The 72089-nt window shown below is 37.0% G+C and overlaps 3 protein-coding genes across 4 annotated transcripts in view; all 3 read right to left on the bottom strand.

Moving 5' to 3' along the window:
- The window catches only part of shoc2 (SHOC2 leucine rich repeat scaffold protein), a 16474-nt gene extending 1325 nt beyond the window's left edge, over nt 1–15149 (bottom strand). Inside the window, exons 1-9 of one of the 2 annotated variants that reach the window (XM_030138733.1) lie at nt 15076–15149; nt 9750–10809; nt 9008–9145; nt 8180–8310; nt 7465–7653; nt 6575–6697; nt 4585–4722; nt 4359–4476; nt 1–2618 (exon numbers count right to left, since the gene is read on the bottom strand). The exon at nt 1–2618 is cut by the window's left edge and continues 1325 nt beyond it. In XM_030138733.1, coding sequence (XP_029994593.1) covers nt 2410–2618; nt 4359–4476; nt 4585–4722; nt 6575–6697; nt 7465–7653; nt 8180–8310; nt 9008–9145; nt 9750–10452 — 1749 coding nt within the window. In that variant the 5' untranslated portion in view covers nt 10453–10809; nt 15076–15149 and the 3' untranslated portion in view covers nt 1–2409. Of the gene's footprint in view, nt 2619–4358; nt 4477–4584; nt 4723–6574; nt 6698–7464; nt 7654–8179; nt 8311–9007; nt 9146–9749; nt 10810–14595; nt 14989–15075 lie in introns of those variants that run through there. The other variant, XM_030138742.1, reaches the window with a different exon arrangement.
- Nucleotides 15150–19722: 4573 nt separating this feature from the next.
- Nucleotides 19723–31273, bottom strand: pdcd4b (programmed cell death 4b). The gene is made up of 12 exons (XM_030135835.1): nt 31193–31273; nt 30623–30730; nt 29321–29632; nt 26538–26632; nt 24902–25015; nt 24594–24815; nt 22004–22101; nt 21536–21650; nt 21059–21166; nt 20823–20933; nt 20573–20712; nt 19723–20473 (listed from the first exon to the last, which is right to left on the bottom strand). Exons 2-12 carry the CDS (start codon nt 30663–30665, stop codon nt 20413–20415), a joined length of 1419 nt encoding a protein of 472 aa, XP_029991695.1. The 5' UTR covers nt 30666–30730; nt 31193–31273; the 3' UTR covers nt 19723–20412.
- Nucleotides 31274–31976: 703 nt separating this feature from the next.
- rbm20 (RNA binding motif protein 20) lies at nt 31977–57555 on the bottom strand. Its single transcript, XM_030131742.1, has 14 exons — nt 57497–57555; nt 56183–57188; nt 55081–55145; nt 54594–54703; nt 50837–50937; nt 42044–42190; nt 41148–41279; nt 40984–41063; nt 40074–40764; nt 39743–39829; nt 38125–38704; nt 36995–37060; nt 34987–35108; nt 31977–33035 (listed from the first exon to the last, which is right to left on the bottom strand). Exons 1-14 carry the CDS (start codon nt 57553–57555, stop codon nt 32967–32969), a joined length of 3315 nt encoding a protein of 1104 aa, XP_029987602.1. The 3' UTR covers nt 31977–32966.
- Between the last annotated feature and the right edge of the window lie 14534 nt (nt 57556–72089).

Genomic DNA, 72089 nt, shown 5'->3' with positions numbered 1-72089 from the left:
TTGTGGGAGTGGATTTTGCCCTGCCTCCTGCCCTCACCAGCCCCCACCCACCCACACCCACCCCTCATCTGTCTTGTACATCATAATGTTTCAGTCCACGAAAAAAGCAGCAACAGGTTCTGCTGGTAAATTAGAAGCAGCGGTACATTGTTCCACCGACCCGGTCCCACCCCGAGGTGAGCTGTGGCGTTGTTACCAGACCACAGCCCACAGAAACACACCAGGCTGCTGCAAAAAAAGTAGACCCACACATTCCAATACAAAACAGAATAGTGATAGAGTATAGAACTGGGATGCACATTTTCAAAAAGGAAAAAAAAGTTTGGTTGGATTACCTTTCTTGGGATTTTTAATGTACAGTCACTTGAAATAATACTAAGTGAAGACATCTTTAAGAAAGAAAGAAAATAAAACACTCAACTTCAAATGATTTCAAATAAACAATGCTGATCTGAACTGCATTAAGCCATTTTGCTTGCAACAGAGAAGCAGGATATGCAAATCTTAGAACATGTCATAGCCACAAAGATCCTTTTACAGTTCAAGAGAGCAAGTTCCGTTTAAGACTGACAGGATACAACTTCCCAAAAGAAAGTTACTAGTATATTCTGAGCCTGTAAAACTCAACATTTATATTTAATTGATACAAATTTACATGATAAAAGGTCAGTTTAGCAGAGAAAATACTCATTCATTTATGAAAAAAATGCCCCCATTCAAAATAACTGATGAGAGGCTACTGTGTTTTTCTTTTTCCATAATATAGAGGATGCCAATGTTTTTAAAAAAGTGCATAAGAGCAGCAGCATCGCTGGGACAGTGTGGGACAAGAGAAGATATTTAAAGAAAATTAAATTACAAATCAAAAATTGAGGAAACATTTTCCATCATGTACGTAAGATTTTTATGAGACCCTGTTGAAAAACTAAAGAAAAATAAAGATATTAATAAAAGAACTGTTGAGAAGGAGTTACCCGCCAATGTTTTTATTATTAAACCTTTTTTTTTTCTCTTTTTTTAAAAAACAAAGCTCTGATACACTCGCCACTCGAAAACCAAGATGTCTTTTTAAAAATGCATGATATGTTGGTCAGTGATCAACTGGATGACAGCTGTGCAGCCCAACACTGAAGATATTATCAAACAAGTAAACATAACTAAAATTGCACTCAAGGCAACAACCAGGATTGGTATACATATATAAAAAACATCTCATTTATCCCATCACCTGTGTACGTTTGACTTTTTTCAATACCTTTTTGTCACATAAAAGCAATATCGACATGGGGGTCAGGGCACCACCCATTTTGGAGCAAAGTCCAACTTGCTTTTTTTTTGTTTTTTGTTTTTTGAAGCATGTACGATTGGCATTTCTCATATGTATACATTACTAGCTTAATGTTTAACAACTACTGCTGCTATTTGTCGAAAGACCTCCAATCACCCTATTTTACAACTGATATCGCTAAATGGATCAATGCAACAGCAAAAGGAACACTAAAGAAAAAAAGGAAAAATAAAAGTAAAAACAGCAGGATTTAAAAAAAAAAAAAAAAAAAAAAAAGAATTATTGAAATAATTTATATCTTTGTATTCGTATGGACAATGGTGTTTAGAAATGAACCACTGGATCACTCTAAACATAGGCACATTTTTTAAAAACACAGGAAATGTAAAAACAAAAAAGAAAAAAATACAAAACCAAAAAAGGAACTTATAAACACATCATCATTAGACCTTTGTTCTCTGCGGTCAAGATGTAGAAATACCTAAGATAATATATAACATCTTGAATGAAGTTGATGTAAAAAAAAAAAAAAAAAAAAAAAAAAAAAAAAGGGAATATCAAAAGAAAATATAACAAGATGAGTTACAATTACGGCAGCAGCAGTAAATCTGAAGTTCCAAAAACTTTTTTTGTTTGTTTTTGCATACAATTGTATCCTTGCTCACATAATAGATGCTTGTAATTACTGTAAATACATTGGCAATGAGAGCACGGTGTATATGGTTAAAAGACTTTTGCCACTTAGCTCACAGTAACTCAATATATATAACTTTATATATCTTCAGTTTTGGCAAAGATGGAAATATTTTCCTCTTGTACGATTCGGAATGCAAGATGAGCGAGGGGAGAGGGGGGTGGCTGGGGACCTAAAATAATCTCGATAAACTCTGGAGTAACAAAGAAGCCAAGTCTCCAAAGGTTTGCCTTGTATCTGCCCAAGGGTGGTGAAAGAAACGCTTTCCTCGTCTTCATCCTCCTCCTTTTGTTTGCCCCAAACACTGATTGTGGCGAGTCTTTTCTTTACAGTGTATGATACACGTTGTGGGGGCGGGCAGGTGAGAGGGTGTACAGGAAGTGAAGGGTTTGGAGTTAAGTGGGAGAGGGTTTGAGCTGCTTTCGGCTCAGACCATGGCACGGTACGGTCCCTGCATCTTGAGGAACTGGATGATGAAGGAGGGGCCTCCTGCAACGATCTGAGGCGGTAGGTGGCTGAGAGGACAGTTCTCTATGCTCATGATGGTCAGCTTGCTGCAGAGAGCCAGCTCGAAGGGGAGGCTGTGCAGGTTGGGGTTGTCGTTGAGGTACAGTTCCTCCAAGTTCTCCAGTGTACCTGAGGATGCACGTCACTTTGTGTTAGTTCAGGTACATATACAGTACATTATTCAATCCATGGAACTGGATCTGAAATAACTAACCATCATTTGTCTAATTCTTCCCTAATTTGAGTTTTCATGACAGAGTTCTAGTTTAATTTAGAGCTGTAAAGATTATTCAGTTAATCCATTAGTTGGTAAGTATTACTCAAGTATTTTTTTAAAAGAAAAAAAGTAAAGTTTTAATATTTCCAGATTCTGTTACTTGTCTATGACAGTATACCAAATATCTTGCGGACCAAACAACATTGGTAATCTCGGGCTTTGAGAAACAATTATTGACATTTTTTACCATTTCATAGACATAACAAGTAGCCACTTAATTGTGAATATAATGTAAAAATTAACTATTAATGAAAACACATGTTGGTTGTGGTGCTAGTTTCTCATTAAGTTTTTGTTAATGTATTCATTTTATTGTTCTCTGAACCTCTTATGAATTAGGCCCCATTGAATCTGGATTTGGAATGATAATGAATGAAATAAATGATGCATTTACATGAACTTCGGTTTCTCAGATACGATTGTGGTTGGTTTTTCACAAATTTTAGTGTTTCTTCATGTAAAACTTATTTCAGAGCTGGAATGCTCCGAAATAAACCAGAAAACTGTTGTGCATTTACATTTAAATATAGTTGTATACGATGGCAGCAACAAAAACATATCACTTCTTGAAGTATAACTAAACTAAATATCACTTTCATTAATGACCGAATTCAGTTTAGTGGGGGGGGACGCACTAAAATGTCAACCTATTCAATTCTGTGGTTAATGAAGACCTTTTTCCCCACCATGTATAGTGGAGAAAACATAGTACCATCACTAAATGGTCAAAGATCCCCCGCCCCCCCCCCCCCCCCCAAAAAAAATAAAATAAAATAAACAAAAAAATAATACAGACGAGTGGCTTCAACAGTCCCACTGAAATCAACTTAAAATTAGGTGAACAATTAGAGCAATGTCAAAAACTGACAACACACTGACACACAGCGAGAAGTAATCAATAACCAGTGTTGATTGATCATTTATCCTGTGTTGAATGTTAAGGCCATATCCCAGACATCATGAAACCCAGGATGTGTCTCATAAATGAGAAACTAGTGATTATGTAAATACAAGTCATGTCACACTCTATCCAAACACAATTTACTGAATAACTAATAAATCTGTTATTTGCTGAAGATAACCAGTTTATTATTAACTTTAAAATCTGTGCTACATGGTTTTATATGCAGATATAATGAAACCACTGAAGAGTAATTTGACCATTTTCTTTGACTTAAGAAAATGTTGACAATTGTCGTACTTGAGTTTTTGTGAATTTCTTCCTTAGGGCAGATGTAATAGCTGCTTATGTCAACCTAAATACCTCAAAGCTACAAGTATAATTCAGCTCTGGACCCAGTCTGAGTCCTCTAAAAATACACCACCTTTAGCTCCTTCCTGCATCCACTTTAATCTCTGGCTTAACTCTTAGCCTTAGCAGTAACCAGCGCATTCAGTTGGACCAATCACTTGGAGGTTGGCGGAGAGGTGGGACATATTCTGTTAAGCTCTTAAATCCTAATGGTTAAGTTTAGCTTTCATCAGGAAACACTGTTACAGCCTCAAAGAAGAACGTCCCAGCATTCACAAACTTCTGCCCAAAGCACTAATAAAAACAAACAAAAAATGTGAAGTAAGACAGAAGTACTTACCAATCTCCTCAGGAAGATGTTGCAGCAGGTTCTCTCCCAAACCCAAATGAGTCAGGTTAGTGAGGTGGCCGATACCCCGCGGTAACGTGGTCAGCTGATTATTCGTCAACACCAATTTCTAAACAAATGGGTGAAAACAGAGTAGACAATCAAAAACCGTCAGATGCCGTAATGGCTGAAAGAAAGTCACACATTAATATATAAACAGATCATCTGGAAAACTTACATGTAAATCTTTAAGGTAAGCAATTTCATTAGGCAGAGATTCCAACTTGTTTTCCTCCAAATCGAGCTCCCGCAACTTCCTCAAATTTCCAATACCATGTGGTAGCTTCTTGAGAAGATTATTGGACAATATTAACACCTGTGAAGGTAACAAAAGTGTTTTTATTGAAAGGACATTTGACTGGGCCTTAGCAGTTGTAAAATAACTGGATGATCAGCACTTATTTACAAAATACTCAACATAATTCACTGATTTCTACTAGATGATAACGGTATGAATGAAAAATCTGATTTCAATGATGTAAAATTAACAACTGGCTCCATTACTTCACTGGTTATTAACAACAGATTTACACATAAAAGTGTTCATAATAAGTCTTCATTATGTCTGCAACAGTTTCTCTCTTAATTCTTGCATACGTGTATAGCTGTATGTATATGTATGAGGGCTGCGTGATTAACGGGTTTTAAATCAAAATCGAATTTTTTAAATTAGGATTATTTTTAAAAAAAGGTAATCGTCAAATCGATTTCATCTGTCTTGTGTCTCCGGGCTGTGCGCCTCTGGGCTACCGTAGGCTCCTCCTCTTATTTGTGAGAGCGATCTTTCACAGAATTCCGTGTAATGACCATGGACCTTAAATTTGTGATGGCATCATGGAATCACTACAAATTCCATGATGGGCCCACAGAGGTGATACCAGTGTAAGCCGTGGTCCACACACAGATCCAATCCAAATCTAACTGCATGGGGATCACTCATCTTACATGGTCCATGCACACATGCACAACTGATGCCTGTCACTGACTTACATTGGTATCACTTCTGTGGGCCCATCACAGAATTTTTGGCAATTCCTTGATACTATCACAGATTTGAGGTAGGGAGTAGTGCATTGTATTGCAGGCTGCACAAGAAAATGACATGCTGACATCTGTTGTCTTTTGTAGTTTTACCCAAAAGTTGGAATTGTAAATCAAGTTTTTAGAGGAAAAACATGTGGATTTTATTTTAGGCCAAAATCGTGCAGCTCTAGTGTGTCTATTTAGTAGTATTTGTAATGCTTAGGGGCAGTGTGTCAGTTACAGTAATTGTACAGCGTGTTTATGTCTAAAGCCCTTTTCAGACCTGGCATTGAGTTTAGTGGAGCTGTTAGTGGTGGGTTTCTGTCAGTCACATACAGGCCACTTTCATGTCAATGTTCCTCTTAAACTGGATTTGACAGCGTGTTAAAATACTTCAAATCCAGCACTTCTGTCATCATGCCAGTATCAATAAAAGTTCTTATCATAAACATACACACATAACTTCACACAAGTAACTCACAAAAGCTGACAGTTTTACTTACATCACTTTAAGATTTGTACTTGCATGATGACAAGTAACATTAAGCATTAGCGTCAGCTTAATATAGAGGTTGTGAAATCATCAATAGGTGATCAAATGAAACATACTGTTGCAGTGAATATGGATTTCTTAGCGTGTTTGGAAACCTTTGCTATGAAGTCAACAGAAAACAGAACATGGGGCTACTCACTTTTAGATTTTGATTTCTATTTGCTGACTTACTCAGTGTAAACCTTTTTTTCCACTTGCGTAAGATGGTGTGAATAAAAATGTAAAGAGCAGGTCACTTTACTGCAGAGGAAAATTATTTTATCAATTGATCTGATAGAGGAAGCTATTAGCGTCTGTGTTTGTTGATTCTAATGATTAAATGTGTTTTACAAAGCTCAGAGCAAAACATGACATACATATCAGCATATTTTATGCTGCAGTTGGATCTTTTCCATTTATCTGACCGACTACATATAGACATATATATCCTTATACTGTGTCAACAGTAATGCAGACATTTTAGTAGACCCCATTTAATAAGACTGCCATTACAACTTTCACAAAGAAGTGACCGGGGTGCTTCAGACAGGCAGACGACATGATTCAGTTTGATAAAAGGAAAAGACAGTGTCTGAAAAGGCTCAAGACTTACCTCGAGAGAAACTAGTCCACAGACGTCTTCTGGGATCTTAGTCAGCTGATTGGTGGCCAGGTTGAGCTCAACCATGCTAGTCCATGTGCCAAAGTCCAATGGCAGAGATGTTAACTGGTTGTCCTGAGGCACACAATACCAGCCGTTCATTAGCAAACTAACTGACAATTAAGGAGGACAATGCAATGAGAGTTTTTAAATACCTCCCAGTATATGTATAACCCATAGAAAACCAACAGCAACAATTCTGTTCAGTCTTGCACAGCTGGAACAAATATAAGCTTTGGAAAAAACATCTCAAGTGTGTTTCTATAGCATATATGATTATCACATCTTTTACAGCTTCAAGTTAGTCAAGTCCAAACCCACAATCTCAACTGTATTTATAAAGCACTTTAAAAATAACCACTGCTGAAACAAAGTTATGTACATCAATCGTTAAAACACAACTACAAAACAAACAATATAAAACAGTAAAAAAACCCAAAAAACAATACAACAATAAAAGCTCTAAAATAAGAGCCGAGTCTCATGCTGGGTCAAAAACCAAGGAATTATAAGTTTTCAAGACGGGTTTTAGAAACAGAAAGTGACAATGCTGTAAATGACATAATTTGTACAATATAACAGCTTAATGAATCAGAGCACTACTACCATTATGTTGGTGGATACAGCTTGGCGTTTTCTACTTTGGTCCTTTTCACAGCAGCAGAGTCCAAGGACTTTAGATAACCATTAACCATCCAAAGAGTATAGTTTGTATAAATGCTTGTTTTTTGTGGCTTATACACACACACGCGCGTTATTAGAGAAACATACATACAGACATATCTTCCTTTATTAGATTTATTCTTAATGCTGTGAATGGACACAACAGTACATAAACATACCTTCATGTTAAGCTTGCTCAATACTTTGGCCCTGGAGAAGATACCAAACGGAATCTTGTTGATACGGTTGTGCTCCATGTTGAGGGAGTAGATGGTGGAGAACTGGGATGGCCCACCCACAGGGTACGACTGGAAGCAATTTCTTGCCAGTGTCAGACTGGTTAGGTTCACCAAACTTGACAGGAGGCCCTAACCAAGCACAAAAGCAGACATGACAGAAACAACATAATCAGTACTTCATCATTATAGACTTCTGTTGACTGCACTAGTAGACCAAGGACACAAATAAATATTCAAATGAAGCCTGCGGAGGTTAACACACAGCACCAAATGCATAAACAGCTCAAGGAATGTGATGAAGGTAAGGAGGATTGTTGAGAGCAGAGATTCTTCACCTCCATAGTCATCAGGCTGTATGATAGCTTACTCAATGGAAGAACATTTCAGTCTGTAAATCATTCAAGTCAAGTCATTTTATGATTTTTTTTTTTTACTGCATTAGTACTACTACAACTTTATTGTTATTTACTATGAAAACTATTTCCTGTATACAATAAACTATTTTAAAGAAAAAGACACAATCTTAAAAACACATATTGCATACATATTAGAGTGTGGGTAGAGAAATTCCAGGATGACTTCAGCACTTTGTTCCACCATATTTAACAGGCAACATTCATATTTGAGATTAAATGCTACCTTAATCAGTACTTACCTCTGGCAACACTGAAATGTTGTTGTTTTCAAGGTTTAGCTCTTCCAGTTCTCGACATTTGGCTAATGATCTGGGGATGGCCGACAATCTATTGTATCTCAGACCTAAACGATTTAGGCTTGCAAGATTGCCTGCAACAGCAAATAAAAACCATTCATACATTTTGTTTGGGATTTGAACCAGATAAAACCATTATAATATATATTAATCATTACAATCACATTCAGGGTTCCCACTCTTTCCCTGAAATCATTTTCCAGGACATTTTCAGCTGCTACAGAGACAAGTTATCACATCATACACTGAAACATTCTCCGTCATTCTTTGGAAGTGTTCTTTTCTACAGTTGTAACTTGCATTTACCCAGATTGTTTCTATGATTATTACTCAGAAATTTGATGTGCAGTCATGAAAAATAATTATGACAAATGTATCATAGAATAATGCAAACACACCCACAGATTACAGTGTAGCACTTCATTAGCATGACAAACTGGAGTTACAATGTTCAATTGGGCAATTCCCAACTCAACTTTCTTTTCTGTCTTACTTTCTCTCCTGCACTTCCTCTAAAAATATTTGGATATTTTCAATAAATCCCTAAAAAACCATTTCCTTTGTTTCATCTCAGTTTAGGCACAGGAGGTCACAAGGCAGGGGGAGGATAAATAATTTTCCAGGATAACTTAACCATTTCCAGGACATCTGACCTCATTTTCCATATGTTTTCCATGACTGGAAAATTGATCAATCATTTTCCAGGATGCGTGGGAACCCTGACATTGTTTGTTGGTCTTTATGCTATGACAAGAAGAATACTGAAATTACCTATAGTCTCTGGGAGATCCAAGAGCTCATTGTGCTGCAAGTCGAGGTTGGTGATTTGTGTGCAATTCCCAATCTCCTTCGGTAGGTGCTCCAGCTGATTATGGGCAACATCCAGAGTAATGAGGCTGCATAACTCCCCTGCACAAACATACATGAACAAATTCTGATTTTATTGCAATCTAGGTAAAAGCATTTTTACTAACCAACCCTATTCCCAACTGAAGTCATCATCATATTTCTCTCAAAAGTTTTTAAGAGACAGAACATTGATATGCAAGTAAAAATTGCAGGTTTTTTTGAGGAGTTGGATAAGCGCGAGACAACTTAACACATTTACTAGCCAGAACTCTAAAACACAGTGCAAACAGACATTACAAAGAATGCTATGAGCAGCCGGGCATCTCACAACATTCATTCACACACACACACACACACACACACACACACACACACACACACACTGACACTCTGAAAACCAGGATATACAGTACTGCCAGAGCTGAAGTACAGAGTGTACACAATGACCACTAGTGTTATGGTGAAAATACACGAAAGAGATTGAAGTTTGTAAAAAAATAAATAAATAAATAAAATTACAATGAGCACCTGCAAAAATACTTACTCTCCTTAACACATTGGAAGCTAACTATATCCATCATTTCTTATCTCTCCTTCACTTAATGCTTTTTCTTGCTCTGCCTAAATTGGGAGAATTGTTCTGCTTTTGTGTTATTTTACTCACCTATCTCTGCAGGTAGCTGTTTAATCTTGTTCTCACGGATGCTGAGCATAGTGAGTTTGGATAGATTTCGAATGTCCTTTTCTACCGTCGTGATGCGGTTAAAGCGCAAGTACAGTGTAGTCAGAGACGTCAGCCGGTAGACGACAGCCGGTATCTCCCTCAGCTTGTTGTGCCGAAGGTCGAGCATTCGAAGCTTCTTAAGGGAGTCCAGAGAGTCAGGCAAGCTGGTCAGAGAGTTCTCACTCAGGGCCAAAGTAACCAGGCCTGATAGACAACCCACCTCAGCTGGCAGGCTCTGCAGCTTGTTGCTGTATAAGTAGAGTTCAGCCAGCTGCGTCAACTCTTTAATAGAGGTGGGCAGCATATGAATGGACCGTTTTGATAGGTCCAGTCTCATTGAGTTCTCCTCCCGGCATTTGTTAAGCTCTTTGATCACCTCAGCATTGCTGGACTTCTTGCGCGTCCCTGGTGCCGGGTTTGGCCGCTTAATCGTATTGTCAACAGAGAAGGCAACACCCGGTGGTGCGCTGCTGGTGTCCTTCTTTCCTTCTTTGGCATCTTTCCCTTTGGTCTTCGTTTCTTTGCCACCATCCTTGGCTAAGCTGGCCAGAGCTTTAGCTTCCTTTTCCCTTTCTTTCCCTGCTGGACCACCTTTTGGGTCCTTTTCTTTTGATTCTTTTTCTTTGCCTAAAGTACTACTCATGTCGACGTTATCGGGCCTCCTGCAGAGTTGCTCATGGGAGTTTCTCTTGTCAGGTTACTTATATGGAAAAAAAGGAACACAAACAGTCAAGTAAGCTTTTAAAGAAAACATCCCTGTAAAGGCCCACACATTTGCGATTATCCTTAAAGTAAAGGCTTTTTGATCCAAAGGTTTTTTGGATACTTCTGATACTTTGTTAAAATGCCATGGAAGAAAAAATCCTTTGAAGTAGCTGGATTGTGGCATCCATGGGCCACATGCTTAAGCGTTCGAACAGCACACAATTAAGGATCTTCGAGTAGAAATTCTTTCAGGCTGCAAAGGTCATCAAGTTGTTGTTAATCCTGTGTCGATTTGCTGTTGGAGAAAAAAAAAAGAGAATTAGTTTAAATGTATAATCTGATGAATACACTTATTATTTTAAAACACTGCGGATGAATGGATATTCCTAGCAGTCTTCCTATCCTTTAGCCAAGACAAATTTTACATCCAGCATAATTTTAGCTTAAACTGCTAATACAGTATTTACTACAACTGTCAATCAAATGGATAATTATTGCTTAAAGATTGCTCAAAATGCATGTATATTAGACTAACATCATGCCTGTTTTTTTTTTTTTTTTTAATTTTGGTGAAAATACAGAAATTAAGTGCAGATAAACTTGAAATCAAAACAGGCATGTCATTCATGGTTGCCTCTCAACTTGGGGCCACACCATTGTGTCATTTTAAACTTGCACTTGTGATCAAATAAAACATAAATAAGTGGGAAAAAATAAAATAAGGACTAATTTATGTGAACTGTATCCATTGAACTGATGACCCACCACTGTCATCAGCGGGGAGGCCACAAGTTGGTCAAAATGTAACTCAATCAAACCAGTTTTGATCCTTAGTTTGTTCACTCAGCATAGGCAGAACTTCCCCACTGTGCTCTGTTAAAACGCTGGTACTACTCAATACTGACTGAAGACAATCAAACAGAAAGCATTTACAAATTAATACACTGACAGTATATGGGGCTGCAACATGGCCAGTTTCTTTGTTTTCTCACATATTTCAGCAAACACCTCTAAAGAGCCACTGTTAACGCCACGTGTGGAGGTGTGGTCCAACTTTCCTGACACAACACAGCAACATTGACACTCTCTTCACAGATATTATATATCAATTTATATCTACTTTAAAAAAATAAACATAAAACATGAACCAGACACAAGAAAACAGCAGATTAGGCTGTATTTGATGATTCAAAACTCATTTCAAGGTGGACTGATGTGCGATCTAACACATATTAACCCTCACAATATTCTTCCTCAAATACTGAAATGGAAAATAAACACACAAGATGACAACTGCAGGTTTGGAGGGTTGAATGTGTGATGAGATAGTCTACATTGTACTGGGTGTGTGCAACATCAGGCCAAGAGACAAGCAGATCTGTTGAATGTACTAAGCATAACCTCACAGACTTACTTGTGCTAAACAAACATGGTTCAGCAAGTGTTGACATTACTGTAAGTCGACAGCCCCACCTTAACATTCATTTGACTATTTAGCTGTCCCCTTGAAAGACCTACCTATGGCAAAAAAAGAGAGGCAGCTTTGGCTCAGGATCAGAGCTAAGTGAAAAGGTTAGGACTGCTGAGAATAATCTTTAGAAGTGGCCTTCAAAGCATGAAGTTCCCATAACAACAGGTCATATGACCTTTCAGGTAAAAGACATGTTGGGTCAATAGCAGCACCTCTTACATGTTAGAAAGCTTGACAGAGTATTTAGTAAATAAAAAAAGCTACAAAAGGATTCCTGTTTCTGCTCATTGCAAATAGAAAGATGAAGCCGTAAATGCTTGCTTTAATAGGTACAAGTGTGCACACAATATTTATTAACATAAAATGAGAATAACCAGGCGAGCCCAAGTGCAGGAGCCACCTAAACCAAACTGTGAAAGCTGCTTCCTTTTACGGTTGCACTCTGTGTCCCTGCCCTGGTACATCATTCTGTTTATAGCAAACTTCACATGAAATGTTACCTGTATAGATTTTTGTTAGTATCTAAGGCTAAAGGTCTTTTGACATATCTTAAACTTAATAAACACAAAAAGAGATTGCACGAAAAAATGACTACCAAAATCAAATGAAGAATATAAAAAATGTCTACTTCTTATTGCCATATGGATGCTGACAATAATAGGAATCTTAGAAACTCCTACAAGAAGTCTTGCATGCTTAGAGGAAATGAAAATAAAAGATTAATCAAACTAAAATAGATGTAACCTTAATTGCATCTCAAATATAGATACAAAAGTTTCTAAAAACAACACAAACTTTAACATTCAGATGACCAAAAATCTTTGACATGAGGAGGACAAGAAGGAGAACAAGAAAGATTAACAGCTGTGTTTGGAAACCACAGAAACCACATGTCTGTAATGTTTCTTTTCATATCATTAGCAGAGTTAAGATCTACTTACAATACACTCAAGATGGTACCCAAACCATATGTTGCAGTGCAATGCTGTTCTGTATTCTAGCTTGAGTATTGAGCTTCAGACAAGATCATCCATGTAAAACAATAAATTCTCAATATGTCTAAATTTGGAGAATCCTGACACTTACTGCACATACATGAAATGCATTAATTCCAAAGTTCACCTGTATTGTACCTGCTATACAGGTTCAGCAGAATTACATAATGTGGATGAGAGTAAGGACTCTGTAACCTCATGATCTAAACAAAATCAAGGGATTAACACAAATATAAACAAAGCTCTGCCTGTAAACAAAATTGTGCCATGACTCTATGGCAAAATTATGATGTGTATTAATCAATGCTCTATGGCTGTGGGTACATAGTGTCTATTAGATGTTTTCACACCAGCTCTTTAAATGTCTACAGTAGAGGGATTGTGTGACATATCAGCAAGCAAAGGATCCAACTGTGAAAAACCTTGTGAGTGTTTGTGGATCCCAATATGAGAGGAAATGTGACTTTCAACTTGTATAGAGCTTGAAGGAAACAACACAAACAAAGCAACACCATGGAGTGCTTCTGCACACTTAAATTTCATACCACTTACAACCCACATGGAGTCTAATGAAGTTTCCATTAAGATTATCTCGGGTTCATCTGATAATGTTAGTGCATTTAGACCTAAGCTGGACTGTTTGGCGTTTTCCTGCTTTTGTTTGTGAGTTACAATGCCTTTCAGATAAAATGAGAAATGCATTAGTGTTAGCTAATCAGAGAATACAATAAAAAGTGTGTGGGGAGAAAATATGACAGGGTGAAGAGGTGATATGGCCAAATGTACTACATACTTAAATCCAGGAAAAAAAAAAAAAAAAAGAAGTGTTGTTTTGTCGCATTATAGGTCACTAAGATCAAGACACAAAAAACACCATTCAGGGCAGGAACTGACATGATCATTTAAACAGTTTTCTGTTTAGTAATTGAGACAAAGCGCAAAACAGAGATGAGGTGGCACCTATCTACTACTGCTACAACTCAACAGGACGCAGCTAGCTTGGTGGCTACGTGTGCCAATGACAAATCCTTGGAAACAGATTACTGACGAAACGGTACCAGGTCAAGAAAGTCCATGCTCCTTCAAAGATTACTTTGCGTTACATAACATGACCACCTAACCAACAGCCTGACAAAAGTATAGGAAACCAGAGGAAAAACTAACACCTTAATGTGGAGAGTATAAAGCTAGCATTACACGTAACGTTGTGACTGCTAACCTATCATCCACTAGCAAACTCACATAGAATACAGACGTTTAATTGCAACTAAACCAGCCTTGAGTCAGTCACAAAAACACATGTATTTCAACAAGCAGTGTCCAGTTTTCAGAATGAGAAAAGCACTCTGACCAAGTCTGCTCTCACGACTGACAACAAGGCAGGAAATACTGGCTAAGGCTAGACGTCAACAGCAAAGCAAACGTCAGTTATACCACACTGCTAAGTTGCTAACGTCAGCTAGCGAGCAAATAGCTCAGCAGCTAGCTAACAGTATGTCAGCAAACGATCCTCCGAGTCAAACTTGAGGCACCACGGTCAAGGAGAAAAATAAAACAAATCCTCTTATGCCTGTTTACTGAGAAAAGACTCACGGCGTTTTCCCTGACATATTACCTCACACCCAGGCGCTAGCTCCATCTAAACCAGGGCTAACTGTGCATGTAGGCCCGAGCGGCGGAGCGGCTGTCGGAGGCGGACTTCCAACCGAACCGTCCTCCGTGAGTTCGACCGACAGAGGAAATCTGTGTTGCAGCCAGCTGAGCGCAAACAGGCGGCAGACACCTACGGAGAACAGCCGGAGACACTTGATCCCCGAGCCGGGGGATCACTGAATGGACACAAGATGTAACGGGGTACCTAAGCGCTGCTCCCGTATTGAATATTAGTCGAGGAAAAAAAGAAAACACTCTGAAAAACAGCGGCCATTCCGAAGCTGAACAAAAGAGTGCGTTCGTACTCGCCACCGCAACATGACACTTTGGGGTTGAACGTATCGTAACGAGAGGCTGACGGCCGCTTTATATCTGGGGTGATGTGGAATCGTGCCGCGGTGGTAAAACACCCACTGTTATTGTGATAATATAACTGTTTTACCTTCAGAGGTGTGACTCCGCCATCCTTGCTGCTTCCTCCTCTTTTCCTACACTGCTGTTTCTGCTCCCCCTCCCTCCCCGACTCCAAACTGCGTCATCCGCACGTCTAACCAATGTTATCACGAGACTTTGAAATACAGGCAAATATTCTTGTAAAATATTTCAACTTCAGCAGATCCACCAGGAATACAGCATATGTGTATTATTATTGTTTTCTGTCAGTTTTTTCACAATAACAATACTGCTACGATTGACTGAGGGATGAATCTTGTCAAAACAAAAGCCTTTGCGTTAGAAGTCCAACTTAAATATGGTCATCAGACAACAAAAACAAATCAGGATTCTCCTACCTACCTATGATTTTTGGTCTACTTTTGAAAACAATTTTCACAGCTATATATGAAAAAGCTGTCCATTGCTATGGAAATTCATTGTGAAAAAAAATAAATAAATAAAATAAAATAAAATAAAATAAAAAGACTGTATCGTGCTATTTTCACTACAGACATTTTTTCATGCAAAAAAGGAAGACTGAAATCTACCTTCAATAATACCAAGATCACACAGAAAAGCATACATGTTACTCTTCAAGAAGGCTTTCATATTTACCTGCCTCAACTACCATTCAGAACTATTAGGCGTACTAATAAAACAATAGTAAATAGTATTAAATTATACATACATACATATATATATATATATATATATATATATATATATATATATATATATATATATATATATATATATATATATATGAGTATGAGTTTACCATTGTATGTAGGTTAAATGAGTAGATCTTTATAATCAGGATGCTGTATTGACTTTTTATGTCCTTTTGCAATATGACAACACTAAGACAAATTACTAACATGTCAGTGTTACAGCTGGAAGCCTGAAGCTACAGCTCATTTTAACCACCCCACTAGGTTTGTTTTTTTTTTATTTACAATAATGTATCAGATTTTATAGCATGGTGCCAGATGTTGAAAGTAAATGTTTAATCTATTACTCAGCAAGTGGGAAATACAGGCAGTGAAGTGAGTGTGCTATTTATCTCTGGAATTTAGTACAAAAGCATACTTAATGTGTAATGCTATATAAAAGCAAATTAGGAAAAAAGGAATGAAAATAATTTATTCTTGAATGAATATTTAGATTTTTGCTTTTATATCAGTAACTGGCAGAACAAAATAAAAGACAGACAAGGACAGGACAATATAGACACAAGCCAAGCATTTAATTTTACTGTTAACATTTTTACCCTTTAAACCCTAAGACTAAAGTGGTCCCCCTGGACTTTTTTTTTCTCATTTTGACAAACTAAGAGGTTAGAAAATATACTGTGAGTGAGTCCGTTTGCCCATTTTTCCAGAGCACTAGACCAGATCTTTCAAAATCTAGCAGTCATTTACTATTTACTGCATGTTATAATACTACTAAAATGGCTTATCCTCCAGCTTCTAGTGCAGGCGTGAGTGAAATTATCGTAATGACCCAATAAAAGCTATAAAGTGTGACATCTCAGGTTTCAGAAACTGTTGGAATATTTCCAATTGTACAAACAAAGTGTTACAGCCATCCAAACTGCAAATGCACAGGGTGTGTCAGGGATGGCACGTCAGGTTTTAAAGAGTTACGGAACACTGCAAAAGTAGCACCAAACTCTCCAAATGACCAAACCATGGGAATACATCACCACTCATGATTTGTACCGTTGTTGTTCCCATAGCCGCCTGTAGATGTCAGTAAATCACCGCGCCATGTTCTAAAGCGAAGAAGATGATCACGTGATTCTCCCGGAAGCGTTTGCTTGATAATCACTGTAATCTTTTTCTCTAGTACAGAAGGTAGGATTATGAAAACACAATTTTTTTTTACGCACTGTGTATATTTAACTAAGACCGCAACCGAGAGACATCGATTTATATCGTAAAAGCTGTTACTGTACGTCTCGGCTACTTCCGAAATTAAAACATTGTATTACGAAGCTCGGCCTTTGTAGCTATCTAGCTAGCTAATAATGTTAGATGTGATAACCGTCTATAATTTTCAACAAATAAACGCTGAATGTATGACGAGTGGGACATTTTACACAAAATATTAGCCAGATGCTTCGCCACTTTACTAAAAGACTACGTATAACTAGTCAAACAGAGCATTTGCCAGCGTTTCATGGAAATGATTTCTAGTGAATTTAGACTGAAGGGGTTCAGAAAGCACACACACACCATAACCTTATATTATAGTTGCGTTAGGTCTTATTTTTGTTTTCAAAGTGCCCCTAAGCGATTACCATAAATGTTAAAATGGCTTTTAGATCCTCCGACATAACTTCTTTACCAAATACACTAATCCTTTGAAAATGTAAGCTCTATAAACCAGATCTTCTCGCCCCTTGTATCTATGTCATGCTTAATTAGGTTACTGTTATTAAATTGTTTGTGCCTTTGGCTTTTTATAATGAAAATTGAGTTTGCCTTCCTTTGGCCAACAGGGTGCCCAGGAGACACAATGCCAGAAGTAAAGTCAATATTCAGAGAGGTCCTGCCTAAACAAGGTTTGTACCACAACAGTTAGCTTTTTGGACAGCAGCAGTAGTAACAAACAAAAGACTGTTTGTGAAGCTCAGTACAACATGTGAACTGTTGAGAATTTTGCAAAAGTTTGCAGAATAGTGGGTGCCCTGTTCTGCTCTGTCTCTTTACAATCTGTTTTACAGCTGGACACCACTGACAATGTTGTAGTATAAACACAATCCTGTAGTTAAGTGCACGTTTAGTGAAAGTCCAGAGTTTTCCCGCTGTCAGGAGGATTCAGGGCAAGAGATGAAAAATATGTAGATCATGCACTGCCATTACCACTGAACTAGGGTTGCAACTTGTAGTAATTTTTGTTGTTAATTAATTTGTGGATTGTCAGTGAATTTGATAATTTCAATTAGTTGTTTTATAAAATGTCAGAAATTGGCAAAAAAAAAAAAAGTCAGTCAGTTTTCAAGATGATGCCTTCAGATGTCTTGTTTGGTCCATAGTCTAAAGATATTGAACTTACTATCACTACCGAAGAAAGATGGCATTAATTATTCAAATATAAGAAGCTTTTGCCTTTTTTCTCTTAAGAATCCTCAAACCAATTCATTATCAGAATAGTTAATGATTCATTCAGTAGTCAGTAACTAATCCACAAGTCATTGCAGCTTTAAGCTATATTAATGGATTGAAACAGACCACTAGTCCAATGGAAAATGACAACAAGCTACTGATGTAATATTTGTCTTCTTTTAGTTCCTGCTAGAATGGTCTTATTTTAAAAGCAAAAGTAGAAATATACAAATAATACATACTTGAATATAAATTTCACCCCTTTTACTGTAGTTTCTGGGTCTCATTTTGTACATTTACCTATATTTTGTTCAGTGTATTTATGTTACTGTCAATATTTTAAATATGACTTGCCAAGGGACAGCGGTATGGATATCAACCCTTAATAATACAGTACAGCAGGTGGTAACATTTATGTTAAACCTTACACAGGGTCTATCAAGAATTAAAATAAATTGATACAAATGAAAATAGCAATTGATCAAGCCAAGCCTTTTCAAGCCAAGATTATTTGTACAAACGTGAACATTTTTGCTAGACATGACTGTTTTTCTTCATTTTTTGGGCTAAATCCACAGGGCAGCTTTCCATGGAAGATGTCCCTACCATGATTCTGTGCAAGCCAAAGCTGCTCCCACTGAAATCAGTCACACTCGAGAAACTAGAGAAAATGCAGATGGAGGCTCAAGAGGCTGTCAAGCAGCAAGAACTGGCAATGAAGGAGCAGTCGCTGTAAACGTCCAGTAGAAGCTTCAAAATTGGCAGAGAAATTTCTGCAGATGGATTCCACAAATCAAGTGTTTACAAGCTATGGTAGAACAAGAAACTGTATGGACAGTAAAGTGCAATATGAAGAAGATAGTTGTGCTTTTGTCCACAGAACTGAAGAGCTGATGAAGTGGTGCGAGAGTGATTTTACATGAGACCAGCCATACTTCAGCTTGTCAGTCTTGTTCTTCACTTTGGTTACTGAATGATGTACTGTCATTAGCAAAGCGAACATCTATTGTTTGTAAGTTTTCCCCATGTGGATGGTAACTCAAACTGAGTCATTATTCATCCTATTTATTTGTGTTACTGCATCTGTAAAATGGCATTGGTGCAAAGATAAAACTGTCATGGGACAGTAGAGGTAGAATTAGTGGATCTGATTGTCACACTAATAAGATTATATGTTTCTGCATGTCAAATGATGTCCTTTAAAAATAAAGAAAATTAATTTATTTTAAAAAATTCTCAATGTCTTGTCCACAACATCACCTGGTTGGTCACACATTACTGATATGAGTCTAGAAATATTAAATATTATACAACTTCAGTTTATTTGATAGTGAACTAAAACACATTACGAGAAATTTTAGGGTTGTTCTAAAAGTAGATAATGCAATTAGAATTTTGCTGTAAATTCATATTGGCCTTAAAGTATTAATAACTATGATTATCATCTCAGACATATTAGTCATAGATAGTAGCTTGTGTGTTAGGTGACTGTACGATTATAGCATCTACACAACATGGCACAAAATATGTAATTAATGCTATTATTATTGTGACACTTTGAAAAACACTTGTTTTATTTTAGATTTATTTTTTAATGAACAAACGAGGAGCAATACACGGTACACTTTCCACACCAGTATTCCCCGGATATAAAAATAAACATTCTTAACACCATAGTGTGAAGTTACATAACTGGTATTTCTTGTTGCACTAGTATGCGACCACCTTTAATGACATCTTTGTGTAATTTAAAGGGTAACAAAGAAGAAAAGTCAAGCACAGCATAGAAACAGCAGCAAGTTTGGGAGCTGGTATTTATCCAACATGCTCACCTTGGTTTTATTCTTTTTTTTTTTTAAATACCCTTTTATAAAGCTCTTGACACAAACCTGTCATTCTGTACAAACACTGCTTTCTAGAAAACAACAGGAAGTGGCAGTGGAGTCAAGAAAATACTGTACAAAACAACATGGAATGACTGACGCTGAGAGGTGTGGCACTTTAAGGGTTAGCTTATGTAAATGTTTACATTGAAACACCTTGAAGAAAGTGATCTACTTAGTTTCAATCCAAAGTGCAGTTTTTTTCTCTTACCCCACCTCATTTTCAGAAATGTACATTCTTTCGACTGTTAGAAGGGGGAACTTGTACCCAACTACTTTGAAAAATATGCAAGTAAAAAAGTAGCTTTATCCTCTTCATTTCAGGAAATCTGGCACATAAAAAAGGACTGTTCAGTAGCTTTCAAGTTTAACAACACCACCGTCTCCCTCACTGATAAATCTCTTCCGGCCCCTTAAAGAGACAGATTAAAAAAGGGAAAAAAAACAGTTAGTATCAGTTATAAACAATATATTTATAAATGCAATTATCTGTGTGATGGGGTGCACTTACCGACAGGGACAAAGATCTCTTAATTTGACATTAATGACCCCTGCACTGAAACTCTTATCAACAAACTGCTCCAGGATGAAATATGCACGTGGAACATCAATGTTTATTTCAGCAATGTCCATGTAAATCCTTTCATAGCCCTGTAAGGACAAAAAAATACTTTGAGTCCATTGAACTGTCATCATTTGTTTCAGCAAAACAAATGGGGGCCTGTTGTAGTGCCTCTTTTACACACCAGGTGGCATCTTACCCTTCTTATTTGGTCGATAGTGATGATGGAGGATTCGGAGAGAGACTTCAGTAGCTGCAGAACCATTTTGAAAGTCTTTTCTCCTTTAGATTCCAACACCATAACAATCGCCTAAAAGAAAATGCAAAAATGTTGACAGTCTGTTAGTGTCTGAACTTTTGTGTCCTTCAAGTTGTTATTAAGACCAATAGGTAAGACTGATAGAAAAAAAGCCTGAGATGAGCTGTCTTATTGACCTCATAAACAAACTCGTGGTGGAAATGGGGAACCTCCAGATCTCTCAGACATCTCTCAGCCTCCTTACTGTCTCCAGACAGGATATACTCCTTCAGCAGGAGGTTCATCTGATGGAACACAGAACAGAAATGACAAATATAAACACTTATTTTTGAATTCTTAAAGAAAACAGAATGATTACATGTTGATGATCAGCCCACAAACAGAACTCTTTAAACAATTTTACAGATTCTGTTACAGTTTTGTTAAGATTACACCAGTCAGTGACCATGGCCAGAACTTTACTGTCAACTATCTTTAGGGTGAATTTACCAAATTAAAAAAAGCTTCATAAAATTACTAAAGGAATGACACCTTGATAACAAAATGTACATCTCAAGACATAGTTTAGCAGCAATTTAGTTTGTATTAAAAATGTCAAAAACACAAATAAAGATTATAATTTATAGGATCCCCAGTGTTGTGTATGACTTCACCTCTTTGATGAGTTGCATGACAGGTCTCTGTCCTCCGCCTGTCCCCCACTGGTTGTCTATGCGAAGACCACCCATACTCATCTTCAGCAGCACCGCTGCTCTGTCTAATGCCGCTCTGGAAAATGGAAAACAAAGGAGAGTTGTCATTCCCATGTCTCACTCCAGCTCTGTCATTACTGATCCCTTCTCCATCCATGTCTGCCTCTGCTGCTTCTGGCAATGACTTAAAATAAAATGAGTTTTTTTGTGCTCCTTAATCCTTCAGATGTCTTAAATCCGTTTTCACCTATTAAGTAAGATTCTTTAATTCTTGCAATTTTTTATTACAGAACAGATTAGAACATTTTTGGTCTGGGGTGGTTTGTGAAAACATCTGGTCGCAGACAGTCTGGTCCTGCCCTGATATGTGATGCAATAACACAAAGGAAGCAAAACGTGGATGTGACCGAATTCCAAATAATCACACACCTTGTGTATTCACAGTCAACTCTGCCTTTGTAGCCATCGATGTAGCTCTTGGACAATATTTGGTCGCTGACGGCCCGTGCAATGAATTGGCCCACCAACTGGAAGATAAACACAAAAGGGAAAGCGTAAACAGCCTGTAACACAACACAGAGCAGCTGAGAGAAGCTAAATGCATCCAGGTGTTTCTGATACCTGTTCCTCTACATTCTAAGTCAGACAGGAGGTTCTTTTGTCTGACTAAAGAACTCAAAGGCACTGACAGATGTCCACTGGAGGGATTCAATCTATTCATGTTCATGGTCACAAGTATTTTGTATTATCATGTATAAGTACATGCCCTAAAGAATTAACAATGACTGCTTGTACGAAGGGGCTTCAAAAAGTTTGTGGAAAAAGGACAGTTGGAAAAAATGGTTTAAGTTATGATGTTTATTTTTTAACGTATGCTCTATCTAGGTCAATACACTTCTGCAAGCATTGCTACCAGCCTTAAAGTCCATTTGTGTAAAACTGGGGGACTAACTTGTTGAAGCCCCCTTGTATATTACAAAAAAGTTACATGCTAAGGCCTGGATTTGTTGTTCAATGGATGATGTAAAAAGAATTCTGGAATTGGAACACAAATGACCATAGTTTAGGAGATGCAGGCCCCTAAAAACACTGTCCTGACTGATGACTGACAGTGGCCTCAGGGGCACGTGTATGTTTGTTTACACGAGTACAAGCACATGATTTTGAGAAGCGAAAGAGCTGGCTTTGCTCTTCTGGCCTCCACAAAGCCTGTGCTCATCACTGTCCATTGTCCCTGTACAGACAAGAGGCAGCTCCGTCTCGTCTGATCTGCAACTGTGGCGAGACTGGCAGGCACAAGGAGAAAGAGGGCAGAGTGTGAAAGGGAACGAAAAAGACAAGTGAAAGGGGGTTTTGGAAAGGAAGTGGGGGCAGGGCAGAGATGTAGTGTCCTTTAAACCCACCAGAGAACTGAGACAGTAGGGCAGGAACAAGAAGCGGGACAAAATGAGATGGTAAAATGAGCAGAGTGGGGGAGAGGACCAATAACCCTTTGAACGTCCTATGCTGAGCTTGCATTTTGCCAGCACACACAGACAATGGCCAGAGATCTCATGTCTGTGCAGGCTGAAAAGGAGGGAGCTCAAATAGATGCAGCACACACAAGCACTCCCACACACGCCGACACATTCAACCACAGAGCTGTTTGTCTGTGCAACACTACACAGAGTGGGAAGATTTGACAACAAGCACAAATGCAAAGACGCAGGCTGTACTTTTAGCTCATATCTCTGAGCAGAAGTCAAACAATCAGTGTCAAAACGCTAATAAAGCCTGAATATTTTTACTTGGGCTGAGCGATACATCAATATACAGTACTGTACAGAAGGCAACACTTGGCCATGATATCCCTCCACAGTGTCAATGAGCATAACATCTATTTCACAGTCTCTTTATTAAAATACAACAAAGAAATAAAATGGAATAGTACATGGCTTCTACAGGAAATGGTTAGTATTTAGTATGAGCTCTGTTCCCAAGAAAAAACAAGTAAAAAAACAAACAAAAATAAAACAATGGACATGAGTTGAATGAAACCTGGTGTAAACACTAGAAGATTGGTTCAATAAATCTCATAATGTCTGTGCAGAAGAGTTCAAGACATGTTAAGTGCAAGAGAAATCATACTAAATACTGGGTAGTTCAGTCAGTTTTTTTCCTCAAATACTTGTTTTTAAAGCTTTTCGAAACTTCAGTTGTATTTTATTACAGAGACTGAAACGACAAACCCACTTCAAACCTTTCATTTCATATCATGGTTTGTAAGTTACATTATTATACATTTGGTACTGACTATACTCACATGTTAAGCTTTTAGTTTTGGTTTAGCTAAATCAAAACTTTGTTCAATCATTCTACATGAAGGTATAAAAATAGTTAAATAAAAGGAGGGTGGCAGGGTTATCATTGTCTTTCCTTCATCTATTTACACATTATCGCTTTGCTATGTGGAAAAAAAAACATTAAGCTGTAATGATACCCAAAAAAGGCAAGTTTTTGACAAACACACCGGCCTTCTGATGTAGGGATTTAGCCATTTTAGTATCAAAAAACATTTCCTCGCGTGCGCTTGTTCTACCAAAACCACTTATATCTCGACAGTGTTTTGCACATGTTCTGTCCCAGTAGTAACCCTGTCCAACTCACAGAACTTTTACCCCCTATTCCAGAATGATAGTGGATGGTGCCAGATGTATCTACACACTGGTATACTACAATGGGATATGGAGATAAGTCTGGTTATGTGAGACTACATCTCAGCCATAGGATATTACAGCACACTAGAACTGGATTGTAATGCTTTGGTACTTTACTACTATGGTCCACTTCCAACATTGATATTACCACTTACTTCTTATTACTTATGACTATTTTTGTAAATAATGACTATTTACTATAATATTTTTAACTACATTTTATTTTATTTTCAGCTGTAGGTTATTGAAATATAAAATGACTTATAGGAGGATTTTCACACACAGCCCTAATCTTCAGTGCAGTACAGTGATGCAAGACTCACCTGAGGAGCTCCAGGCGTGTCTAGGACCAGATCGGGGAGCTCTCGTAGCACTTTGTCAAAGGAGCTTTCCATGTCATTGTGGGTCAGTACCGGCCCACACAGGTCCGCCAGTAGCCTGGAGGTGAGCTCCCGGTGGCTGGCTTTGGCCTCTAGGGCCAGCGACACAGCCAACGAGGGCACCTCACTCTGCATGGGCCCCAGGTTCAGTTCAGCAAGCAGCTCCTGAACACAGACAGAGACCTTAAGCTGACCTGAATCAAACACTGCGTATGTAGCCTGTGGTCAGTCTCAGACATGGCTGCACTTACAGCTACTTCATTTGTGTCTCCGTGTTCAAAGTATTCTTGTACTATAGGGGTGACTGTCTTCTCAAAGTCCCTCTCATCCAGCGGAGGGACCACAGTCTCATACACACAGTTTTCCTGTGAAGACACAAAACAAAATAATGGGTATGGTTGAGTGCTTCAGGGAATAATAATAATAATAATAATAATAATAATAATAATAATAATAATAATAATAATAATAATAATAATAATAATAATAAGAAGAAGAAGAAGAAGAAGAAGAAGAAGAAGAAGAAGAAGAAGAAGAAGAAGAAGAAGAAGAAGAAGAAGAAGAAGAAGAAGAAGAAGAAGAAGAAGACTCAGCATTAGCAGATTTGAACTTATGTTTTCAGGAAAATTATTTAACACATTTATATTGCAAGTAAGTCATAACCAAGACATTTTCACAAAGAAAATTGGTGCCAGAATTCAATATACACCATCCATCTTTACTACAAACACTGACTGGAAAGATATCAAGTGAAAAGAAATACATAAACACCAAAATAGACAGACAGCCTAGACCAATCACACCAATTATAAGTTTCAAAAAGTGATTAAATGATTATATATTTAACATTATGGATCAAACATTGTACAGAGGGCAAGATTATTGTACAAATATGATCATTATTGTACATATACAGGGTGGGGAAGCAAAATTTACAATGAGCATTTAGTTGTTTTTTCTCAGCAGGCACTACGTCAATTGTTTTGAAACCAAACATATATTGATGTCATAATCATACCTAACACTATTATCCATACCTTTTCAGAAACTTTTGCCCATATGAGTAATTAGGAAAGCAAATGTCAAAGAGTGTGTGATTTGCTGAATGCACTCATCACACCAAAAGAGATTTCAAAAATAGTTGGAGTGTCTATAAAGACTGTTTATAATGTAAAGAAGAGAATGACTATGAGCAAAACTATTACGAGAAAGTCTGGAAGATACTATTAAAGAAGAATGGGAGAAGTTGGCACCCGAATATTTGAGGAACACTTGCGCAAGTTTCAGGAAGCATGTGAAGGCAGTTATTGAGAAAGAAGGAGGACACATAGAATAAAAACATTTTCTATTATGTAAATTTTCTTGTGGCAAATAAATTCTCATGACTTTCAATAAACTAACTGGTCATACACTGTCTTTCAATCCCTGCCTCAAAATATTGTAAATTTTGCTTCCCCACCCTGTACAAATGCAGATCACATATCAGACACATACAGATATAGTATTTACTCTAAATCCCTCAATTCTACAGTTTTCATTGTGTATATTTAATACAGCACATTTTTAGTGCCTTTATATTTTTTCAGAACATCAAAAACATAATATAAACACTCTTCCAGAAATGTGTGTGTGTGTATATATATATATATATATATATATATATATATATATATATATATATATATATATATATATCACACACACACACATATTTTGTCCATTTCTACTAATTTGCTATTACTGCTTAGCCTTAAAACTTCAATGGTAGTTGTTTGTTCCATGTATGATTATTGATATTTATATAGCATCAGAGTAAATCTACAGCACAAACTTTTAACTGTCTGTCTGTATGTTACACAAATTCTGTTTTAAAACTAGAGTCAGTACCTGAGCTTCATCATAGTTGGGGTCTTTCTCATCCACCTTGTCAGGCCCATAAACTTCACCCGATCTGCCCCACACACCTTTGCCTCCAGCCCCACCTGCAGACAAAGGTCAGTGACAATGTTAAGACATGACATCCGACAACATCACCATGTGAAGGCAGTGCTGGAAAAAAACAAAACAAAACAAGTGAACCATTAGTGGAGCCATTCTCAAAAGAGGAAGTGGCCCATATATCTTGAAACATAAGTTATTCTAGCACTGAAAGTAGCAGCCTTTGAGTGCACTGAGATTTCTTCCAATGATGTCCCTGAAATACAACCCCTGAGAAACAACAGAGAAGCAATAGGACTACATCATTTGTAGTACTTAAAATACTTCGGTTTTGATGTTCTTTGAATCTTCTAAAGCACTCTGTGACTGTGCCCATAAAAATCTCAGAACAAATTAATTTTACTTGCTTCACACTTACATCCAGTTTTTTTCATACAGCTGATTTCCTTATTATGAGACCTACAATGTCCACAAGTAGATTGAACTAGTTTTAGACAAATTACTGTGATTATTTACAAAACATAACCCTGAAAACCACCTACTGAGAACAGTGTGTGGAGTCTAATTCATCTTAGAGTGTGTATACTGTTTTGATGTCACAGTTGAGAAAAATGAGATACATTAGTACATCAGATCAACCAGGAGACCTTTAATCTGCTTAGTGCCTTATTCAGAGCCACAAATTAGTGCTATGACGGTGACACTCTATTTGGTATATCATCTGTGCATCCCAGAAGGCCCCCCTCACTTTATCTGCTACTGTTATGCAAGATGCACAATAATAACCACTAGCGCGTTGACCCATGTGGATCCACGGGTTCTAGATGTGGTAGTTTTTATGCTGTTGTGTATTCAGGCATGTTGTACTGCATTTGTGCAGCAGTCACCACCAAAGCATTCTGGCCATAGCAACATGATGAAAAAATTACAAATATCTCCCAAAGTATTGGTCCTATCAACTTGCCATTTTCACTAGTCTGTTCCTTGACCAAAAATACATAAGTACGCAAAACCGCAGCAGTCAGTTCTTTCTGGATTTTTTGTGAATCTCCAAGCATGCACGCACACACAGAGGCCACTTGGCTTTAGATATACTTCAGGCTTAATGAAAGAAAAAGCATACTCTGGCTGTTACAAGAAAAAATATTATATGCATCTGCAGCTATGTGGATAATCTGCACTGCATCTCATGCTACATTTACTAAACTGGGGCAAAACATACTGGGATATATGATCCTCTTTGTACATGTTACACAAACACACATCTGGTAGGTCTGAGGTCAGCACCAACAGATTGCAGACAGTTTAAGGAGCCCAGTGCTAAAGCTGCTTGTGTTTAAAACCTCCGTGAGACCCACCCAGTGTCTGACATATAACATCCCCCTGTATTTAGTCAGGCATACTGCACATTGGCTGCCCACTTCACTGCATTTCAGCATGAAAACACAGTATGTAACAGTTTGCACTCACTGAAGATTCTGCACACCAACTGCCTTTGCCACTTTAAAACTGCAGTGTATAAAGGTTTAATGGAGGACATCTCTGGGCTCAAATAACAGGGTTTCACTGGTGTGGCAAGATTTGTTATGTAACCAGAAAAACAGACACAGTGCCAAGAGAGGCTGCACTTGGTCTAGTTCTGCTGCCCATGGAGAACTCAGTGCCTTAATGCTAATGCACACATATAACTTAGCATTGCATGATTACATCATGGACTGAATGAATTAGGAATCACATAATCATATAAATCTGATCTCCAAACTATATGCTTTCCATACATCTATGCAGGGATTGGTAAAATGGCTATAACATGTCATCTCAACTGTTCATCAATGATATGAAAGATTCCAAAGTTTAAACATTTTTTAATTTCAAAAAATATTTTTTAAAAAAATGCAATGATATACTTTTCCTTTATGTCAGTAACAGCAGTAATTCAAAAAATCTGATTTTGTAGGGTGTCAATGTGCATTACTTAAAGATAAAATAATATATAAGCAATAAGAAACAATTCGGTTGCATATTTAATTTTCTTTGAGTAAGAAATGTCTCCAGAGGAAGCATTAATGTTGATTTTGAGATCTACGCTTTCTTGATGATTTTCATCAAACCTCAGTTCATCAACTTCTTCTGATCCATCAGCTTGATATGTAAACTGGATAGTAATCAATTTTTAGCTGTGAGACATTCATGATCTGCATCTTCTATTGTGCCCTAAAAATAAGATTGTTACATTACCAGCACAAAATCTAAATATCACCCCATCAAAATGCAGACAAATGTTCTATAGTCTTCAAATCACGTAATTTAAATATATAATACTTAAACTGCCCCTAAAATCAAAGCCAGCTCTCTGTGTCAGTATACACAGAAATAAAAAAGGTATATATCTGTATATGAACTTTAAAAGTAACTTGTGCGCACACATATACTTTGCCATTTTATCTGCAAGTGGAAATTTCCAGAGAAGCTTGGTTGCTTGAAGATGATGAGCCATTTGTTTCCTGGCTAATTGGTTTATGGCTCTTAGATGGAAACCCACCGGCTGATCACAAATGCAGGTGACTGTGATGTGGGACTTCCCTTTGAAGTACTCAACATTAGTGGCTGTTTCATTAACTTGTCCTCGCCTACACTAAAACAGCCAAATGGGTAACACTTGTAGATCAGGGAATGTGAGACATCTGGTAATGGTGGTAACATGTTGTGCATACAACACTTAATCCATGTACCTTTCTTTGGTAGTCCTCTGCCCTTGCCCAGCCTGGACTTTCTGTCCAGTAGCTTACTCTTAGGGCTGGTGGGTGCCGTGATGGTCCCCCTGACACTGTCCCCGTTATCACTGAGGGAGTCGCCCCTGCCAGAGTCCCTGGAGGAGTTCTTCCTCAGCCTCCGCTTGGCCTTGGCCTTAAGACGTGCTTCGTGAATGCTGTTGCTCGAAGTCAACAGCCAGTTGCCATTGATCTCATTGTTGATGTTCTTGTTGGAGATTCCTCCATTGTCTTCATCTCCAGAAAGAAAGGAATCACTAAGGTCTTCAGCCCCTGAAAGATCAATAATTTAGATGACCACGAATGCATTTCAGGACTTACTCCACATATCATCCCTTTTGTACTTGGATTTTATGCTTTTTCAAGTACTTTTTAGTGTGTGGTCTAGCCCCGGACAGCTGTCACATACACTGCATAGGAAGTAGATCAGGGGTGTCAAACATATGGCCCACAGGCCAAAACTGGCCCACCAAAGGTTCTAATCTGGCCTGTGGGATGAATTTGCTAAATTTGCACAAATTGCTCTGAAGACATTAACAGTCAAGGGTGTCCAACTCATTTTGCCCAATTTGATCTCAAGTGGGTCAGACCACTAAATTAATAGCAAAATAATCTGTAAATAATACCAACTCCAAATTCCAAACTCCAAAATTGTATCAGTATTAGGCATCTTTACATGTTTTGCGCCTTTGTACATCCACTACATTTGCAATACACAGGTATAATGACAGGCTAAATTGAGACATGCTTTTCATAAAATTGCCATTATTTCTCTAGGAAATTTTGTTCATGGTTATTCACATTTTTTGTGAAAGGACAGTTTGTAAATATAAACATTTTCATAACTGAATGTTATTATCATTCTTAATTTTTTTTTTTTTTGCACAAAACAGAAAAAATTTGGAGTTGACATTATTTCTAGATTATTGTGCTATTAATTCACTGGTCCACCCCGGTTGAGATCAAATTGGGCTGTTTGTAGCCCTTGAACTAAAATGAGTTTGACACCCTTGTTGTAGAGAAACACGGATGAAAAAACAGTGACCTCAATAAGAGATGCAGATTTAACAAACACGGTTATCAATTCTTATCTACAGTCACCCACAACATGCGTGCTGAGCATCACATATACTTGCAAAATTCAACATCCCATCATGTGCAGACAGTGCAGACAAGCATCAACCACTTCCTCATGAAACACACCCAGTGCCCTACATTAGATACAGCTGATGAGGCTGAAACGTTCAGACTATTCACACTCACCGACGGGGTTTGCGTTCAGCCAGGCCTCGCAGTCAGTTGCCATGTTTCACACCAGAAAATAAACTTTGCAGCGAAAGAGAGTGAAAAAGGGGGGTTTCCGAATGACACCTGCAGAAGAAACGAAAATGTTATGAGCAGAAATCAATTGAAAACATGCCCAGACATGCAGGAAGACAACAGCCTCCCCTCCCCTATTCATTCAAAGTCACTGTTGATAAACAATGGCTAACGTTAGCTTAAAGTGCTGACTGTCAAGAGGAGCTGCGTCAAAACACCAAACTCACCAATGCTAACATGAACCGAAGAGACAACAACGCGCCTAACACGAAACTAAAATCCAAATTTCATACATTAACTGATACAATATGATACGTTTATAATTTGTCTTTTATTCGAGATGTTAGTAAAAATACAATTATTGCACACGGTCCGTTAGCTCGAGCACCGACTCTCAGTTACAACATCGTTCAAAATGTCGGTACTTCAATCCAACCAGAAAAAATAAGCATGCATTTTCTACTTTTCTGCTACATTATTCCAGTAACTCAGTAACTGAGTAAAATCACTGACCGTCTGTTGTGTCCAAGCTTCAACTCTGACGCGAACACTGTAGTTTTTTTGTTATATCTACCCAGCAACGGCGGCGTGTGATCCATGTATGTGTAAGCTGATTGGCTGAAAGCGAGGGGGGTTTAAAGGTGAAGCACCAATGAAAACGCACCACGGGATTTTCTTCTGGCATTTTCTGTTGCGTCAATGTCTATGTGGTTTAGGAAATACTGCCCTCTACCTGTGGTACTGAAGAGGACCGCTCTGTACTCTATCCAATCACTGCTTAAAATCAGCTACAATGGTTACATTTAAGTTTATAAATAACAATACTAAAATAAAAAACAAACTAATCCAAGTATTTTATCTGTTAAAAGCACCCACAGCCCATACTATATTGATTATTCGGAACATTTAGCATAAGAACATCATGTTCCTACATCCATCCAGAGGGATTAAGAACAATGGCCATTCTGATAAATAAATAAAAGAACAAAACAGTCTTTATACAACACTAGCATCCAAGTAAGCTATTATTTGTTCTATTTTATACAACTATTAATGTCTATAGATCACTTTGTACAGCATGTACTGCATGTTACAGTAACCTAGATGTGTTTTCTACCTAAACACTGGAGGGAGCTCTTTTACAGCAGTCAGCTACACCATTAAATGTTGCTGTATATCAAATGTGAAAGATAATACTAAAGTACAACCACATGATTTGTTTGTTACTAGTTTTAAATAAAAACGAGGCACATCATTTAGCAGATCATTTCAAATGTTTATTCAAGTTTTTTTCCATCAAAAGAGAAAATCTTATGAAAAGTTAATCCATGAAAACGACACAATCCTTGATTTCAAAGATCAATATTCACAGTTTAACAAAATACTGTCTGTCTTGACAATTCTGCTCATCACAGTGATATGAAAGATTGCATGTTTAACTTTGCTAAATTAAAGTACATGGTCCAGTTTTTAATTTTTAAGGCATTACACTGTACGTGTGGGCAAGTAGAACTGGGGTTACGTTACGAATTTAATCCAACACAAAAATCAAATAAATAATTGTCTTTTGCGCAATTGCATCATTTTGTTGTGTTGATAGTGCACAAAAATAAAACAAAAAAAGCGCAACCTGTTATAAATAAAAATCTTAATGTTTAAAAAATAATAATACCACAAACCTGAGAATCTGCCCCAGTTACTTAACTGAGTAAAATCATTCTAACAACATATTTCAAGCTATGTTTTGGCTGTAAATGCATCTCTGTTTGGACAATGTCCAGAACAAACTCAAAATACGGTTTTCTCAAGAAAGTAGATCACAAACTGAAAGTAGATCATATATAAATCCACATTAATCTTTTCATCTTCTCTGTAATTAGAGATTGTGACACACATTTCCAAAGTATTAAAATAACAAAAAATGCATTTTACACAAACACACAAAGCATGAAAACATTTTAAGCCACATAAAATGATAAAATAAACAATAAAAAATAACCCCCAACCCTCCATAAACTGAAATTAAACAATGTAGCCTCACTTTACATGACATGTCAGGTATATGTACAATATTGCGAACAGCTACTGATGGCCTCATCAGTTCTATACGAGGTCTCCCAGCAGACCTCCAGATGCTAAACTCAGTGCAACTATACTGTAGCTTCAATGAGCTGACACATTATCCACGCTGTAGTTGTCCATAAGCACGTACCAACATTGCTTGGTATAAACCTTTCATGTGATTTTTTTTTGTTTGTTTGTTTTTATACAAGATTTCACACTGACATCACTGTGCGGGTGAAGGTTCAGAGAGTTTACCTAACAGACTCTCCTCCGCCAGATGCGACAGGTATTTCTGTGGATAAGAGGGACAAACTGTAAATAAACTATTACTTACAACCAGAATATCCTTCACTGTGGACAGTTGAGACAAAATGTTATTGAAGCAACACATACCTGAAAGTTAATGCATTTGTATTATACTTATGTTAGAATTAAAAAATTTCTAAACGATTCATGGCGATTAAACAGAATCTCTAACAACACGCATAACACACAGCATTTTGACAGACAGCACAACTGTTTAAAACAGTTTTTCTCCATGGAATGTAATCCATCAAATGTTAGGGAATCGCTGCTCCAAGGCTTTCAGCTGTGCTGTCAGGGATGGGGGAAATGTAAGCTGGCTCTGTGCTGACTGACCAATAATCAGAAACCTAATACAGCCACAGGTTTACATGCAGTCTGTACATTTGTGCAAGTGTGTATGTGTGTAATTTCTTGTGACAGATTTTATCTATCACAACCAAAACTAAGGATTATTTTCACATTTGCTTATTCTTTGACATTTTTTTACTGAGTTTATGGATCACAAGAAAACAGATTTACTACCATGAGTTTTCTAACTTCAAACTGCTTTTATGTGCAATGAATAATTCAGCCCCAAGGTATTCAATTTGCAATAATTCATAATTACATATAAAAACAAAAAAAAAGTGCTCATAATCATCCCATTTAAAGTTGACTTGTTATTAAACTAACACAAACATAACAAAAATAACTAAATTCCTCCAGAACAAAAGTAGTAAAACTTTACCAAGTTTGAATCATTAATAAAGAAAATGTAAGACAAAAATGCTGGTTAGCTGCAGTTTTCAAGACAGTCTTGAGTCAAAATGTGAAGTTCTGAAAATTAATGAGAGAATTGATATTACTCAAAAGGAATGTTTGTCTCAGAGCTACCGGATCTACTTCAGAACACTGTCTGTACATTACAATACATTCACTTAACGGGTTATTTCTAATGGAAGATTGATAAATCTATTGTTTAAATGTACATAAACCAATATATGAGTGTATAAAACACTCCATCATATACAGTGAAAACATCAGCTGACCAGAACTTTTGACAATTATTTTCTAATTCATCTCATTAAAGTATGTAAGATTTAGCACATTTAATATAAGGCAGGTAATTTCAAAAACATTGTAGACCAGAGTTATTATTATTAGTTAATTAATCAGAAGGACTCATTTTAAAATTTTATATCCTTCCAACATTTTTATTTTACATCAGTCAGTTGGAAATAGTAGAAAGTATGCATTAATTACTTTCAATATATAACGCTTTGGAAATCATCACTGGAACACTGTGACAATCTATAGAAATGTCAACATCTGTCATAAATGTGACGTGTAAATCCATTACCATTTGTTTTGTGCAAATATGAGGCAAAAGGTATGAACAGATGAAAAAAAAGGGCTTAAGAAATAACAAGAAACATATAAATTATATCTGAAAAACAAAACAAAAAAACAAACAAAAAAAACCTAGAAATAATTCATATTAAAGACCAGCGTATCAAATGGTCATGATGAATAGTCGTTATACTTTGTACAGAAACTCACTGGTGGTCTAATAGTTCTTTCCAAAGCTGTTCCCTGTACTGTAAATGGACTGTATATACAGTCATATACTGTAGTAATATGCATGTGCTGACTGCCAGAGAATGAGACAAAGAGATTAGTCACTGACCCGACGACAGGTGCTGCAATCTGATGAATTTAGCTACCAGACCACACTGACTGGGGACCACACCAGCATTATCCTCCGTACAGTGAAGTGTGCAGGCCCGAAGCTTGAATTTTTTATGCTAGATTTGGTTTCCATCACTTCAAATGCCTACGCATATGTGGTGCAGTATACAAGCATGCATGCATACATGTGGAAATGTAAATATGTGTATGTAATTTCATCATCTTACTCAGCTTTACAAGGCACCAGTGAGTCATCAGACAGTGTGTACCTGTAGGTTCCTGTAGTGTACGGTACTGCGGCAGTGAACGGCCTTTGCTGTGTCCTCACTAGTGTAGAACAGCCCGCAGAGTTTACAGTAGAACCCAGTCTTTGGCACAATGAACTCCACTCCTATTGGACAGTGTGCAAAAGTATTAAGGATGAGCCAGTTCTCAAAACTAACATTTGACAGATGGCAGTGACATATGCAGTGCAGTCGTACTGGATTTTGCCCGGAAACTTTTAGTTAAGGTGGGGCAAAAAGCAGGTCTGGATAGGAAATCGCGTGTTAGTTCTTAACACATGCAACAGCAGCGGTTCACAGTTGTCTTATCGAACATTTGACCGGCATTAATCTCTGACACTATGCTGGCACTTGTGCACTCGCTGCAGCCATTCACAGAGTCGATAGCAATATATACAAATATACCTAAATTACATCATAAAGAAAACAGATCAATCACAATTTCTTTCTCAAACTGTCTGGATATTGGAGTCTTGTTTTGTATAAGCAAAAACATTTTTAAGAATACACTGTTACTCATTATGTTTATAAAATAATTTTACCTTATCTCATGAAGTGATTGTGACAATTTATTCTTGATAGATAAAGTATAACCAGGACTCAGAATGTGATCATTGCACCAGGTCAAAGGTGATTACTGATGTATATAAAAAGGAATAAAAAAAAGGAATGAGTCTGAAAACAAAATTATTCCAACTTTTTGTGCAACAGTTTATATAAAAAGTCAAATACTTGACAACAGGTATGGATTTCTCAGTGGCCAATGGCCACTGAGAGGAGAGCATGAAAGCTGATGCAGATATTGTTTCAGTTTTTACATCTGATAAAATACAACAATTTAACCATAACTAATCCACTGTATTTGACACTGTTATGTCTGTATGTCTGTATCACTTCTTTTTGCTTAAATCAACCTATTCTGTGTTGTTTGCGCTGCACTTTGAAAAATAATACTAATAAAAAAAATGTCCCTATGTAATAAAAAAAAAAAGTTGTTAAAAATAGCACTAACAAAATACAGTTTTACGCCAATTAAAATCAGTGTTGTTTCTGATAGAGAACAACAATTTGCAGGTGTGTTTAACCTACATTACTGTTTTATCAACTGGCCTTATGAAATGGTCAGCAAATTCCATGACGCAATCAACTGATTATCTCAAAATTGAACTGAATTGTCTATCACTACATACAACCATTTCTTAAAACTACCCAAACATTTAATTTCACTGCTGAGTTCACTATAATTTACTTTTGCATGGATAAACATTACAACCTGAATACATCCAGCCTGAAAGTGAAACACACTTCTAATTTAGGACAGGTAAAAATGTTCATGAAAAGACAGCATTAATGGCAATAAAATGATGTATCTCAAAACACTAACAAAAACACAGATCAGAACATAAACTATGTAAAAAATAATGAAATATCACAATGGCAACAACTAGTTAAATTTATTTGTGCTGTGCTATCGATGGACACACTTTGCTGTAGACAAATACTGATCCTGATGGTATCAGACAACAAAAATAACAGTACAGCTCATTGCGTCCACAGCGCCTGTGTCTGCACTATTGTTGCTCCCTGCACCAGAGCTTATGTAAGTGTGCATGCACAGGCCCAACACTGGCCATGTGCTCAGCCGTGTCATTCCAGCTCTAATGATAATATAAATACTCATCCCTCAGGGGTGCATTTCACAACCTGCTCACGGAAATAGGTCACCAAGTGGCCAAGCAATTCCAGTCAATTAGAGTACTAATGCAACAGGTTGTCAGTGCACTTATTAATGGAGCACATGAGAACATTGTATCTTTAGGACTAAGATCACAGGCTAAAGTCTCCAAGAGGCTGTGTTTTTTCCTGCCAGAGAAACTTGATCTGCAGACAAAATGAAAACTGTCCTGTCTACATTTCACACACTCATTGATTCTCCCTCTTATGTATCTGAATGGTTGGTACAGTCAGAGAAGTAACAAACTGTGTTTCTTACCTAAAGGGATGCTGTGTTCACTGACAGCCTTGTCTTGGTCACAGGATGGTGAAGGGGCTTCAATCTCTATAAAAGGATAATAAATTGTGAGGAATGGAGCGTGCACCAAAACCCTTTACAGATTATATACTGTACATCTGATGTATTTGTAACTTAAAGCAGTTGCAGGAAACATCTCACATTATTCCCTCGGGTAAGAGAATATGACCATTTAACAAATATACAAAAGGGAATAACAAGCTTCACAAGCAGCTTCACAAGGTTTGAGTAGAACATAAACATACACAAGATAGAATTGCATGTAAAATTAGCTTAGTTTTTGTTTATTTATTGACTAGTGATTTAGCTCCAGGTCTCAATTGTGATAAATATACCATGAACATGATTTATGAAAATAAATTATGTTTGTTCTCATGCCTTCTTTCAACATACGTTTTTTCAGTTTCTATAAATCAAGACTTTAGTGGTAGTAGTTTTATTTCAAGCACATAGAATCATCAGATAACAAAGAATCATATAACATGATCAAAAAAAATTAATAAAATTTTTCTGCGCTCGAAAAGGAGTGGGAAGAAGTATAACTTATTGACTCCCACCCCCTTTTCACAAACTAATAATCAAACTAGATCCGCTTCCTTTGCTTTGTTAACACACCTTTTCCTCTGTATGTTTTTACAATAACACAAAACATCCGTACAAACCATTCATATACACTTTTTTAGTCACCTCACACACAATCAGATTTGCGTAATCAACTGTTTTTAATATAGACTATAATATTTATATGCACTTTGAACATTTACTCCAAATACAATGATCAATAAATGTGATAATATCTTCTTATCATGATAACCAATTAACTACAATAATATTCTGTTTTATATGTTCTTCTATAATGTTCTATATTTTGTTATTATAGTGGATTTATACATCCTTTTAAACGCACAAATTGAAGAAGACTTATAATAACTGAAAAAGCTAAACAAATACTAAACTAAAACTAATTGATTCCTCAATATAAAAAAGTTGAATTACTTATGCACTCATAGAACTAAACACTAAACTTACACTAAACTAAAAAACAAATTAAAATAAAATGTCAAATCTGAATTAACTCTGAGAATATGTACCTTTTTGAAGAACATCGTCCTTGTGTTGTGCCCCATTATTGACTGTTTGAGTGGGCTGTCCCACTTCTGGGCCCTTGCTCTCCTCTGTTACACTAACGTGGTTCTGCATCTGCTCTTCTAAAAGCCCACTTTTGGTGTTTTCCTCTAAATATGTCTCCTCCAGTGCAGCTTTAAACTCCTCACTTGGGAAGCTGCTCAGGTCGGGAACTGGCAGCTCAGGAGTCACTACACCAACTTTCGGTTCTTCATTACTACTGATGGTTTTAACATCCTCTGTCTTCTCAGTTGAAGGTGTTTCTATTTGGCCTCCAGCATCCCCACTCAACTCTTCCTGATTTAATTTGTCATCATGTGCCTTCTGAACAGCTAACAGGATGGGGGCTGCTGGTTCATGGTCTTGCACTATATCTTCTTCCACAGAGTCCTTCTGGTGACAGGCGTACTCTTCCAGCTCAGGAAGGTCTGGCTCAATGATGGAGTCATCTTCTCCTCCAACTTCATCTACTGTGACCAGTTCCTCCATGTTCTTGGGATACCAGCATTCTTCATCAGTGTCTTCTTCACTTTCCCACTCCTTCACCTGCAGAAACAGATTATCAGTGCTCCAATTGTCCATCTTTACACATAAGAACATTTACTGCTATCTGGAATAAAATGAAGACACCACTGGTTTTACTATTTAAAAATTTGTGTTTGAGTAAAGAAAGTGTTATTTAAAGCAATTACACTATATGGACAAAAGTATTGGGACACACTGAATTCAGGTGTTTCTTTTCTAACAGGGGTCTGGGCTACAAAATAAAAATGACAAATGTCATAATATAGTTTTATATTGTGACGATTATTATTATTATTATTATTATTATTATTATTATTATTATTATTATTATTATTATTATTATTATTATCATATATATTAGTATTGGTTAGTTTTGTTTAAATTGTTCTCTTTGCCTCAAAATGCCTCAAAGATGGTTTTTATTTAATTTCTCTCAATATTTTCTTTTTTTTTTATCTATGGCAATGATTTGAAATGTTCTACCTCAAAATTTCTAAAATATTTTTCGTGCTCTGACTGTAAATAATAATTTTCTACCACAACGAACCTTGTACATTCTTCACATCTCACTTAGGAAGAAATATCTCCCATTAAACTTTAAGGAAATATTGATGTTTATAACTCAAATCAGTATGAACAGGACATCTTACAAGCTGTAGCCATGATGTGTCCCAATATTTTTGTACATATAGTTTTTAAACATCAATAATTCTTAAAAGGTTAGTGGGATTTTACCACCTGAATCCAACGTGTCTGAATACTTTTGTCCATATAGTGTATTTGCAGTGAATAGTGGTTCAAAATAGTGAAAGACAGTTAAATACTAATTGTTTAACTTAAGAAATCAGAAATCAGTATTTGTTGGAATACCCTGGACTTTTTCACCTGTTTTTCACATTGTTGTTGACTGTTTTACATACAGCACTTATACAACTGTGATCACCCTTTTAATGGGGTTCAGGTCTGGAAATTCAGTGTTGTCTTTTAATTTTTTCAAGAGCTGTAAATGTTTAAAAGGTCATATGTGTTGGTAATAAATAACAAAAAAATCATACTTACAGTTTCTCTATTTTTATTACATTCAGTCCCCTCTTTTGGCTGTCTGCTTGGCTGAGGGGAAGCAGATTTTTCTTTTGAGTGGCGATCCTGGAAAAACAATGACTTCGTTAATAAAAGTATGTACATTTATTAATCAGGTTCCAGCTGTACAATACATCTACTACAGAACCTTGGAGTCGCCATAGATAGAAAAAATATACATGAGGCTACAGTTTGATTAATTCATTCCCACGTTTTAATTCATTACTTCACGGCCACAAACAAATTAAGACACAGTCATGAATCAATAAAACGTGTTCTTGGACTCCCAGACTCTGTAATTATCACTTACTGTGTTTTCAGCAGGATTTTCTTTGTCCTGTTTCTCCACAGTGTTGTGTCTCCTGCTTGTCTTCTTACTCCTGCTTCTTTCTGGTGAACTTCTCTTGTCTTCTGGTGTCCTGGGAAGCAGGTCGTCGGTCATCTCAAACTCAGAATGTCTCGACCTACCATGGTAATCACCTCCATCCCTCCTCTTTGACTTGGTGTCATGCCTCTGATATGGGGGCCTGGGAGGCTTGTCTGATTTGTACATTTGTTCCTTCATGTAGAAGTCGTCCTCCATGTTCCTGTAAGCATTGAAGGACATTCCCTGTGGGCTCCCTCTTGGGTGCCAGTCTCTGTTGCCCCTCATCCCTTCACCTCCTCCCCCGCCTGCTCGCTCATCAGCTGATCTCAAGCCCATATTCTGATAGGTTTTCCGACGGTCAGGCACTCGTCCGTTAGGTCGATCTTCATCCATACTGGCCCCGTTTCTCCATGGGTCATCTCGCTCTCTTTCATCTTCTCCTCTCCTCAGGTGTGATGACCAGTCCCAAGAGCCCCTTCGGGGGCCCAGACCGTTGCTGCCTCTCTCTGCACCCCTGCAGGCCACCCCCTGTGGACTATGGGCTGAACTGCATGATGTGAAACTGGGGCTGTGGGAACGAGGACTCAAAGATCGGCTGATGGGACTACGGGAGCGTGCTCTTTCTGGCATGTAGCTGCAGGAGGATGACAGATAGGTGACATGAAGGATTGTTCATCTTTTAGTTCCTCTGTTTCATGTTTTGAAGTTCCAGAACAAAAACCCCTTAGACTTGGAGTAGAATAATTTTCCACATTACTGACATTCCTTTTGGCTTGGTTTCAATTACAGATTTATAATTAGCTTCAGAAAGAGGACAAGAGGATGCTGATAGAAGAATAAAATATTGTCTTACTGGTCATGTTCTTGCATCTCATCCCTTTCTCGTTGAGAGGTAATATCCTGGATGATTGACTGAACGTCTTTACCTGGCTTCTGCACAGAAACAAATGAACCAAATCAAGGTAAGGAACTGGCAAGCAGCCTTTTCCCTGCTATGAACTCTTTTCTTAATCTTACCTTAAGTTGCAGCTCTTTGTACCTCTTCGACATTCTAATGAGGAGTTTCTGGTTGTTAATCATAGCTGGAGTAAGTTGGTAGTACTGAACCATGGCCTGAGCTGCTTCTATATATGCCATCTCCAGAAACGCCTGAAGAAAGATTAAATAAAATGTTACATGGGCTTCCAAGCAGGAATTAAGCCAAAGTATATTTCACATATCTTACATTTTTCAAATGACTGGATTCAAACAAAAATATGTGAAAGTCATAATCATAAACTATCACATTTAATTACTGTAATAATCATTATGTAACCAAAACTCAACCTTTGGTGTGAATGCTTTAATTTGATAGGGGTAATATTAATATTGCACTGAAAAATTGACACCCTGAAATCTGAATGATCTGTCATGTAGTGACAGTTAAACAGTCAGTCAGTTATGACAAAGTAAACTATATCATATAACAGCTGCGGCATAAAAATAACACTTAATCACACAATTACATAAATGCAAAATGATAACCTTTAAGAACTTTTAATTACACGTTAACAACTGCCAAACCTGGGTTAGGGTTTGGGTTAGCATGTTTTAAAATGTTTCTAGCATATATGTACATATATCTATAAACATGTGACATGAGGGGTATGACTTAGGCCTCTGTTTTACATTATCTTATTGACTTTGACTACATCTTTGGTGTTATTTTTATGTATTGTAAATGCTTAAAATGCTAAATTATTAACAATGAATGTTTTTTATATGAAACTGCTAATGCTGATGGGATGGATCTGGCCTGGATCAAAATTCCCCAGAAGATGAGATCATGTATCTCCATGGGAAACTTCCCTTCAAAGAATAAAAGAAAAGAATACATCTATAAACAAAAGAATAATGAATTCACATCATTGTACCTGGTGTGTTGAGCGCATAAGGATGTAGTTGGTGACTTTGCCAAAGGGCAGTCCCAGGTTGATGACGTCATTCTCAGTGCAGCTGCCTTCAGGAAGGTTACAGATGTGAACAACTCGTCCCACTGTTCCCTTCCTGGGTGGAAATGGCTGCAAATTAAAAACAAAAACCACTGAATAAATGCTTCAGTACACAACTTTGGTCAGACAATTTGTACATTTAGCATTTTCATACTTTCGATTGCAGTTTTCTTTGAACTGTTATTTGCACAGAGATTAAATTTCTATCTTATATTTGGATCTTGAGTGTAGTTCATGTAGCTCTAGCGTACTGCTGGAAAGTCTGTCTAACATTAATTTAACACTGTCACACAGAACGGCAGAATGACACTGATACAGCCCACCATATTGGACCTAATAATAGTTCCTCAAAGTGTGACAGCGATAATGAAAGTTTTCTTGTTTGGATTTACAGGCTTGTCAGCTGACTAACTCCAGATATTGCAGACACTTGACACAAATCCCTGCAGACTGCAGGGCACAGTGACCTGAATTGCTCATCAGTAACTGGAATTTTATCCTGTATGTTCGGACTTAGAGTGCATTGAATTTGAGATGGCAAACCATAATCATCAGATCTGGTTTTAGCTGTTGGTGTTGTGTTTCCATAACAAGTAGTTATGTCTCACACTTAACAACTCATTACTTATCATTTAATGTTAAATGTGAAAAACTAGCTGAGATCCTTGCATTTCTATTCCAAGAATAGTATAGAGCACCCTGGAGCAATGTGAAAGACTGGTAGAGAGCATGACAAGATGCATGGAATCTGTGAGTTATTTAATCAAATATTAATACTCTGTTGTATTGAATCAATACCAACTATTTCACTTATTATTACATGACTGAGACCAATTCATTATGACATATTGTCATATTCTGTAAATAAATTCTGTAAATAGCAACAAAATACCAACAAAATAACCTTCACTCGTACATGACCTGACAAATAGTAACATAGCTGAATGCTAAATTACATAAAATATGTTAAATCTACCTTTCTATGACTTTTGCATTTTTAGATTTACTAGTTATTAAAACATATTATTTGTAATTACACTATATCAGGAAATGTATTTTAATCTTCCCTTTTTACCTTTTTTGCTTCCTCACAGGACCTCAATCTGTTTTCTAGTTGATCTCTACTACTGATGTACTCAGAGGTTGTTTCCCCATTGTTTTTTTTTTTTTCAAAAATTTAAGTTAAATTCAGTTTTATTCAAATTTGGTCTCTTCTTATGCAGAGGAAGACTGACAAAGGAGTGTAATGTGCAAGCTTCTTTTCTTTTCTGATGAGCTATATGTCCCTTTTTAGCACTTGTTCCTCACAGTTTTTAAAACACTAATTTAATATAAAATTTTCCAGTCATTTTACTAGTAAGTGTTTGTTTAATCTCAGTGCCGAAAGCAGTCGTAAATTCAGCTTGTTATATCAGAGTCTTGTTTCTGCTAGCTTTGTACTACAGCTGCAGTTTCTCCAGAGCCCCTCCCCCTCTTCCTTCTATATCCACAGGACTGATGGACAGGTCCATGTGTGGGACTGACGGGGGTCGTGGTTTCTCTTCGGACCAGCAGCCAGGGTCTCTGTTTTTACAGGGAATTTGTTCAGGGAAACCCCAAGACTAACATACACTTTACACTGAGTCCAACAGCCATTAAGTGTATAATGTGTAAAGTGGAAGACGAAACTTTTACAGTCTCAAAGTCTGCTTACGGTGCATTTAAGATCATAATCAGAGGTAGTATATCAACATACATAAGGGACTGGTTACAGTCCATAAATTGTGATAACTAGACACTGTTTATTTGTTGGGGATAAGCTGAGGAAAATAGGGTTGGGGTTAGGGGGTTAGGGTCAGGGTTAGGGTTAGGGTTAGGGTTAGGGGTATAGGGTTAGGGTTAGGGGGTCAGGGTTAGGGTTAGGGTCTGCTTACGGTGCTTTTAAGATCATAATCAGAGGTAGTATATCAACATGCATAAGGGACTGGTTACAGTCCATAAATTGTGATAACTAGACACTGTTTATTTGTTGGGGATAAGCTGAGGAAAATAGCTATTCCAATACTTAAATCTTTTAGAGACAGATGCTTCACTGTCTTTATATGTAACAAGTTAATAGTTTGTAGCCGGTAAGCTGACATTAACAACTTCAAATGCAACAGCGATAATTCTATTAACAGCTCCAAGGCAGTACTATTGCCTCCACTTGAACAGATAAAGGTCACTGCAGGTTTGTCTCAATAAACAGATCCAGTAATAGGCTGTTTACGTCCTTGGCATACTAGACAGAACAACAGTTTCGGTTGTTACTCTGCACTCATTGGTGTTTAATTTGTAAAACTGTGTCTGCGTCTGAAAGCCCAGACAGTCTGACCACAGCATTAATATCACTGTCAAGGTTTGGCTCGGGCTTCCAACAGTAGCCATTTCTATTGACCGCAACTGGCAGCAGCATGTCACTGCCAACTCACAATACTACACATACAGTCGAGACATCCTTAAAAACATCTACATGGCTGGTGAGCCTCTCCATAACAAAACAGAAACAGATAAAGGGAAAGTTTTAAAGCATTAAAGCTAAACTGATCAGTTTCACTGTGATTACACTGTAAAAAAAAATGCTGTTGTTTTTACAGAAAAAAATTGGCAGCCGTGGTTTCCAGAACAATACTGTAAAAGACACATCCAACTGTCAACATATTTACGGAGTAACATGTAGATTTAACATTTTAAACATGTAGATTTAACACTGGATTTAAATGGTAAATGGACTGCACTTATTCAGTGCATTTTATACACCTTCATGGTGTCCAAAGCCACCAGGTCAATTTAGGGTTCAGCGTCTTCCATGGACACTTTGACACATGGACAGTCTGAGCCAGGATTTGAACCATCAACCCTTTGGTTATTGGATGAGCCGCTCTACCAACTCCACCAACCCATTCATTTACAAAATTAAAATGTTAAATTGTTAAATGTTTACTTTTTTATAACTTTTATAACTATTTTATTCTTTTTCAATGTACAGTTTTATTTTCTAAAAACAATAGAAATACATAATTTCTACACACAAATCTGGTTTTGTTCACATACTCTTCCTGTAAAAACTACAGCTATATTTGATTCAGTCGTTAACACAAACATCTTTTCAAATAAACAACTTTGCTTTGTATTGTCACATATAGTTTTTTTATGTTGCAATTGTACAACTTTTTGGTGTTAATTCTACAGTCATTTTTTACAGTGTACCCAAACAAAGTAAAATAATACAGTGCAGTGGCAGCGAAAATCAATCAGGAAAAACATATTACAAATAATTTACAGCAAGCACTGGTCAGTTTTTTTTCTTTTATTATTAGACTAGATTAGATCATATTCAGTTTATTATTATAGTCACAATAAAAGTTTAATAACCATTCTGAAGGACTGTTTTTTTCCAAGAAAGTAAATGTAATCATTACTACAGTTAAAGTTCTAGTAGTTAATACAGATATATACAAATATAATTATAAACATAAACATAGATGAGTATAAGTATATTAAAATGTATATAAATAGATGGATATTAGCTTACGCATGTACATACTCTTTGTACCTGTGTACACAGCTTGGAAAACAGTCTCCATCTTAACTAAGCAAATGGTTCAGATCCTTTCATTGGATTATTACTGCAGTGATTTATGTGTTTAAGCAGAAATAATGTATGCGACCTTAAGTAATGCAGTGAGAATTTCTTAAACAACCATCTGTTTGATAAGGAGAGTAAAGATTGTTTTTCAATGGAAAAAGGTCATGTGGTCTGATGAGTTTAGACTGGACCTGTTCCAGAGAGATGGTGGATGAAGTGATTACCCATCATGCTTAGTGCCTACAGTACAAGCCTATGTAGACAGTGTTATGATCTGGGGTTGATTCAGTTGGTCAGGTCTGAGTTCAACTACGTCATGTGTCTAAAAAATATAAATAAATGTGAATTGCATAAGCTTAGCAAAATAATAACAAAGTGAATGTGTCTTGTAATCAAAGCTAAAGCCCAAAATCCATCAAAAGAGGGAGTGTGAAGTTGGTTCCGTTAACGGAACCAGTTCCGTTTTCGGAACTCAGAACTGGTTCTGAGAACGGAACCAACTCCATGCTCCCAAAGAAAGATTAGAGTTTTCTCTATGGATTTATACATTGTCTGAATATACAGAACAGCAGGAAATGTTTACTTCCCTCCTTCCTGTCACTATAGATGCTTAATTAAAAAATGAATTTAATGCTATAAAAACAGACCTGAAATTAAAAAAAAATACTTGACATCATTATAGATTCTATAAAACAAAGGCCCTCTCAGAAATTAAAATGTCATTCATTCATTCATTTTCTGAACCCACTTTATCCTCACTAGGGTCATGGGGGTCCCTGGAGCCGATCCCAGCTACTTATGGGCGAAAGCAGGGTACACCCTGGACATGTCACCAGTTCATTGCAGGGTCGTAAAATGTCATAATTTTAATTATAAATATAAAATAAAGTTATTTAACTGTTTTTGTACTTGTCATCCCAAATATTACACAATAAATGTAACATATAAAAAATGCTGCAACTTCTCAACATTTTCCATACATACAGTACATTTTCCTGTAAATCAGACTCCACAGTACAAAACACCTTTGGAAGTATAATGTCCAACTTCCTATTTGTACCCACAGTATGTTGACAGACATCTGAAGCGTCTCCTAAGGACATGTCTGTTTATTTGTACAAAGCAGGATCCAGGGAGATGGTCACTGGTTTCACAGTTTCTCCCCACGTTCCTACTCAGAGGGACTCGCATGCCAGCCCTTCAGATCACTTTACCAGTCTCTCACCAGTGTGAAACTTTACACTGCTGCCTGGGGGTGTTACCCAGGGGTCTTAAGGTCTCTGCTCCCTACCAGCAGTTAGCTATAATCCTGTGTTTATCTCCGTTTGAGTTCTGTCTTCACGTGAAGCTACTGTGCAACTTCAAACTGGGCTGTTGGACACTGGTGAAGACTAATGTTTATGCAAGGATTAATAACTGTCTGCTTGTAGGTGTGTGATTATTTTAATACAGTGTGTGTGTGCACTCCAACCTAGCTTTTTAATAATAAAATCAATATATCAATATTATGTAACTTTAATGTCAGTTGAATTTTAACGAAAGTTTTATTTTAATGTTATTTTTACTAGTCCATGTCCATGAATAAATCAAAATATTTCAGAAGTAAGATAAAAGTTTAAAGTTATCATAGCATGTGTTTGTGTGTGTTTCCGTGCGCTCTCCAATAAATGCCGCTTTAAAAACAGTAAAGCCCCACCTGCTCTGCTTCGACAGGTGTGTGTTTAAAGCAACTAACATTAGCTCATGTAACACTGCCTATAAATATTTTCCAACTGATACAATAAACCCATTTGTTGATAACCAAGTAATGAAACAGATGACTCGTCCATCAGAGATGTCAAGGTTCCTGATAAAAAGCAGCGACATGTTTGTGACTGAATGGAAGAAGTACATTAACAGTGGATGGGATGTAATTTAACATGTGGAACGGTACTCCTCTATTAAGCCAATCTTTACAATTTTACGGGTGACCATAAGAATGTACTGGACTCTCATTCCACGCCCTTTAGTTAGTGTTCAAGGTTTGACTCCCTAAACCAGAATTTTTCAACCTTGGGGTCACCTGGAATTCAAATGGGGTTGCCTAAAATTTTTAGTAACTGATAAAAAAAAACAAAAAAAAAAAAACAACTTACCAATAAAAAATATATGGTGAGTTTAGAGAGACAATCCCAATCCATAAAAGACATGACAAACTGACAAACTGTGAAGCTGAAACTGAAGCACTGTGGTACTGTATATCTTTCAAATGTTCATTGTGGTCAGTTTCAGATGTTGCAGCTCTTTCATAATTCATAGTTTGACTTTTTGTTTGTTCAGTATTAATTGTCAGCCTTGTAAATCCAAGCTGGACTGACTGTACATATCCTGACCAAGGAAAATAAAATTCTCACTTTCTGCGGTAATCTACACCTGGCTTTTCTGCCTCCATCCATAATAATATACATCACATAGACTAAATGTCATCTAAAATTTATGTTTATTTGCAACATAGTATAGCAAACTATTACATGATCAAAAACAAATTCATTTTAGCAACAAAGAAAATGTCTCTGTTTAGAGTGTCTGGGGTCGGCAGAAATTTGTGATGTTAAAATGGGGTCACAAGCCAAAAAAGGTTGGGGACCACTGCCCTAAACTGTCTTAACTGCACAAACATGAGGATCATTTTCACTTAAATCACTACTGCCCATTTGTGAGGAAGCATTTGTGAGACCTGATCTCTGGCCTAATCAATGCTCCCTAAAGGGCTATAAAAGGATTCATGTTACATGTGAAAACAAGTCATAAACAAGTTTTCAGACTGTGGAGCTTCAAGTCCTGTTGCTGTAAAAAAAAAAAAAAAAAAAAAATCTAAGGCAAGTCCCATAGTTTAAAGAGAGAGATGCAAAGTTAGTCACTACTGAAGCCGTCTCTGACGTGGACATGTTTTTAATTTCATTCATATAAGAGAGAAAAAGGATGAGAAAATGACTAAATATGACACATGCTCTTTTAAGGCACTCATTACTAATAATTATGATGGATCGATTCTACATGAGAGCATCTATCTTGTAATTCCTACGTTTTAGATTTTTTTTTAAGATTTGTTTTTGTGTTAATTCTGTTATTTTAAATTACACATATGTTATATGTTAGATTAGATTTTACCATGTGGCTTTCCATCCTATCTTTGTCATTATATTTACAAAAAAAAACATCTTTAAAAGCAAAGTCACATGTGCACAAACATAAGATTTATAGAGAAGTTAAGGTAATAACTGAACAACAAATGTGGTTTTAAAGATGATCAAAAGTTCTCAGAATCTTGATACTAGTGGCTATTATAAATGTTAAGATGCAAATTCTAATCTATTGTTAACTTTTGAATAACCTCTGCAATTTAAAAATGTTTTAACAACTGACATGGACAAAACTGCCCTAAGAATGAAGACTATTATGTGCAAGTAGTCCACATATTATGTTACTCTTTTAACCTGCAATTCACACTTTTTTTTTTCTTACATTTAATTTCAATTTGTGTGAAAATTTAAATATCAGAAAAAAATGACAAATACAGTATCCATAACAATACTAGAAAAATATTCAAAAGTTGATGCATCAAACATTACAGCTTTTTAGATTTATATCAGATTTTTTTATTATATATTTCATATTTTTTATAAGGTCTGGTTTTTATATTTATAATTATATAACAATTTGACAAATGAGTGACAAGTTAAAACAGATACACATTCTCCTGTGCATATTTTTTGGGACGTAGAGTAACGTTGACATTTAGGGCTACTACCACTTATGTTTGTGTTCATGTTAATGCTCACTGGCCGATGAAAGCCGTGTGCTCAGCACCGATGGAGTCTTTCCTCAGGTTTGCTGAGGCTAATTTCGGGTGCATTTCACCTCACTCATCATCTTCTTTGCACTTTTTAGAGGTTGCTGTTTCATGATGGATGCCTATCAACAGCTGTTGCTTTTCAACACAAGTCCAACACAAGGCCAGCAGGTTTGGACACGCAAACTGACCAGAGCGCAGTAAAGAGAGACATACAGGCACTGACTGAAGCCCAAACCAAAGTGGAGAAATGAACGCTAACAAACACCTTTGCTTTAATATTAGGAACTCTCAATATTCCTAACTTTTTGTTTGGATCCTTAAATGAAATCCAAGTGCTAAATAAAAGTGTTTTCACTGTAAACTTCACCTAGTTAAATACTGTCTATAAAAACGTCATATGCATACACCACAAATAGAATAAATAAGTTTAATTTAGTTTAAAGTAATTTCAGGGCCATTTGTAGTTGAGGTACCACTGCTGTTTAATGACTTCAAGTCTAAATCTGCCATGCCACATCTGCAGCCATTCAACAGATCCTTCAACAGATTTCCAAAATCCACTCACAACAGCAATGCAATGGTGGTTTCACAGAGAAAAACATTCAAATTTAACATTATCACTGTTCTTGAAGATAAAATCTGATCTGACTCATGGAATGGATTTTATTCTGCCTAAAATGACCCAGCACTTCCATGACTGAATCTGCTAAAAATCTTGATAAAATAATTAATCAGTTAAACATCAAATAACACAACCTAAAATCCCACATTATACAACTTATACCACACAAATGTGTTAGAAATAAATACTATATAACACACCCAGATTGGTTAATAGCTAAATGGAAAGATTTAAGGGAATTAAGAAATATTCACCACATAATTTCGAGCCAGAATTGAAAACAGTGTTTTTCGCTCCTACATGGTTCGGTGGAAAACAGTTATCAAGCCCAGACAAAGCCTAGTGCAGGGCCTCAGCAGCTGTCGACAACAGGTCTGTTCATTTACACAATAACACTCTCTGCACCTCCTCTATACGCACATTTTCCTGCCATTTACGTATAAACATAGAAGAACTACTGGCAAAGAAAATATTAACAAAGAAAACTCATGGTATAAAGAAATATAAATCAGAGAGAATTACATTCCATGTCCATGAACCACATTTTCCACAGATGTAGGTCTGCATTTTAAGGATTTTCTTCATAACTGCAATTTAATATACATACAGAGGCATAACTCAGAGGGGAAAAAAAGCAAACATTTGTCTGACCTTTGACTCCGGCTGATGTGAAGTAAATCCTGTGTCTGAGATGGGGAAAGTCTTCATGGTTGCAGCTGGCAAATATGATGCACTGCCTCCAGAGGATACATCTGTGGAAATAATTTGAAATTTGGGTTTAAAAAGTCTCTTCACCAACCAATTGTGGGAAAAGAGAGGCATTCATTGTTAATGTGACTTTAGATTTTAAAATTCAAAAAACTGTACATTATTGTAGGTACACACTGCTGTTTGGAACTAAAGTAGTTTATTTACAGTTAATAAACATTAGTTTGGAATTTAGACTAAAAACTGGTACTGAATGTTAAGGATCTGCAGCTGCTGAATGTGGTAATATTTAATGTGAATGTCGATACACATATGTACCCATTTCTCAGTTTTACCGTTGCATCACAAAGAAAGAGCAAGTCTAGAAAAACCTCTATAATGTACAGCTGAACATTGAACTCCTTTTTAAAGTTGTTACCATTTTCAATTAGTTGAGTACGTTGTTGAACAAACATTGTTTTTCATTGGTTGACTACAATAGTTATAGTATAGCATAGTTAGTCGGTTTCATATGAACCCATAATTCTCAGACTCACTTCATGGCAATTCTGTCCAATAACAGGTTGACATATAGAGGAGCTTGTAGTGTCCACAACCATACAAGTGGTTTATGATTAAGGTCTTTTCTCTGGCATGGCTTGAGAACCCTACTAAAGATACACCAATATTAATTATCATTAATTAATTAATCAGCAGAAGACGAATTTTTGGCTTCTCCACTGGAAATAAGATAAGATAAGATAAGATAAGATAAGATAAGATAAGATAAGATAAGATAAGATAAGATAAGATAAGACTTTATTGATCCCACCATGTGGAAATTTCACAGTTGACAGCAGCAACATACAACACACCAGTGGAAAAAACAGATAGAAAAAAAAAACACAAGTGAGAGTGAAATATAAAGGAAAAAATGATAAATTTGGTATTTAAATAAATAAATAAATAAATAAATATTTATTTAAATAGAGAATTTAGAATTAATAAACATTCTTAAAAGTTAAATAATATTAACACATTTAAATGGTATATACATATTTACATTATTTACACTGTGGTTGCACATGTATATGGTGTGATATGGAGGTGGGTGGGGTAGGGTTACTGTGAACTGTTGTATATTCTGATGGCTGTGGGAGGAATGACCTGCAGAAACACTCCTTGCACAGGGGATGTAAAAGTCTGGTGCTGAAGGAGCTGCTCAATACTGACTTAGGGAAGAAAAAAAAAATAGTTCCAAACTCACTCCCACCTTCATTTTGGACAGTTAGTTTGATGTTGTTTTTTTTAGTATTTGCTACAATGACTTAGAGGTTTAGGTCACCAGTTATACAGTTTCTGCTGATGTAAATATATGTATAATTGTCCAAGTCCAAATGTTTTGGGGAGAGGCAGGGACAACTTCAGATGACTGATTGGTCATCTACCTCCTCCTGCTCAGAATTATTGCTATTATATCAGCCTTTAAATCCTGGAACCTCTAAAACCCGTATAACTAGAATTACGCCAAACTAGTAGTTATAGTTTACATGTTGCTGTAAAGATCCTTGAATCCAAAAAGGTCTGTACTTTGAAACAGTAATCCTCTAATGCACTTTATTTTCTTTGTCTTCCCTCTGGTCTCCAACTGGTTCAAACTGCCGCTACTCGTCTTTTAGCTAGAGTACAGAAGAGGGAACATATTACTCCGATTTTGGCCTCCCTCCACCGGCTGCCTGTGCACTTTAAGGTTCATTTTAAGATTCTTTCCTTTGTTTTTAAATCCTTGACTGGCCTCAACCCCTCCCTGCCTCTCTGAGTTTCTTCACCCCTATGCTCCAGCTCGGTCCCTCAGGTCAGCTCATCAGGTACCGAGGTCTCAAGGGGAGCTCAGAGGGGACAGATCCTTTTCTGTTGCAGCTCCTAAATTATGGAATGACTTGCCTCTGCACATTAGACAGGATCCTTTCCCGTCCATTTTTAAAGTGCGTCTTAAAACCTATTTAATACTATTTATACAACATATAACGTGGAATAAGCATGTTCACATTTCAGTCATTTCTCCTCCTCTTCTATTGATTTATTGATTATTATTATTATTATTATTATTATTATTATTATTATTATCTGGACTTTGTTCTGTTTTCTATTTCTATTTTAAATGTCTGTGTGCTCTGTTTTCTATTTATTTTTTTTGTTTTAAATGTGTGTTTTAAAATGCTCATTTCATTAATAATAATGGTAATTTCATTTATCATACCAATGTTAAATGATAATAAAGAATTCTGATTATATTTTTACTCCTTTTCTTTTGACACAGAATGAGACCCTGCTCTTTGGTGTTTTTATTGTTTTTATTGTTTTTACAGTTTTATATTGTTTGCTTTATAGTTTTTTTTATGTGTTTGTTATGATTGATGCACAGCACATGAGTTGAGTTTGGTCTGAACAACAATACCTCTGCATTTCTTCCTTCCCCAATGGGACCTGGTGATTTCCTTCAAGGATCGATGTGTTCTGCCCAAAACTGAACTGACCATTCCAGTTGGTAAGTTAAAGATAAGATAAAGCATGTGAAGGTCAGGAGCTACAGGAAGTGAGAGGACCGAGGGTATGAAAAATAGGACCATGGGTCCTGTAGTTCAACGGCATATTTAAAGACATTAATTGACATTTGTTTGACCTTTCAAGGTCACTCAAGGTCAAAGGTCAAGGCACCAAGTGAAAGCCCATATGTGACTTCCTGTATATTGCCAATAGTAATTATATCAATATCTTCAACTGTTTTCGAGATATAGCTCTTTGAAATGTGTCCCATTGTAAACCAAAGGGGATTTTTTAAATTTCAAAAATTCATAAAAAATTCAAAAAATTGATACTTCCCAATTCTTTGAACAAACTTGGTAGACCTAACCCCAAAGATATTCCACAGCAAATATCAAGTCATTCTGACTGACAGTTTCAGAGAAGAAGATTCTTGAAAAAATGTTTACCAACAGCGGACGGACAGACGGATGTTTCGGGCCATTGGACTAAAAATTAAGGCGCTCACTCATTCTGAGGGACAGACCTTCATCCTTTTTCAGATGAAATGCTTAAATTTCCACCACAGTGAGCTGAGTTTAGAGATAGCACTGGGAAGCTAAGACTTATGTCATCAATTCAGAAATATGATTAAAGTCTCCATTTTGTTCCTGACTGATGGTGTTGAATAATGACTTTCATTCACTATAAATCTTTGTCAAAGTGTATTCATTAAACCTTGAGTTGTGGTCACAAACATTTTTTGTGTTTTGTTTTACAGTGACCTTTGCCCTTTAACCACCAAATGGAAAACCTCATCATTGAGTCCAAGTGTGTATTTGTTTGAAAATTCAGAACATTCTCTAAAGGTGCTCTTCAGATATCATATTTTCATTCAGTACCGCACTAGTTAATAAGCATAAAAGTTCAACCCACGAGTCAGTTAGACTGTGGTTTTAAACTATTGTTACTGAGAATATTTCCAATCTAAAAATACATTTTTCTCTATTGGACATTATGCTAATGCATTGTGCTAGGTTTTAACAACACACCGCACCATATATACCCTCAAGAAACTCTAACAATACTTTCTGACTTCCATCATACTGTTTCAAATGGTCCTGCCATTAAAATAAAACACAAACTCATGCACCGGCACCAACAAGGCACACTGGTGGTAAATAATATCTTATCTTACCTTGACATGTAGCAGAATAGACCATGGAGTTTGTGCCCCCAGCGTTCAGAGCTCCATCAGAAGGCCTGCCAACAGTGTAGTGAACAGCTCCAGCTGATATCACGGCAGAACTGCAACAATCACAGAAGGCTGGTTTTAGCTGCCTCTCCCCTGCCTTGCTCACTCATATCTTGTGACAGAGCTCATATTCGTAGAAAGATTAAGACAGCTGTATATAGAGCAAGGAAATGGAAGATAACGTGCTTCCAAAACACAGGAGAAAAATTTACTTTGAGCCTAATTATTATTGTGGTAACAGGATAAAACAAATGAGCGAGGCAGAACCTTAAAAAACTCAATAATTCAGTCAGAGACAGAATAAGCCACTGTGGACATCTTTAGATATCAGTAGTCTAGTAGTCTGCCACATTTCATGAGAGGGTACATTTTGTGATCACAACCCACTTTTAACTCAGTCTAATCACATTTAGAGTTGTAAATAACTCACCCCTCATTTGTGTAGAGCGTTCTGTTCTGCAGGTGTAGTTTTCCCTTCACGTGCTGGTCCCAGTCCTGAAAGCGCACACACACACACACACACACACACACACACACACACACACACACACACACACTCTCAATGTCCAATTTCAGACACTCAAACAACTTAGACACACTCAGGGCTGAGAGCTAGCCCTCCCTTGACAGATTTGACATACCCACAGTATAAGCTCATGGATAAGAGCAATTAAAGAGAGAACAACTGCAGCACAATAGCTCTTTGCAGGCCAAAATGCACATTTTGTACTTGGATTAGACTGGCTACTTGGCACTATCTTATTTAAATAAAGTTGTCAAATCATACCCTGTTTATTACCCAGCACTGCTGATTAAAAAAGGGACTGAAAGTGATCGCATTGATGTTTGAGATCATAATTGTTGCTGATAAAATATACTGTATGTATAGTGTATGTATGCTGACATTAGGACACACACACACATATGCAACATACCTATTCAAAGAAAATGTGGTAAAATTAAATATTAAACTAACTTCATATAATAATAGTGTAAACCTAGCATTACAGTTGGAGCAAATCACATCAAATCAAATCACGAACAGCTGATTGATAAGTGTCTTAAAACTGCCCACTGAACTAGTAATCACTTTATCAATATTAGAAATATTATACAGATAGAATTAATTGTAAATTTCAAGTTAGTCATTGTTTCTTTAAATATAGTTTTGGATATTTTGTTCCTTATTAGAAACAGTTGAGAGTGATAGGAAGGGGGGAAGGGTACTGTGCTGTGGCTCAGATCCAAGTCAATGGGGTAAGGCCTCAGCCTATTATTTCCTCAACTAAGTGAGCCTCTGGGTGACTCATAATTGCTTTTTAAAAGCTTGTGCTCACTGGTTTGATAATGTCAGCAGAGAGCAAAACCATTAAAATTATTGTCCCAATTATTACAGCCATCAGTAGTCAATCTGATCTCAATCCAACAGTTCATAAACATTTTCTTCAGTTTCAGCTGCAACTAGAGTTTTGTTTCGATACATAACTTCCTTTTGCAGCAGAAGACACACATTCCCTAAGGAGCTAACTTACTTTGAGGTTGTAGACCTTCTTGTCACAGATGCTACACTGGTGTGGCAGTTGGGTGGGTGTGACAGCATAGTAATCATTGACTTGGTGAGTCTGGAGCGTCCTGCTGGTTGAAGACAGGGTTTCTTCACTTCCATGCATGGACTGGTATCCTCCAAATCCCTGGATGCCACTGGAGTTGTACTTGAGGTCTGGGGTTGGTTCCTCTGGATTATATAGTTCTGTTCTGGACCGAATTGGCTGCCCAGCTGCTGTCCACACAGGGGTAGCATTCGAGACCATATCCACATTTCCAGTGTGAGTGTGGTTCACAGAGCCTTTCCACTGATCCTTCTTTAGAGAAGAGTTATAAACATTCATATTTTGCTCATTTAGACTAAACCCAAGCTGCTGTCCCTGCATTTCCTGCCCATATAATTCTCTCTGAAAAGTAGAATTGTTCATGATTTTTGCCTGAGTGTTTATTACAGTGAACTGTCCATCAGCAGCAGTAGCTGATGCTGCAGATGTACACAGGTTGTACTGAAGACGCCTGTCAGTATCAGAAGGGTAGGATGACCCGGACTTTTTACCATATTCCATACCCTGCTGGCCCCCTGTGGCCCCTCCCCCATGATGGTTCAGTCTCACAACACCTGGATTCTGGTTAAATGCCCCACCCACTAAAGACCCAATGGATGAGTTTGAAGGAGAAAAACTTAAAACCCCAGAGGGGAAGGCACCCTGAGGGTTTCCAACCATAGCTGAGGACCGTAGCTGATTAAACAGCGGCTGAGACATGGCAACATTGGACAGAACCTGGTTAAGGACAGCAGCAGTGGATGTATTGCTACCCTGAGCTAGTTTGAGGCGTTGAAGGGTAAGCTGAGCCTGTAGCTGAGCAAGCTGGAGGCTGGCTGGAGTCAGGAGAAGTTGGTTCTGCTGCTGAGATGTCGGTGGTACACTGCCGGACAGATGACCACCAGCCTGGAGACCCTTATCAGCACTGTCCACCGGTCCAGCGCTGAGGCTACAGAACAAAAACACAATATAATTCATGAATCTCACAACAACAAATCAGTATGAACTACTTGAAAACATATGTCATAGATTTTAAGAACACGCTGAGTTTCTCTGTATCAGTATTTGTATTAAAATGAAGCTCATCTTATTTCCATCATCACTGCAACATCATCATGTGAGATAAACACATCTCTAAAGATTGCATTAATTGTGAAGAACAATAAAAAAAATAATTTAATCACATGTACAATGCATTACTACTGAGCATGTGAAAAACAAACTGATCTGATGGACCCTTCAACACATGGACCAAACCCCAAAAGCATTTTTCTGATTTTGGCCAGGAGGATCTTCAACTTGCCACCAGCTACCATCATATTAACAGGAATCAGTTTTGATGACAAGTACATTTAGAAATCATATGGTTGTCACAATATTTATTAATGTTATTGCACGTAGCATTTCCTCAGAGGATATTTGTTAAGACAAGTTGAAGTCCTGTGTGGCTAGAAAACAAAAGTACATTTTGCACATGCTTCACCTAACTGTATAGTAGGGCGGCACGATATTGGGAAAAAAAAAACTGACACTGCGATTTTTTTGTAACTCTGCAATATATATTGCAATATGAAAAAATACTCAGGAGGCTATAAAAGTTGTGTGGTGCTGTCGTAAATGGTCAAACAAATTAGTTAGTGTTACGTCTTATTGTGGCGACAGGTGAAAAACATTATTGACACAGAACATGTTTCAATCATCCTTCTTGTTGCTGAAATAATTTCATATAACTGACATTGCTTTTCTTTTTGGCACCAAGTCTTCATTTTTGGTGATATTCTCTTGTTCATTGCTCATTTTTCAATGTTGTTACCAGCGACTCACTCCATGTGCAGGGGTGTGGTCTGCTTCAGCAAATTGATTCAGAAGGATTGTGATTGGTGGATCACTGTGCACAGTGTGTGTCAGGTACCCAGGGTGAAATTAGATGAGAACATGTTGAGTTCATTTGCCTTCTATATTGCAGAATCGGCGATGTGACTATTACGCACACGAACATCGTGATGACGATGCTCAAACGATATATTGTGCAGCTCTACTGTAGAGCATGTTTCAAACATGAGGGCATTATCAGACCACCCGCTTGTTTTCTTCCAGCTACACTGTAATGTACCTCAGCTTCCAAGTTGGTGCTGTGACTCTGTTTTACTGGCCCCTCCTTTCAAATTCTGATGAATGCTCTCACATGCTGTCTAAACTTAGTCTACTCAAGTATTCATCACATCATCTATGTTAAGCACTTGACTCTACCCTATCTAGTCTGCGTTTCCTCTCTTATCCTGCTGAAAGGTGACAGACCAATTGGATTAGACATGGCAAAACCCAAATTATCCCAGACACAGATTTGTCAGCCATGACATTATGATGGCATTATGATATTACTTTGCACGATGGTGACATGTAACAGATATATACATATCCTCCTAAAGTGTAATACGGTGCATAAAAATAAAAAAATAAAGCTGGTTGTCGTTTGCTGGGCCTTGGTCTATTGAAAAATGTAAAATAATTTATGTGAATGAATTTTGCAAAAGGATTATCACCTCCTGGCCTGTCCTCTTATTCGATGTTGTAGTTGTAATGCAGTCGGGTGATTACATTCTCACATCATTAACTAATCATATCATAACCATTACTCAGCTAGTAGCAATCCTACTGTTGACATACGGTCCTGAAATTTCATACCTGAGATGAAATATAAAAACTGAATTAAACTGTGTTGGTTTGTTTTACATATTAAGTGGAAGTGACTATTGGTGAGTTGCAGATATTAAACCTCTGTGGAGTTGTTGAAATGTAGCTCATCCAAATCAAGGGTCCAGCTAAGTTCATTAAATATGTGTGTGATAGGGCTGCACGAGTAATCGATTTTAAATCGAAATTGGATTTTTTAATTAGGACGATTTTTAAAAAAGGGAAATCGTAAAATCGATTTCATCTCTCTCGTGCCTCCGGGCCGCGCGCTTGCGGGCTCCCGTAGGCTCCTCCTCCTGTCAGTGCCAGCTGTCTGTCACAGAAGTCTGTGTAATGACCGGACTTTAAATGTGTTCATGAGCCCACAGTACTTACAGCAATGTAAGCCGTGGCTTCACGCACGGATCCCGCAACTGAAATAGAACTGCATGCGGATCATTCATCTTACGTTGTCCCGGATCCGTACCGAACTGGGCCCGGGTCCGGGTCTCGGGGTCATCAGCCTCAGCAGAGGAGCCCAGACAGCCCTGTGCCCAGCGTGTCCTGGGTCGGTCTGTTCCACGCACGGATCCCCCAGTTTAAATAGAACCGCATGTGGATCACTCATATTACGTGGTCCACGCACGCATGACTGATGCCTGTCACTGACTTACATTGGTATCACTTCTGTTGGCCCAGATACCCCAAAAAGAGAGAGAAAAAAAAAAAATAATAATAATAATAATAATTTAGTCCTCTTACTTGCAAAATTTTTCATTCACAAAGGTAAGTTCTGTAACACAAAACCAAATATTATTTATTTTTTTTAAAGATGTTGAACTTTATTTAAAGCTGTTAGATAAATCTGGAACCAAAAAGGCTCTAAAAAACATCAGTATTTGCTCTGATTTTGACATTGTATTGTGTTCCCCCTGGCAAACTTATGTCATTTTCTTGTTGTATACATTGTTTGTATACGCTACTTCATTCAATAAAGATTTAATTAAGAAAAAATAAAACTTCTGTGGGCCCATCACGTGATCCCATCACAGATTTGAGGTCAGAGCAGTGCCTTGCATTGTGGGCTGCTCACGAAAGCGACATGCTGACTTCTGTTGTCTTTTGTAGTTTTACCCAAAAATCGAAATTGAAATCGAAAATCGAGTTTTTAGAGAGAAAAATCGGGATTTTTTTTTTTTTTTTTTTTGGCCAGAATTGTACAGCCCTAGTGTGTGATCTGCCTGTATTTGAACAGCTCTACTACAAAACACTGAAGATGCACTGTCATCCGCTCTGGACATAATTGGATACCAGGATGTGTCCACATACTTTTAATAAATCTGACCTCACATGGATCTGTTTGATCTGTCTGTTCAGCTGAAGTCTTGAAAGGGAAACTTTCACTCATGTTATTGTAAAGTGTTTTATAGACTTGTGGAGTGCTTCATATATGTAGTGCCGCCTGATTGCATCAGAATGATGCTCTGTTGTGAACCATTAAATAGAAATAGAATAGAAATAGAAATAGAATTCACAGTTTACAGAAAACCTGGACTACAAATTAGCTTGTTTACTTGCAAATAGTGTGGAAATGAGACCCAACCACTGATGATGACTCCAAACACATTTGGGGATGCCAGGTGTAAACAGATGCTCTTCATGCTGGTCACATATGGTTGTATCATTCAGGACACACATTAACATCAGGTCTGAAGGGCCAAGGTGTCGAGTAAACTGCATGAGAAAGGAGGTCAAGAATGCATTGTATGTGGCCATTGTGTTAAGAGATGGTTGCTGTAATTGAACCATCTATGCTCTCTTTCCAGAATATTGAGGACTTAAGCCTCAACACAAAAACCAGAAACAGAAACCTACACACTCAGACCTATATCTGCATTTTAAGTCCACTGGAACACGAGCTGGGGGTTAGCAGAAACTTAGACCATCTGGTTAAGAATGTCCTTACTAAAGCAGGGGGGAAATAAAAGGGGCACTTAACACCTGTGGCAATGCCAATTGAGATGACAAAAAAACTCTAGAAAAAAGGAATAGAACAGGTGCAGCAAGATTGTGAAACCATGTGGTGTGACTGTCTGAGAAAGTGAGAAGACACAGCATCCAGTGCACGTCAGTCAAAACAACCCTGACACAAAAAAACGATCTATCCTAAGGATAAAACATTAAAACACAACAAAAACAATTTTGCACTATATACATAGTCCAAAGCAGTGAGGGGAAGTTATTGGTACTTAAGAATTAAAGACCAGAGTATCAATAAACTCCGACATTATCAGTTTTTCTAACAGTATTGGCCAAAGAAAAGAGTGAATGATATCCTATAATACAGCAGCATAATGGTTGTTTTCCAAAGTTCCTACTAACTCAACAAGAAAAGCACTCGGAGAGCGCAGACCTCCGCCAAGGCAGATCAGTGGGCCCCCGTGGCCCCCCCACCCCTGATCACCACCAAAATTTAATCATTTCTTCCTTGTGCCAGTATCAACATTTCCTGAAAATTTCCTGAAAATCCGTCCATAACTTTTTGAGTTATCTTGCTAACAATCAAACAAACAAACATGCACGCACACAAAGCAAAGCGATCACAATACCTCTTGGCGGAGGAAATAAGATGTAGGTGATTCATTATTATGATTTTCAGACAGTCCAGATGAAAGACGTTCAATCAGGACTCTGAGGGTCAGGTCAGTTCACTGTCATACAGACATCTGAGTGACAGCAGCCAGTGTTCACTGACAACTAAGGTTCACTTCACTTGCAAACAAAAGCAGCAGGTCATTTACATATTCCAGCAGGAAGACAAACAATATGTCACAAGACCTAGTGAAAGTTCATCAGGTACAAGTGGAGAAATGTACAGTTTGACTGTTAAGCACATGGTCAGTCTGCTGTGTCCATGCATAAAAGGCTTCTAGCATACATTTAAGATACTGAATGTATGCTATCAGCCTGAAGCCCACCCTGGAGATGACAAGTGGCCAGCAGATAGCTGATTGTTTTGCAGTAGGTCCATTCATAAATTTAATGTGAAGGGGTTGGAGCATCATCTGATCTGTTATTCATAGTTTCAGAGATCAGAGCAGCTGGATTTACAGCTTTGGAGGCTGTGGGACAACTGCAACACTGTGAGGAAAATGTCCTGCATTCACTTTTATTCTTAACAATCATGAATTATTTTTTTGTTGTTGTATATAATTATCTATATTTGTTTCACACTAAAATCATAGCTTAGAAACAATGCTATTGCACTTTCCTTCTAAAAAAAAATATGGCTTATACATTAACTATGCTACAAACTGGAAAAGCAAAGCAAATAATTATGTTCTAAGTTTGTATCGTAACCCTAACCCTAACCTGAAAAAAGGACAGATAAGAATACCATTAAAATACCAGATCAATTAGCAATATAGATAAGAGTAGTAGCATCAGTAAAATCTTAACAATAACCTTCCCGAGTGAGGAGTGCACTGACTACACACCTGCTCCAGTAACAGCAGAGGTAATTCTTCAGGTCAAGGCTCATAGTTCACCCGTATATTGTCAGTGTGAGGACCAGTGCTTTCAAAGTCAGTCCTGAGAAAGGAGTGACCAAAGTGATCTGAGATCAAATGGAATGACCGTCCTTAAACATACAGTGGTCGACGGCATCACTTATCAGACACATACACTGCAGTCTTGACATCCCTGCGGACAGTTTCACACCCATTCACATCTCGATCAGGGTGAATTTTGGGTAATGACGCTTAAAGACCCTGTATGTATCAAATACTCCACAGAGGTTAAATACTTGAACTCTGACTCAGACCAGAGGCAAAGGGTCTGGTCTAGTAGTCACATTTCACATAAAACATGACATGAACCGCCACACTATAAACAAATATCATGTAGGTCAGGTAGGTTTGCAACTTTAAATCAAAGATAGTTCATCTTTCACATTTATTCTAGTTATGTAGTTAACGGTTGGTGGTGTAATATTTGTCAAATCAAACTGAAACAACACTCACCTGTTAAGACTTGATGTGTCAAACTTTAATAATGTCAAATAACAAAATCACATTGTATTTTGAAGTGACGACATCAAAAAATAAACATGTAACTGTCACAGAGCAAATTAAGCTTTCCCACATTTAAGATGGAAAAGCTGCTGGTTTTACATTAGATTATAACTTGTAAGTTTCTAAACCGTGTTTCACAATTTCACAGAAACATTTAGAAAACATGTTATGTTTAGTTTCACTTAAGTTCACTAGAAACACTAATAAAAGCAAAAGAAAAAAATGCTGAATTTTATATTATTCTTAAAATGCATTTGAGGTGATTCACAAAAAAATTTACTCTACATGTTTCACACCATGTATTTACTAGAAATGCTTTCCTATCAACTTTGCGACATTTCTACACAAAACTTTATCAGAAAGCAAATAAAGACCTGAAAAATCAAAGAATTTTCATGATTCATGGTTTATTTGTGTGATGTGTGCAACAACAGATCAGACCTTCACATCCCAGTATTACATGAAAGTAAGCCAATTTGAACACTTTGGAAATTTAGCAACCATCAGTTTCGCTGCTATTGTGCGCACTTTTCAGGGAACAAGCATGCTGATGCAGAGATAAACTTACACCATTCTGGCGTATGACTCAAAGCTATAAATACTAGAGTTGCCCTCTGCTACAACGACACACTCTGTCCTTAACATACTAATATGGACTCTTGGGCAGCTGGCACGGTGCGCTAGACACTTCAAACCAATCTTGTGATATATGAAATATGAGTGTCAAACACACAGCAACCAGGTGTAGATGGAAAAAGTTCAGGGGGATAACACCAGGGATACCACGGACAGGGATGACAATAAAGACCATACAAGAAAGTCTTCATTTTATTCATTCATCATCCCATAGTTTATACTCTATGATGTATATATTTTCTACATATAGTTCTGCTGACTTTGGTTCAGTCAAACAACTTAAGGTTTTGCGAGTTCCCCCATGTAGGGTTGTTTTTTGTATTTTATCAAGCATTTCTAGAGTATAATAAAAAATGACATGAAAATCTAGACATGATAAGTGTGGAATAAGGGATAAATGTCTATACAATCATGTAGCCCTCTGCTTTAAAGTTGTCAAGTGTTGATCTAATGATTAATTTGTGAAAATATTTCTGAAACTGAGAAGCAAATAATAATGTATCATGGCAAAACAGCTGCAGTATATTAAGAGATCTTCAGCTTCATGGTTATTGTTCTCGTTTCCAAGAGCAGGCCGAGTAGTAGGAAATCATCCTTCTTCAACACTGGAGAAGCATAATCACATTATCTGGCTGTCACTTATTTTTAATTCAAAACACTGTCTTATCTTGGCAATGGCATTTTGCGGGATGGATATCCAAAACAACTTGACAATAAAACAGAGCAATAGAAAAAAAAAAAGAAAAAAGGAAGTTAGTATATCTATATTTTTTTTTTTTTATGAAAAAACTGTAGTAAACTTTTAATTGATCCGAAAGCACAATACCACCAACACAAAAAACATAAACAAGTTAAGAATCATAATATATGCTTCAAACAACCTTAGAGGAAAAATGCTGTGAACTCAGTCCATGAGTAAAGTTCTATTTCGGAAGGCCAAAGGTAAAGCATCGTCTCTGCAGAAAAATCCCCACACAACGATCAAAGACAACTCATAGTCAAAACAAAACGCCACATGGGCCCAATCTGTTCACAGAGCTTCAGCAGGGGAAGTAACATATTAGAGGACGGGTTCAAGTACAGAACAGCTACCGAAAAGTCCTTCAGTGAATCCAAAGACGCATCCAGAAGATTATCACACAGCTTACAAACACTTTGCAGCTACACAGACAGCTGTAAATTAAACACATGACACAAGACAACATTTACCTGATATGTACAAAGGCACACCTGGGTATTCTGGAAGAAACACAAACCTTCAAGGAGTAGCAGTGGAGGTCCAACTCACACCTCTGATACTAAAGTCGGACTGCTCTATAGTCTGACCTCTGCCCGGTAGCTCAGACTGACGCATTTCTCTTCCCTCTACTAAAGTGTGCACATGTATATTTGCATGACATCACAGCCAGTGGTGCTCAGTGCAGGAGTAAAGCTGTTTCTGTGTGTTATTAACCAGTGGACAGGCAGAGGAGACACATGTGATGAAAAGTCACAAGTGGTGAGCATGTGTGTGTGTGAAAACACGGATTGGACTAACACATAAGGGGATACGTATGTTTAAAGGAAGCACACAACTATGGTTTGGCTACATAGTTTCACTAACAAACAGCTTAATGTGGAGTCTGTAACCATCATTCGTACCAGCAACTACATTTATCTGGAGATGGAACCTCTAATATAGTAAGTCAAATATAATACAGTGACTTTAAGGTGTAATGGCTTCGACGGAGATTCTCTCATTATCCTGTGTGTGCTTGTGATGATCATGTAAAGCAGGCACTTATTTTGGTTTTTGGTACTGAGTGTTAAGAGTTTAGGTGTCCAGTAATGTAATCTGTAAATAGGAATTGTTTGGGCTGCACAAACATTTCCCTCTGTTCCTGAAAACGTGCTCTGACATCACTATGAGACAAAAGGAATAATAATGGAATTTATTTAATTATACTGATAATCTATGAGTTTCAGAATCACTAATATACTTTACCGCCCATAAAGTTGGATTAATTTTGTTTTCATACACATTCCTCTTTTGATTCCTATTCCTATTTTACATTTATATTTATATTTATAGATATTTATTTGTTGCACTTTGGTAAGGGCATCCTGAACCAATTTAGCTGTAACATGGAGTACAATGACAATAAAGCCTATTCTATTCTATTCTATTCTATTCTATTCTATTCTATTCTATTCTATTCTATTCTATTCTATTCATACACATCAGTAATCACCTTTGACCAGATCTGATGATTACATACTGAGTACAATTGATTACATCTATTAAGAGTAAATTACATTGTTACAATCATTTAAAGGGAAGAGGTAAAACATTTTATGCCAACTTTATGGACAACAGTGTAATACCAGTGTGAAAATATACTGACATGTTAAACAATCTTAATGTTAATATGCTCTTCGGGGTAATAGTGGATAAATCTGGATATAAATGTAATATGCTGCTGTTGTTTGGTCAGATTTAAAGAATTAAAATTTTGCATTTGTTTTTGGTTATAAATAATTTTCACCGACTAAACAAAATTATAGAATAATTGTCGAATAGGAAAATATGATGGGGAAAAAAGGATAGTTGAATACATGTGTTTAAAGTTATATGTGTATTTTTTTATTATTATGATTATTATTTGTTTTAAAGTTGAGCATTAAGCCAGCTCATAAAACCTTTGAACAGGTTAAAAAATAAATACTACTGGTTGAAAAAAATAAAAAATAAAAATCTTTTCAGCAGGATTACGGTATTTAAAATAGAACATACTAACATCCTGAAGGTCTAAAAATGTTTGGTAAACCTGCCCACATTAGAATAATTTTGTACAACCATAATAATCATACTGAATGTTGCCGTGAATGTTTGTGTGGTTTTGGCTGACGGAGAGAGCCCGGTCTGAGTGATACATTCCTAAATACTTCTTTCTGTAGTCGGTGTGGCCTGACAAAATGCTGCAACATTAAAAGCAACTGGAAGCTATTATTTCAGGCCTTATGCTTCAACTGTTTCATTATTTCTTTTCCCTTCTTGCAAGAGTAAATATAGCACTAATATAATCTTGTTTTTTTTTTGTTTTGTTTTTTTTTTTATTAATAATTGTTTTCCTTTACCTTTTTTTCTTTTTCTTTTTTTTTTTTTTTTACTTATGTCCAGCATCACAACAGCAGAATGATGGTCTGACTGTGTTGTTGTGAATGTATATAATTATGCAATACTGCATATTTGCAGATTTACAGTGAATTTCTGTTTTTATTATTACATTTATAACCCTGTATAGATTTTTATATTTTCCTTTTAAATGATCACGACAAAAGAAATCTAAATACATAATGTCTTTAGTTACATTTGTAAAATATAGGTCTACCAATAAGAATTACACCCAAAAATTTGAAACATCTCCACCATGTTAGAGACTCAAGAAATAGCTGTAACTAAAACAACACAAACACAGCAGAAACAAAACAAACTAGGGCACACTATAAAACACACAAGTAAAGCAATGTATGTAGAGCTACAGCATCATTACCTCTTACATGTGTAACCTATAAACACTACAAGGCACTTGTTCTTCATAATGCTAATACAAATTTTAAAAATAAATAAATAAATAAATAATAATAACAATTACTGAGATTTAATGAAAAATTCATTTAAAATAACATTTAAGAAATTTTCATTGTAAAATATCTGAAACGAGGTACATGATCTGAAAAACAAAACAAATTTTTCACTTATTTGCTTTCTCAAAATCAGTGAAATATTGTGAAAATGATGCTATTTTGAGACACACAGTTTTACATACCTGGTTTAGTTTTAGTGTGTTAAATCACTAGGATTAACTTAAAATATTACTAATTCTATTAAACATAGACTTTCATAATCAACTTTTTGTGAATGTTCTAGCAAAAAAATAGATACTTTCAATTGAATGATATGACTGTGTTGAAGATAAGAATGAGCAGCAGATAAATAAGATGAGAAGGAATTTATGCTCACATTTAATACAGTATTTTTATTTTATGAAAACACTTTTCCCTGATCCACTAGGTGGTGCTACATGTTACTCTTACTGGCTCCAGGAGGTCTGATGGCGATATAGACCACCATATGAGGGCACTAGATTCATCGTATTTAACAGAAGGGCTTTTACAACACTATACACTACACTATAAAACTTTATTTAGTTTGTTACCTTTACACAAAGAGGACAATGCTTTGTTTTTCTCTTGTTGCTGAGTTGTGTAAAGGTTAACAGTCTATACTTATAGACAGAAAGTTCATGGCAAACAATGAAAACACAAAAGCATGCGTGGAATCTATGTGTGGATTCATACACTGACACTCATGAGCAGATATATACAGATATAGACTCACTTAAAGTAAAATACATGAATCTAGTCACTTATCAAACACAGATGAAAAGTAATTCCTGGCTCTTCCAAGTAGGATATACACAGTTACTGACATTCCAGAGCCTTAATTTAACTTTTCAACAAATCAGACACTTTGCCGCAGCCTGCATAGCCAACACATAGCTCCCACCATGCCATAACAGAACGCTGCATGGGTGAGGAAGCAGGGTCAACTTGCTTTGCTCCACATTTGGCACAGATGAAGGGGGGTTGCTCCTGATTTATAGCACCTAGCAATGGAAGAGGTATCTTGGCCACATAGAGACATAGGGTCTGACCCCTGACAACACCCATTAAGGCTTGTATGTCGAGAGAAAAGAACCTCTTTGATTCATGCCGAGTTCGACCAATGATAAAAAGGACAGATTTATACTGGGGATCAGTCACAAGTTTTTACAAATATAAATAATAAACTAAACTTTGTGAGGTAACTGTATTCTCAGGCACCCAGCTTTGGCCTCTCCCTGTCATATAAACCTGTAAAGTGCACATGCCTGTAGGACATCGCATGTCTGACTCAAGTCAAGTCACACACACTTAAGACCCAGAGACATGCCTAACTACACCCTAAAAAGCTTGCGCTGGGGAAACATTTTTCTCCACTTCTCTGTTGGATACAGATGGTAGCTGGAGGTGATCTTGTTTCAGCCATTAAGACGGTGTATATGGGATATTGGGGTCACTGAGTAACACACAGGTCAAAAGGAAACTTCTGACTTGACAGCTCCCTCCCAACTGTTGAGCCTAAAGCGCATTCCATAAAATAAGTCCCCTCACAGGAAAACTGCAATTAGTGTTAAGAACTGTGCTGACGTATTACTGACTGGTGGGCTCTAGAGTAACATTAGCCAAGGAAATAAAATGTGTTTAAATCTGGATGACAAGTAAAGGATAACTCATTACGAAACAAACACCTTCAGGGTCATCAAGACTTCCATCATGTTCTCTTGGGTTTTGTTACGAAAACGACTGGCCTGCTGTATATTATCTTACAAAGGAAGTCATTAATTCAAATAAATATTACATTATATTTATCAGATGTGGAAGTGCTATAATATGTAAATTAATTTTCCTAATTCACATTGAAAATGTCATTTCCATTGTGTTAGTCTGTTCAGCTGATGCAGAGCTACCACTCAACTGACTGCTGACATTATTACTTAAAGGTGCATTCTTTACACTTTGTAGAAGAGGGTAGAAGAGTCTGTAAAAGTAGATGTACGGATGAAAAAGATGTTCAACAATTCCCCCCTAGTGTGCGGATCACTTGAGGCAGATCAAGAACATGTATTCTGGTCCTGTCCTGGTATTGTTGGCTTCTGGGGAAATATGATCAAATTGATGTATTCAGTTTTTGGCGTTCATTTTGATATGTCATTGGCTACTTTGTTTTTCAGCATTTCCCCAGCAAAATTATGTAAACGGGATGTATATCTGTTTAGAATACTGGTTACCATCACCAAATATTGGCTAAAAAATCTCCTTGGTGATAAAAATTGTCAATCATATCCCTTTAATGGAGATGACAACCTACAATCTCCACCTCCAACAACACAAGGGTGTAAAGTATTGGAAAAAATGGGACTTTTTCATTCAATCTGTGGACAGTAAACAGTATGGAAATGTCTGAATGTACCTGTGACCATTTCTCTGTTTGTTTTGTATCTTATACTAAAACAAATCAAAAATAAAGTACAAAAAAAAACAATTCCCCTTTATCATACAGCTCAGAAATGGTCTGTTATTCACAGCAAAGAAAGAACAAGCCATAGAATGCCATCAGTGACCAATCAGAATCAAGTATTCAACAAAGTGAAGCATGATAAGGAATGAGAAAAACTTTTACACTGGAGAAATGTATTAAAACTTTTTACCAACTGCTCTAAAACTGAAGTTACCGTGCATTTTTTAAGGTCAACCAGCAAAGATTTTCAAACGTAAACCATAAATTCCAACGCCAGAGTTTTCTGTCAGTTGATCAACACTTCCTTCTCTTTTCTGGCCTATCAGATGTTGTGTGATCAGTTTTGATGAGAGAGTGCTGACAAGAGCCAAAAAGCCCTAAAGTACCTGAGGTCCGCTGACATTGAGCGCCAAACTGGGTGCTGAGAGCTCAAGGCCAGGTGACTGAGTGTCCGGTTAGCTCACTTGGACTTTGAACAGAGTGACATCAGAGATCCAAGTGGCTGAGCAAAGTTGCTGTCGGGAAAATGAAGGATGGCGACCGCACAGGCTGCAGGGGTAGCCTGAGGAAGTCTAAACTTACAGCAGCTATACGTCCTGTTACAGTAACTACAAGGTTGACGAAACAGTCCACCAGTCAGTCAAATAATGAGTAATTAAAAAAAAGGGAGAGGGAACTCCTTCAGGTGTAGATTACAAGGAGAATTGAATTTGAGCACAGGAAGTGTCACAAGACTTAGAGGTAAAGTAATAGAAACCATGAGGGAGGATTATGTTGGCTTTGACAACTGAGGTCAACAAGACATTTTTTTCTGCTGCTCCGAAAAAGTTATTTATAGCTGCTGCCGGGTGTAGACATTAAATGTATTTACTAATGCTCATCTCTTGAGTAAAATATTTGAATCTAAATGTTCTACTTTCAAATAACATATCATAAAGAACTAGAGGAATGTCCACCAGCACACAGATCAGATGTTTTGATGAGCAGCTGCAATGTACAGTAGAGTCACGTAACTACAGTCTTCCCTAAGTGTGGTCAGCAACATCAGAGCTATATTGGTATACAAGGTGACGTAGCAATGCTTCCTACAATCTAATCCTAACCCAACCCCTCTCTCCTCTCCTTCTTTTCATACCCCCTCACTCTCCGTCCTTACCTCACTCTCACTCCTGCGTCTCTGTCCAAAGCAAGCATTGCATTTTACCATCTGTCACTACAGTCATGCTTACAAATACCAATCGCACCCAGTCCAGTCGTCACACTGTCACATTTCCTAGCCAATGGCAGCGCTGCTCCCTTTACACCTCCCATTATTTTTTTGGATTACTGTACTGCATCTGTAGAATACACAGGCTTTATGCTCTGCATTCCAATATCTTCTATATCTGCAAGGAAGCTGGAAAAACTGTTAAATATTGTGAGGCACATACGTAGCATAAACCATTGTTGCTATAAAATGTATAAGTATAAACTCGACACCAGTGAAACAAATGGTTAAACAGGGTTGTGATGGAAAGACTAAACTATAATATCCCAAATATGGCTGAGACTTTAAAGCTTTAAATATCCAACAATAAAAAAGGAACACATAAAATGACATAAAAAAAACTACAGTGTGTCCAACTGGTTGCGCTGTATTGTAGGATCTGTATATACTATCTATCTATACACTAATCCTATCAATCCATGTAAATAATTGGTGTAAAATGCAGTTTGTCTCTTTTTATGGTCATCAGATATGACTCATTTGGATGTTCGGAGGCTCTGTAGTGAACGTAGAAACACCGTCATCTTCTACAACATTGATTCACCAGTAAAACCTATGGAGTTGGATCAATGACAATGGATGGACACACTTGGTTTATGTTCAGTTAATGATATATTTTATTGAAAAAGTCAATATTTCCTCAGTTTTCTCTGTTTTGATCTAATAACTTTTGAATTTACCATGAGCTTTTATGAACATCTAGATAATTGATGAATTAAATGCAGGAAAATGCATGATTTACACTGGAAAAAAACTCAAACTAAAGAGGAAAATATTATAATAAATGATAATGAATCACTTAAGAAATGTTAAACATAGAGAATTAATAATTTGGGAACTGCCACAAAACTACCACTGGGTCTTTATGGGTTAAACATGTTTGATGTTGGATTATTTAGAGTAAAGAATAAAGAAAATGCAGACTGATGTCCGAACAGCTGTACAATCTAGATATATTCAAGCCACTGTGTGTTGAATATTTTTTCACTCATCTTTTTATTAATAATGCAAATCAATTTAACGGTTGTCTCAAGCGTCTTGACATTTTGAAATACAGTGCCATCCAGTCACAGAAGCATGATAAATTAACAGCCACAG

Source organism: Sphaeramia orbicularis, chromosome 1, assembly GCF_902148855.1.
Source record: "Sphaeramia orbicularis chromosome 1, fSphaOr1.1, whole genome shotgun sequence".
In the NCBI taxonomy this organism is placed as follows: domain Eukaryota; kingdom Metazoa; phylum Chordata; class Actinopteri; order Kurtiformes; family Apogonidae; genus Sphaeramia; species Sphaeramia orbicularis.
The sequence above is the reverse complement of the archived record's forward strand: the minus strand, read 5'-3'. Positions and strand labels throughout refer to the sequence as shown.

Excerpts from the sequence above, each read along its gene's own strand:
- pdcd4b (XM_030135835.1), bottom strand. The coding sequence starts at position 30,665 with ATGGCAACTGACTGCGAGGCCTGGCTGAACGCAAACCCCGTCG. Across the intron at positions 22,102-24,593 it reads ACACGCCTGGAGCTCCTCAG|TTGGTGGGCCAATTCATTGC; the intron begins GTGAGTCTTGCA and ends TTTATCTTCCAG. Across the intron at positions 21,167-21,535 it reads TCATGCAACTCATCAAAGAG|ATGAACCTCCTGCTGAAGGA; the intron begins GTGAAGTCATAC and ends GTGTTCCATCAG.
- rbm20 (XM_030131742.1), bottom strand. The coding sequence starts at position 57,555 with ATGGTAGCTGGTGGCAAGTTGAAGATCCTCCTGGCCAAAATCAGAAAA. Across the intron at positions 50,938-54,593 it reads CTATTCTGCTACATGTCAAG|ATGTATCCTCTGGAGGCAGT; the intron begins GTAAGATAAGAT and ends TTATTTCCACAG. Across the intron at positions 35,109-36,994 it reads TGAACACAGCATCCCTTTAG|GAGTGGAGTTCATTGTGCCA; the intron begins GTAAGAAACACA and ends ACTGTCCAATAG.